The sequence below is a fragment of the Marmota flaviventris genome, chromosome 11 (assembly GCF_047511675.1).
Source record: "Marmota flaviventris isolate mMarFla1 chromosome 11, mMarFla1.hap1, whole genome shotgun sequence".
Lineage (NCBI taxonomy): Eukaryota > Metazoa > Chordata > Mammalia > Rodentia > Sciuridae > Marmota > Marmota flaviventris.
Window position 1 is genome coordinate 5,947,415 of NC_092508.1, and position 60,793 is coordinate 6,008,207.

The window sequence follows — 60,793 nt, forward strand, 5'->3', positions numbered from 1 at the left end:
ATGTCCTCTCCAGGGCTGCTGCAGCACTCCACTCTGGCCCAGCCCTCCTCTCAGTGCTGTGCTACCACGAGCTGGACACCCCACCAAAGGCCTGGGGTCCCCGGGAGCAGAGGCTGGACAAGCCAGCCTCCCTGGCCGCTGGGCAGCACCCGGTGTGGTCCTTTTGGGTGGAGGGGCTGTCTGACCCGTGCCAGGGAAAGTGAGAAAGACAGGGCTCGTTAGGGTTGAAGTTTCCGTTGCACCCCCACAACTCACCGTCTGGAGTCCACACCCCAAATGGCAATGGGGGCTTATTTCAATAGAAGAAAATACACTGACTACAAGGTTTATCTTGAAAACTAAATTTTAAACTGTTTGCTGTGCTGTGCGAGCATCCCATGCTCCAAGGAGGCAGCTTCCAGCTCCGTGGGAACCTTAGCACATTCCCTCAGGGGAGGCCAAGTGCCAGTTGCCAGTGCTGGCTACAGCTGTCCAAGACCTTGAGCGTCTCCAGCGCTGCCTTCCTGACCCCGGGATCCGAATCCAGCTGTAGTTCTTGGAGAGCTGGGTGGGAGCACAAAGAGGAAAGGGTCCAGCCTCTGGGAAGACCACACCCCTGTGCCTGGTGCAGCGGGTGGTGGCCACGTGGCCCGGCAGGACTGGACCCCCCCTGGGCATGCAGCCAGGAAATGGCAGGTGGAGCTGCAGTCACTCACAGAACCTGAGGGCAGCGTCAGGGCAGAAGCAGCCCTTGAGCATCCATGAGTGGGGGGAACTCAGGCGGCCAGCAGGCCCCCCCAGGAGGGCCCTCCACAGGCCACCCATCTCATCCCATTCCTCTCCCCCAGACAAGCCCACAGGAAGGCCCAGCTGCCCTCCCAGGCTCCCCAGGGGTTTGCGGAGCCAGCGGGCTCCTTGGGGAGTGTGGGGAGGTCGACTGTGCATAACCGATTGTCCACTACTCACAATTCCGCAGGGCCGGCCAGTCCAGCTTTTTCAGATAGTGAACTGACAACTGCTTCACTATGATCCCTAAAAGGACAGCCAAAGAAATGCCACTGCCCAGGCCAGGTCAGCAGGAGAGCCTATGCAAGAGGCTCTGCCTTACCAAGACGTCAGTGAAGGATTTTGCTGGCCAGGACCAGACTAGGAGGAAGTCTAACTGGAGCCCAGAAGGTAGGCACAGTGGGCAGGCTCGACCTGAGCCCTCGTCCCCACCCTGCCACTGCCCCTGCAGCTAACTGGCTGCCCAGGTGCCCTTCCAGGTCCCTCCTGAATCAAGACATCTTCTGCTCACCTGCCAATTTGCAGGCAGCGATTCTGATCCTTAACAAGTCATTTTTAACATAGGACATTGTTTCCAGAAAGAAGCCATAGAGAACAGCAGGCTTTTTCTGAGTCTGCAAAAAGTAAGTGACATACAACAGCTTTCAGGCTGAGACCTGGAGCCGGGGTGATCACAAGGAGCATCCCCTTCTGTCTGATGCACCAGTGCTCCTGCAGCTGGAAGCCTCTGCCCAGAGACAGCAAGGGTCCATCCCAGCATCACACAGCAGATTCATAGCAGGGCAAGTTAAGGACATTTAGTCCCTGGGTTTGTTCTTGTCTAGGGGGACCATTACATTTATCAGGAACCTGTGCTATCCAAAATGTAGCCACTGGCCATGTGGTCCTTGAACACTTAGAATGTAGCTGGTCTGAATTAAGTATGATATGCCTTCTGGGTTTTGAAGACTGTACCAAAAAAATGTAAGCTATCATAATAATATAAAATTACAATAACAACACATTAAAGTTTATATATTTATATATTAAATATATTGTATGTATTTATAAACGTCTAATAAATATTGTGTGATATATTTATATACTTTATGTATGCCATATTGATAATAATTTTATATATAATATATAAATATATAACATACATGTTGAAATGATCATGTTGGGGCTATATTAGGCTAAGTTAAACACATTAAAATCGATTGGCCCCTTCCTACTTTCTGAATATGGCCACCGGGAAACCTAAACCAGGCGTGTGGCTTGCGAGCTGTCTCCAGGGGACGTTTTGTGTCTAGAAGAGAACCCAGGGCCTCGAGAGGAGAGGCCACAGTGGGGTGTGCCTGCAGCTTCCTCACCAGGATGGAGCACATGCTTGTCTGGAAAACGGTCATCTCCTTGTCGGTTTTGGTGTGGCCTTGCCCCGAGGAGCTCTCCAGGGACCTCCAGCCCCAGAAGTGCACGCACCGAAACATGGTGGCCCTGCAGGCCTGGAGGGACACAGGACAGCCGGGCAGCATGGCATCGGCCCCTGAGCATGGGTCCCATCCTGCCCACCCCGCCCAGCCCCTGCCCACTGCAGGACCTGCTGAGGCCCCGCCCCTGGCCTCTGGCAGGGAGAGGGGGTGTCTCCTAAGAGGGGAGGGTACAGCGCTGGCGTCCCTGCCACCCTTTCTGGGTGTGCTGTCACCCTCGTCCCTGGGGCGTCTCCCATGCCACTGTCTCCGAGAGCACAGTGTGGGCAGAGTGGAGGCTGCGCAGGAGGGACAGCAGTCACCCAGCGCTGATGCTGCCTGCCCCATGTCACCAGGGACCCTGCAGCAGAGTCTGGGCAGAGAGGGGTGACGAGAACCAAACCCGGTCTGGGGAGAGGACTCTGGGATGTCCCTCACCCTGTGAGTGCCATCTGCACCACATCCACCCCATTGCCACCCAGAAACCCAACACTCATAAACAGTGTGCAGGGGACCTGCGACCCCAGAACTGGGGTTTGAGTGCCCTTGGGTGGGTCAGGTGCAACCCCAGGCTTTGAGGGGGGCAGAACACCCCAAGCTCAACCACCTCCCACTGCCCACCCTAGTTTGTGTAGGAGAGAAGGGGGTGGGGTCATGGCTAGAGGGACCCTGTAGAGCCTGGGTGAGAGGTCATAGGGCACGTGAAGAAGGCGGAGTGGGGTGAGTGGCTGTCACACAGGCCCGTGCTCCAGCCAGCCAGGGCTAGGGACTGAGGGGGGAGCATGGGCCTCCCTCTCCTCCCTGCTTTCACTCCACAGCACCCGGGAGCTGGCCCTGCAGAGGGAAGAGACCAGGCCAGGCCCGTCCATGACTCCCAGCCGCCAGACATGGGCCCGCCCCACAGGGAACAGGAGACTTCAGCAGAGTGTTAAGCAGGACAGAGTCCTAACAGCCTAAAGGGACCTGCTAGGAAGAAAGGGGGATGGGGCCGAGGGTGGCCGCAGGCAGAGTCCAGCAGAAGGAAGCCAGGCCCTGTTTCCCACAAAGGCACTTCCTGAGTCGCCCCGAGGGGGCCCTCTCCCAGCCTGCGCGAGGGAGGACATGGACAGCAGCTGGGCTCTGGCGAGGCTGGACATGCCTCCTCCCAAAGGACCGTTTCCTTTTGGGGATGGCGCCACCTTTCAGACAGGGATGAGGGCGAGTCTTACGTGGGCTGTGCTGGAGCAGGGGTCCTGGCAGTGCAGCAGGAGGGGGACCCAGGCCCTCTTCACTTCCCCTTTGAAGAAATGCTTCTTGGAGATCCCGACCATCCTCGCCAGCTTCCCAAAGAGGACGAAGGCCTTCAGCCGCAGCAGCTCGCTCTCCTGGGCCGAGGAGCACAAGCAGGGGCTGGCTCCTGGAGCAGGAAGCCCGCCGGCCGGCCTCCCCAGGCCATTCCAGATGCTTCAGCCCTGCAGGCCTTCTGGACCACCCTGCAGGGAGGAGTCCCTCCCTGGCCAGGGCTCCTGTGGCCCTCCAGGGACTGGGCATGACCTGGTCTGTGGGACCAGCTCTTCCCTGTGCAGGGCGGGAGTGTTTGGGAGGGGTAGGATGGGGAGGAAGCTCTTGAGCTCAAGGGGCCGCAGCCTGAGTCTGCAGCTTAGCACAGGCGTCGGTTCCACGGATCCTACAAGCAGCTCTGCACACATCAGCGGCGAGCAGGCCCTCAGCTCACTGCTCCGGAGCACATCTTCTCGTGAGGGTGAGGAGTCCCCGCCCACCTGCTGAGCAAGCTGAGCGCTGTGCTGTGCCCCAAAAGTTCAGGTATTGGAAACAATCCCTAAAGCCAAATGCTGATGGAATTAGGAGGTGGGCCTTTGGGAAGTAGTTAGGGTTAGATGAAGTCATGAGGGTGGGGTGGGCATTAGTGGCTTCACAGAAGAGGAGGAGAGCTGAGCTCGCACACTTGATCTGTCTGCAGATGATGCAGCGAGAAGGCCCTCACGGGACGTGGGTATCCTGCTCCGGGGGCTTCCTGGCCTCCAGAACCCTGAACTAAATAAATCATCTATGCCTGTGAGTCACCCGGGCTCGAGTATTTTGTTTTAGCAACGGGAAAAACTCTAAGATACTGAGGGAGGCTCTCGGCTGGACTCACATTGTCAAAAAAGACTCTGCACAGCTCAGAGACGGCTTCGAAAGAGGAGCCCATGTCCCCTTCTCGGAGCTCAGCCAGGATTTTGGTCAGGGTCTCCATGCCCTCGACAGTCACACTGCTGCTGGCGGGACCCCTCAGGGAGCCCAGGCACTGTTCCAGCAAGAGCTTCCGATACTGCTTCACCTGGAGGGAAGCAGACAGCTCAGCCTTCACCCTGCAGCCCGGCAGACCTGAGGAGAGGCCCATGCGGCCCTCAGCATCTGGGACCTGGACCCAGGGCATGAAAATACCTTCTTGGGGGCACCAAGGGCCATGTGGCCCAGGGCGCGCAGGGAGAGCACCCGCAGGGCCTCGTCCTCCTCCTGCTCCGCACCCTTCTCCAGCATCATCACTGCCGGTCTCAGCAGCTTCTGCTGATACAGGATCGGGTGGCTCATGAACTGCAAAGGATGAGGTTCCCGTCGGCCCCCGAGGAGGCCCACTTCACAGCAGCGGGGTGCAGCAGGGAATCAGGTACCACCCGGAATGGTCCCTCTGTGAGCAGGAGACGGATGATGCCACCGCCTCCCCCGGGCTGCTGTGAGGGTTCAGTGAGGAAGCACGGTCACCTGCACAGAGACGCACGTTCCTTGCCACTGATTTCTCTAGTTAACACAACAGAGCCGCTGCCCGGGGCCGGTGCCTCCGGTCTGAACTGAAATGCCCGGGACCCTGAATTCTACTCCCTGGGGAGAACCTCACAAAAGCCTTTCTTTTTTAAAGAAAGCTGAAGAGCCAGCCACGGTGGCACGTGCCTGTAATCCCAGCGACTCCCACAGCTGAGGCAGGAGGATGGCAAGTTCAAGGCCAGCCTCAGCAACTTAGAGGGCTGGGGAGAAGCTCAGTGGTTGAGCGCCCCTAGATTCAACCCCCAGTAGTCCCCCCAAAAAAAGAAAGAAAAAAATCATGCATAATTCAGCCCCATCAATATTGAAAGAATTTAAACAACTTGCCTCTTACAAGCTGAACCTAACTTTTTTTAGTAATAATCAGCTGGAATTTAACATTTACCATGCAAACAACATACACGTGATCTCATTTAGTTCCCCTCAGAGACCCCTAAAGTAGGTTCTGCTGTTCTCACTCCAGCAGAGGCAGAAGTTGAAGCCCAGAGACCTTAATGAACTTGCCCAAGGCTGTCCAGCTGTGGGGTGGGGGAAGCTGGATCCTACCGGGGCCCTGTGACTCTAGCCCCCAGGGCCTGCTACCACACCTGTGTAAATCTCTTCCCACCATCATTTTTCGGGGTTCACAGTGGAGGCATGAACACCAGACGAGCCTGAGAACTTGTAAAAGCTTAGAAAGTCTGAGGCTGGTCTTGCACTGGGCTAGGAGTTTTTGTGTGGTCCAAAGCCAAAAGTCGTTTTCATAGTTTTCAATGGTGGAGGGATTTCATGACCGTGGAAGTCGCGTGAAGCTCAAGTGTCAGTGTCCATCAGGAAAGCTTTACGGGATCCCCACCGCACCCACGGTCTCCATAGCACCCGGGGCTGTTTTCCTGCTCAGCAGGGAGGTGCGGTCCTACTAGGAGGAGCTCCACACAAAGCTTGCTGCCGTCCTGGGCTCTGGGGTTCCTGGGGCCCATCGGACTTCATGCGCCCAGTAAAGTCTCCCTCACAGTCTCTGGTCAGTTCCCTCAGGACTCACGAACCCTCCCCTGGCAGAGCAGCTGGGCCACATGGCTGTGGCCCTCCCACCTTCCTGGCTGGCGAGGCTGGTGGCCTCTCAGAGCCTCCTGTGCAAAGCCTTCGGTGGATCCCATGGTGCCTCCGCTGGCCCAGGTCATTCCCCTCCCCTTGCCAAGCCTCGGCTGCCCGTCTTGGGCACGGGCCATGTCAGCCTCTCCCCACAGTGCCCACCCCGCACTACTCCTGGACCAAGGAGCGAAGGAGTCAAGGAGCATGCAAAGGAGGAAGCTCAGAGGACCCTCAGCCACTGGGTGCCTGCCTCAGAGGCCAGCCATCGCAGGAGAGCCCAGGACACCACCCCCCCCGCCCACCCCACAGGGCCACGGGCCTCACCTCCACGCAGACGGCCGTGCTGCTGACGCGGCAGCTCAGGACTTCGGAGGCCATGCCCCTGAGCACCAGCTCCGACAGCCTCAGCCTGTCGCTCTCCATGTCCTGCAGGCACAGCCTGTGAAGGACACCAGGGTGCTACCACTGCTCTGCAGCTTGGCGCTGGCTGGGGGTCTGAGGGGCTTAGTAGGGGCTGTCAGTGAAATGCTCTGTCTCCATCTGCTTTTCTAAAAGTGGGACGGGATGAGGGCTGTTCGTGGTGATCAGGACCCAGGAGGGGCTGCCCAGGCGGGTCCTGCTGCTAGCCCCTCCTCTCCCTGACCTCACATCTGCTCTGGAGCAGGAAGTTTTGAACGAAAGGTTCCCACTGTCCTACAGTGCACTGCCACCCCAGAGTCTGGGACACAGGTCAGTGTGGCAGTGTCCCCAGATGCAAGGCATCCAGCGGTGCCAGTCACAAAGGCCTTCTGTCCCACAGTGCCCTCCACCCCATGAGAGCCTGGGCCCCACCTGGCCAGCAGGCCCACTCCCTCCAGGAAGGTCAGGCTGTCCTCCAGCAGTGCCCACACAGACTGCTCTTCCAGGGCGTGCAGCAAGCGCTCGTTGTTGATTCTCTTGAGCAAAAGCTGCATGGACTTGATGGTGATCCTGAAGGAGGTGGCAGGTCTGATGTACTGCTGGGCTCCGGGCCCCTGCTCTCCTGTCTGGGAGGTGGGGATCCCAACCCCTGCTGGGCCCCATGCAAAGAGCTGAGGGGGCCAAGTGGGTCTGCAAACTGAAACCCACGCCAGCTGGACATACATAAAAGGGATGGTGAAATCAGCCTCCAGAAACTCCCCACCAGGAGGAGGAACCTACGCCCCCTCATGCAGGTGACTCATGGGCCCAGACAGCTGCTCAGGGAGGTCCAGCCGTGGAGGCCAGGTCCAGCCCAAGCCTGCTGCCTGTACTCCATGGACCACCCACCTGCCCACCGGCCCTCAAGCACCTCTCTAGGTTTATCTCCTCGGGCAGGGTCCCCGTGTGGACCAGCCTCCAGGTCTTCAGGACAGGTGAGGCGGCCTCGGGCCTGAGGCTGCTGCTGAGCTGCAGCAGGAGGGTGTAGATGAGGTCAGGGAACAGGTCCCGGAGCTTGTCCTCCCTGTCCAGCTTCTCCAGGAGCAGATGGATGGTGCACAGGGTCTGAGGGGAGAAGGGCCAGAGGTGTTGGGAATTCTACGCTGAGACCTCTGAGAAGACCCAGGGCCTGCCCCTGGCACTCACCATCAGGGGGTCCACTGCGGCCAGGCGCCAGATGTCAGCCTTGGAGGTGGCGTTTACCCTGGGGGTGAACCGCGACTGCAGGCGGCCCATCAAGCCGTGGAGCATAGTCCGTGCAAAAGGCACATTCTGTGCCGCAGTCAGCCACACCTCCGTCAGGTGGCTAGCCAAAGACAGGCACAAGGTCAGTGGGTTTTCTGCCATGTGCCCTGGTAGGGAGAATCCCTTTCAACCCCTTGGCAGGGCCCCAGCTACTATCTGAACTCTGGGAGCTGAACCTCAGGGAGGTGGTGTTAGTCTGCGTAATTAGAACCCAGGTCCCTGACTGCATGCTCAGGCCCCTTTTTCTGCCCAGGCTCATAGTCCTGCTGGGAAAGCCATGGCCCCCTTGGAACACCTGGGGTCCCACTGGTTATGTTTGAAGACTGTAAGGACAGAAATACTTCCAAGGACCCAACGCATGTCAGGCAGTTTGCTGATGTTATTTTATCAGCTAATTCTCCCAATGAGTCTTAGAGGAAGGTATTTTTCTCTCCCTATGCTACAGAAAAGGAGAATAAGGCTTTCAGAAGTCAGGTGACCAGCCACACTACAAGAGGAAATGTCTTCCTTGTCCTCAAGTTCAAGTCTCTGGCTCTACTGCCCAGGATGGTGTCTGAATGCGCCAGGTACAGAGGGACAGAGGTGGGAATCAGTAGGTTATAAAGGGCTAAAGCAAAAGTCTAACAAGGCTGAACAGAACAAAGAGACTCGTAAACTGCCTATTCCAGCCCTCCACACCACATGCACAAGCACAGGGAGGTGAGTTTGGGGCTGTGGAAAGAGTAGAGGGGAGGGGGTCAGAGGTAGAAATCAGATGAGGGGCCCAAAAGACACTCGCTAGGGCCGAGGGTAAAGAGATCATGGGGGTCAGGAAACAGGGCCCTCAGTCCCATAATGGCAAGAAGCTGGATTCTACCACAGTCGCCTGAAACTGGAGGAGCTCCACCTGACTGCAGTCTCCTGAGGCCCCGAGTGAATTGCCACCTAAGTGCTCACTCCTGACCTTCACAAACTGTGAGGTTGTAAGGAGCATCTGCAGTAGACATGCTGGAACATGCTGGGACTCAGCTGGCCATAAGGAACAGCAGCCACTGAGCTGCTTGGTCACGTCTGCTTGCAATTGATAAGGAGCTGTGAGGGCCACTAGCCACAGGGATGCTTAGCAATGACTGGCTACAACTGACAGGGAGCCCAGCTCCCTGGACATGCACAAAGAACATGCCAGCTGCAATTACATCACCTCACTGGACATAACCAATGGACATTGACTTTCACTGGATGTAACCAATCACCAACGTACGCCACCAACTTGGAACTCTATTTAAATTGCTGGTCCTGCCACATTGAAGAGTTTTTTCTCCAAGGACATTGGTGAGACTGGCCACCTTGCTGTCTGTCCCTGGACTGACTTCACCATTCCCTGATGTCCAGCCATGGGCTGGAGAGAACCACCGGATCAGGACAACGTTTGCTCTTGGCTAAGAGAAGTCGCAAGGCATCGGAGGTATTTGGGGGCTCGTGGTTGCCCTGGGATTGTGTGCTGTGCTTATAGTGTTTAATCAGTGCACACTGAAGGCTAGTCGGGGTGTTCCTGCACAGCCAGCACTTTTTGCATTAATTGTTTATATTTGATGATTGGTGTGGTCGATAAACACTTGCATTTAAAGACAGTCTGCCTCTGAGTAACTATTGATAGCCCTGCTCACGACAGGGTGTTCAAAGCTACTAAGTTGGGGGCATTTATTATGCAGTGATAGCTGACCAAAACAGATGTTGGTCAACCATCAGTAGCCACCAGGAATGCCAGTAGGACCTAGGGACACACTACTAGGAGTGCACTACCCTCTGCCCCTACTTTCCAGCACTGCTCCAAGTGCCACCAACCCTCATTAAATTAAATCACAAAACCTGAGCTGCACTCCCACCTGACCCTGCAGGGCTCCTTTAGGAGTGGAAGGTCAGCCCTGGCTGTGGGCCTGAGGCCTGGGTTTGGCTTACAGCCTCTTAGTGTGACATCCCCCTCATCTTACTGGGGCAGCACAGCCTAGCTGCTCTTGGGGGACTCCTGCCTCTTTCTGGGCCTCCCCTGGTGAGTTCCAGTGCTGTCCCAAACACAGTCCCCACCTTCAGCGAGACCCCGCCCCCACACAGGACATTGTGGAGGAGCTGGCTCCCAGAGACGCCTCCAGGACGAGGGGCTGCCCTGCGGCTCCTGGTAAACCCCTTCCCCTCTGAGGCCACATTTTAAAAGGAACAGGGACTGGAGCATCTCAGGGGCTTTCTCAGGCTGTGGCTCATCTGCCTGAGGCTCTGTCCCCACAGGAAAGGAAAGGGCCGCCATCAGGGGACAGTACTGGACTTCCTGGCCTGACCCAGACAGGACAGCCAGGACACGTGAGGACCTACAGCTCCCAGAGTCCAGCGGGTGTGATGAGGCTTTGGAAGTCTGGCCTCTGGGTCAGTGGTTCCCTGGAGGCTGGGGACCCCTTAATGAGATGCAGGTAATTGGCTTTGACCCCCCCTGGGCCCAGGCTTCTGGGACATGTCCTCCTCCTTTGGGCACCCACCTCTCCATGGGCAGGGGCTGCCTCAAGAGTGATGTGAGCACAGTCTCCTGGTGGTAGTGAGCCAGCAAGAGGATGCCTTCAATGAGAAGGCGCCGCACCTCCGGGTGGTCCACCACTGGCAGGTGGACCAGGATGGCGCCCAGGATCTCAGCCACCTGGGGAGGGGGCAGGCATCACTGGGGCATCAGGCCCTGTGGGACACCTCTCCCTGAGGGAGAACAGTGGGCAGGGCAAGACTCCAGGACCCTCCCCAGCATCAACACCAGAACCTCTCCTCTTTCATCTCTTCCTTGGACTCAGGGTGAGGGGTGAGCCCCAGGAGAGGGACATGTCCCATGGCCTCTGGGTGCTGTCAACATGTTGCCTCTACTCTAGCTATGTCCTCCTCCTCTCCTCCTCCTCCTCCCCTCCTCCTCCTCCTCTCCTCTTCCTCCTCCCCCCCTCCCCCTCCCCCTCCTCCTCCTCCCCCCTCCCCCTCCCCTCCTCCTCCCCTCCTCCTCCCCTCCTCCCCTCCTCCCCTCCTCCTCCTCTCCACCTCCTCCTCCTCCCCTCCTCCTCCCCTCCACTTCCCCTCCACCTTCTCCTCCTCTCCTCCTCCTCCTCCTCCTCTCCTCCTCCTCTCCTCCTCCTCCCCTCCTCCTCCCTCCTCCTCCCTCCTCCTCCTCCCCTCCTCCTCCTCCCCTCCTCCTCCTCCTCCTCCTCTCCTCCTCCTCCTCCTCCTCTCCTCCTCCTCCTCTCCTCCTCCTCCTCCTCTCCTCCTCCTCCTCCTCCTCTCCTCCTCCTCCTCTCCTCCTCCTCCTCTTCTCCTCCTCCTCCTCCTCTCCTCCTCCTTCTCCTCCTCTCCTTCTTCTCCTCTCCTCCTCCTCTCCTCTTCCTCCTCCTCCTTCTCCTCCTCCTCCTCCTTCTCTTCCTCTCCTCCTCCTTCTCCTCCTCTCCTCCTCCTCCTCTCCTCCTCCTCCTCCCCTCCTCCTCCTCCTCTCCTCCTCCTCCTCTCCTCCTCCTCCTCTCCTCCTCCTCCTCCTCCTCTCCTCCTCCTCCTCTCCTCCTCCTCCTCCTCTCCTCCTCCTCCTCTCCTCCTCCTCCTCTTCTCATCCTCCTCCTCCTCTCCTCCTCCTCTCCTCCTCCTCCTCCTCCCCTCCTCCTCTCCTCCTCCTCCCCTCCTCCTCCTCCTCCCCTCCTCCTCCTCCTCCTCCTCCCCTCCTCCTCCTCCTCCCCTCCTCCTCCTCCTCCTCTCCTCCTCCTCCTCTCCTCCTCCTCCTCCTCCTCCTCCTTCTCCTCCTCTCCTCCTCCTTCTCCTCCTCTCCTCCTCCTTCTCCTCCTCTCCTTCTCCTCCTCTCCTCCTCCTCTCCTCTTCCTCCTCCCCTCCTCCTCCTCCTCCCCTCCTCCTCCTCCTCCTCCTCCCCTCCTCCTCCTCCTCCTCTCCTCCTCCTCCTCCTCCTCCTCCTCTCCTCCTCCTTCTCCTCCTCTCCTCCTCCTTCTCCTCCTCTCCTCCTCCTTCTCCTCCTCTCCTCCTCCTTCTCCTCCTCTCCTTCTTCTCCTCTCCTCCTCCTCTCCTCTTCCTCCTCCTCCTTCTCCTCCTCCTCCTCCTTCTCTTCCTCTCCTCCTCCTTCTCCTCCTCTCCTCCTCCTTCTCCTCCTCTCCTCCTCCTTCTCCTCCTCTCCTTCTTCTCCTCTCCTCCTCCTCTCCTCTTCCTCCTCCCCTCCTCCTCCTCCTCCTCCCCTCCTCCTCCCCTCCTCCTCCTCCTCCTCCTCTCCTCCTCCTCCTCCTCTCCTCCTCCTCCTCCTCTCCTCCTCCTCCTCCTCCTCTCCTCCTCCTCCTCCTCCTCCTCTCCTCCTCCTCCTCTCCTCCTCCTCCTCCTCTCCTCCTCCTCCTCCTCTCCTCCTCCTCCTCCTCCTCTCCTCCTCCTCCTCCTCCTCTCCTCCTCCTCCTCCTCCCCTCCTCCTCTCCTCCTCCTCCCCTCCTCCTCCTCCTCCTCCTCCTCCCCTCCTTCTCCTCCTCCCCTCCTCCTCCTCCTCCTACTCCTCCTCCTCTCCTCCTCCTCCTCCTCCTACTCCTCCTCCTCCTTCTCCTCCTCTCCTCCTCCTTCTCCTCCTCTCCTCCTCCTTCTCCTCCTCTCCTCCTCCTTCTCCTCCTCTCCTCCTCCTTCTCCTCCTCTCCTTCTTCTCCTCTCCTCCTCCTCTCCTGTTCCTCCTCCCCTCCTCCTCCTCCTCCTCCTCCTCCGCCCCAGGGCTGTGGGAGAGGCAGTCTCAGGAGTCAGCCCCAGCCCCACCCAGGGCCCTGGGCAGTTGTGCCACCTTATCCTCCAGCTCCCTGGCCCGCATCTGGAGGAAGGTGCCTATCCAGGTGACAGCAGCCTTGTCGTGCGGCAGGTCCATGGCCCCGATGTTCTCACAGAGTTTCTGGATGAGTGAGACCACCTCGTCACAGTTAAACTCCATGCAGACCACCTAGGATCAGAGCACAACCGAGTTCCAGCCCGCTCCCCTGGCTCCTCCTACTCCACCCAGGAGGCATGGCCATGGCCCTCTTGGGACTCCCTGCCCAGCTTCTCACTGTGCTGACAAGGTGCTCAGACAGCAACTCAGCACCTCCCACATCAAAGCACTCCCACAACCAACCTCTCCCAGTCCTCGCCGCCTGCCTCCCGCCCTCCCTGAACCCCACACAGGATGCTCCCGCACAAATCTCCTGTCCCCACTCCACTGCCCTGCAGCCTGCCTGGCCTGCGCCCTGAGCCCTGTGCTCATCCTGCCTCCCCAAAAGCCCCCTTTGCACCAGGAAGCAGCTCCGCCCTCAGGCAAAGGGGAGCTCACGACCGAAGGCCTGTTTGCAGGGAAGGTGCCTATCCAGGTGACAGCAGCCTCGTCTGGGCACTTCCTTTCATTAGTGTGACATTAGCACACAGGACTGCTCTGGACCATTCCTGTGGCCCTCTCCATGCTCAGCGCAGCACATTGTAAGTGCCAGGAGGACTTGGCCAGGAAATGTTAGGCACCATCTCTGTGCTCAGCGCCCCAGTGAGGAGCCCTACACAGGTCATTGAGTACGGATATATCCCTTGGACAAAAGGCTGGGGAGGTAGCAACCCCTAGAGGAGAACATGGGAGACACAGACAGCCCAGGAAAGCCCACCCCAAGAGATGGCCAGAGGCTGGGGACCAGCCGGTGATCACCTTGGCAATCCTGGAGGAGGCACAGAAGACCTTGTCGGCGTTTGTGTCCTGGATGTCCTCCTTGCATTTCTCCAGCTCCTTCTCCTTGGCAGCATCCCATAAGGAGCAGGTCTGGCTTGCTGTTGGGAATACAATTTCAGACCTGGTGGGCAAGGACGGGGTCTGGCCGAGGCCACTCTGCGGCAAACTCCTGCCCTGGCTGCAGAGGCCTGCGCCACCCTCCAGCATCGGCACATCCCATCCCTCTTGCACCTGCTCTCGCTGTTCTTCCAGGGGTGGCCTCTGCCCACACCTCCTCTAGCACAGCTCAGCCCCCCTGCGTCCCCCTGTGCTCAGCTCCAGCCAGTCCCACTGTATCCTGGGTATCCGTAGCTGACCTGGCCCAGCACAGCCTTTAGTGCATCAACCCCTGGGTCTCTCCTTCTGGAACCTTCTGTGGCCTCTTGGTGCACTCTGGCCCCCTCCACTCTCCTCTGGCAGCCCTGTTTGTCTCCCACCCACCCCACAGACAGTCACACTGCCCCAGGGCAGGCCTGCAGCCGACCCTCCCCCTGCAGCCTGCCTCTTTGCCTGCAGAGGCCGGCCCTCATGGCCTGCTCTCCCCATACCGTGAAGATCTAGCAGGCTGGACAGGATATTAGTTGAGGCCACGCGTGTTCTTTGGTGGGTATCACAGGTGCATGGGGCAATGAGTCCAACCAGTGTGCCAAACTGCCCCAGCTTCAGGGGAATCTGAGGGACAGGGGACAGCAGGGCTCACACCTCTGTCCTCACACATACCTGGGGCTGCCCAGAGGCAGCACGATGACAGCTAGAGAGGATGAACCCTGTGCTGGGCACCCTGCTCTGGGTACAGGAAGGCTACCCCATCCACCTCCTCCAGGCTTCAGTCTCCCAGCGCCACGGTATGGCGCTGCAGGAGGTCAGCCAGGATCAGGGTCCGGCCTCGGGACACGCCCTGAGTCAGCTCTGCCCTGCTCATTGCTCTGAGCTGGGGCCCAGTTTCTATATCCAGGCCCCTGTCTCATTCCTGTAAAATGGGCCTCCCCACTCACTAGCTGAGTGGCCTGGGCAGGAGACATGGCCTCTCAGTTCCTCACGTTCCCTGTCTGTAAAGTGGAGCAAACAATGGCGCCTCCTCTTTCGGGGACATTATGAGAACAGATCACGGAATCCAGGTCACGTGTCCTGACAGTACCTGGCCTGACATGGCCTTAATGTTGGCCATAGCTCCTGCCGCACTTGGCCAAGCTGCTCCCACCTCCATCCAGGTGCCCCAGGGTCTCACCCACACGACCCCCAGGCCTGAGGTTGTGCTGCACCTCAGCCCTGGGACACCATCCTCCCACCCTCAGCCATGCCCAGGGTGTGGTGCTTGTCAAGCCATTTGTGACTGTGGCAATGCACTCCCTCGTTCTAAGTGGACTTCTTTTTCCACTCATGTTTCAAACGTGAGTGTCCTCTTTGGTTTTTAAAGAGGGCCTCACCATGGCTAAGCCTCAGGCTCACTAACCTGGTCCAGGCCAAGCTGCTGGCCTGTCCTCTCCCCACTGCCCCGCCCAGAGCCCGGGGCTTGCTCATGGCAGCCTCTTCCCAGGGGCTCTTCAAGGGCAGAATTTGACTTCAGAAGCTCCCAGAGAGAGAGGAGTTCTAGGAGGTCAGAGTGGCGGGCTGAGCTGGGCTGGGGACCCTGGACTCACGCAGACGCCGACACTTTGCACGTAGATCTGCATGAGATAGAGGTGGAGGTTGGTGGCCTTCTCCCGTTCCCATTCTTTCTCTGACAAGATCCACTTCTCCAGGAGCTATGTGTAGAGCCCAGAACACAGAAGTGGGCTTTCAAATCCTGGGCAGCCCTACCCTGGCCAGCTTTGGCCCTCCTGAAACCTCCCACTCTGAGTTTGACTTTCAGTGCTTCTGCATGGCTCCAGGCACGTCTGGATTCTTTACAGGCTTACTATGGAGGAAAACGAGGCTGAGGGCAGAGGGGGGTCCCCAGCATCTTCACAGGGATGGTATTGGGCTGCTGTGTTGAGCCTGGCTCCAAACATCTGCCTTAAACGAGGGGCCGGGAGCACAGCCCACCACACTCCAGATGGGCCTGTCAGAGCCGGGGACATTGCTATTGTGGCTTGCATCTTGCGTGCTTCCCAAAGGCCCTGTGCCAAGGGCGCAGCCTCCAGCCTGGAACACCCCTGGGAAATGGCAGAACTGATAGACCCAACCTGATCTTTTCTTAAAATTGGGAGCCATCTTGCCACAAAGCCATGAAAAGATCATTTCGGCTTTACTATAAATTACTGCAAATTCTGAACCTGCTTGGAATGCCTGCCCGTGCCTTGAACTCACCCATGCCTGGCTCTCTGACCAGATAGCAGCCCTCTCTGAAACTTCAGTGACACCTCATAAATATCGGCCTTCCCTGGCCAGACAGCGACCCTCTCTGAGGCTCTAATGGTCCTCATAAATTCTCATGTTGGGGCCAGCAAAACATGTAAACTACCATTAGTGTGATGCTTGTCAGAGTTCTGTTATCTGTAACCCCCCTTTTGTGTAACTTTCTGGGCTATAAAGCTGGGCTGTAGGAAAGCTGGGGTGCTGTCTTGTTCCCGCCGTTTTGGGAGGGAGAGGCAGCCCGGCCGGTCGAAATAATAAGCTTGCTTTAATTTGATTTTAATTGGAGTCAGTGGTCTTTTCTTGCGTCCTGGTCTAACAGAACCTTCGGAGGTGAGGCCTAGTGGAAAGAAGCTAGGTCACTGGGGGTGTCCTTGGGGGTGTCCTCGGACGGCGGTTGGGACCCTGGATCCTTCCTCCCTTCCTCTTTGCTTTCCTGTGGCCACGAGGTGAGCAGACCCCTCAGCCAGGCACTCCTGCCGTGATGCTCCGCCCTGCCGCAGGCTCAAGGAAAGGGAGCCGGCCCACCACGGGCTGAATGCTGAGGAACCAGGAGCCAAAAGCACACTTCCTCCTCCTAAGCTGATTTGCCCAGGCGGTTTGTCACAGCCATGGAAAGCTGACTAACGATTACTATGGAACAAGAGGGCCACGAATCACCACAAAGGGTCAGTTCATCTCGAAGTCACAGCAGTCCTCGATGTTTCCATACCCAGTAGCACTGCTAAAGGATACATGGAGCAGAAATGCGTAGCACTGGAAAGAGAAACCCATAAGTCCACAGTGACAGTCAGAGGTCAGCTCCTCTCTCTCAGTAACTGAGAGAACCAGAAGGCAGAATGTCATAAAAGACAGGAAACAATGCTACCAGTCAGCTTGGCCTGATTGGCTTTAACTGAGAAACTGATGTTGAGAAACCAGCCTCTACCTCAGAGCAAAGCCTGTCCAAGGAAGGGGGCATGACCCTTGTCCTTGGAAAAACCCACAGAGCACTCCTAGGCACATTCCCACCCTGCTGAGTTGTTTATCTACAAATAACAAGAGAGATCTGCTGGGCCTGGTGTCCCTGACTCAGTCAGGCTAGGTGGGGAGCCATAGCAACCCCCTAGCAACCACCAATCAGCATGAGTCAGGGAAAATACCTGGGATGCCAGATGACCCTCCCAGTAGTTTATGGTGGTTGATAACATGTTGGGAAACCATGTAGTTCAGCATGTACACCCCTCTTGGCTTAAACCCATCAGTTCAAATGAATCCTCCTCTTGTAGTAACCAATCACCCCTACCCAACTTGTTCCCGCCAGTGAATGTGCTAATCATGTTTTAGAGTTGTTATTTGATTTTCCCTCGGTGTGTGATGATTTGCTAAGAGATGCTAGGATGTATGTGAAGTCCCTGCCTTCTCCAAAGAATGTATAAAACTGCTGCAAACCCTGGGCTCGGGGCCTCTCAACGTCACCAGTTGCTGTGTGCGCGGAGGACGGTGCTAGCTCGCAATAAACACCTCTTTGCTGCTTACATCGATCTTGGTCTCTGGTGATCTTTTGGGGGTCCCGAATTCAAGCATAACATTAATTCATGAGGAAAGGACAGTCCTTCCAACAAATGATGCTGTAACAACTGGCTACCCACATGCCAAGACACTAAAATTCAATACACTTTGACCTGTGCCTCACATCATACAAAATAATTCAAAGTGTATCCTATTAACTCAAAATCTATCAGAGATTAATGTAAAATATATCAGAAATGTAATTATAAAACCTGAAAATATAAAACTTCTAGAAGAAAACACAGGAGAGAATCACTGTGATCTGAGGTTAGGGAAAGATTTCTTAGACTTGACACCCAAAACATGATCCATAAAAGAACAAAAATCAAACTTCATCTAAATTTAAAAAGTCTCTTCATCACAAGACACTGGGGAATTTAGGAAAAGAAAAGCCACAGATTAGAAGAAAATATTTTTAAATCCTGTAACTGGCATACTATACCCAGAATATATTAGACCTCTAAAGGATCAGTAACAAGAAAGCCCAATTTAAAAACAAAAGAACCATCCAGTGCCTTTCAAAAACGCCAAGCTTAAAAAGACAAGGACAAAGGGAGGAACTGTTCCAGATTAAAGGAGAAGAAAGAGACACACGACCAAAGCGTGCAAGGGACTGGTCTTGGGAGTGGCTATCAAGGACCCTATTTGGGGCAATTAGTGAAATTTCAATATGGATCATTGTTTTTAACAGAGCAATGTAGCAACAATCAGTGCCCTGATTCTGATCATGGTCCTGTGGTGATAGATCATTCTTGATCTTGAGGTGAGTAGTTATGAGTAGTTACCTTCCCATGCTTCAAAACGTGTGTGTGTGTGTGTGTGTGTGTGTGTGTGTGTGTGATGAGGAAGAGCCAGAGGGGAGAATGTGGAGAAACGTTAAGAATTACGGATTGGGGGAAATGTGACTTTATACTCTTGCAGTTTTTCAGCAGACGTGAAATGTAATCAAAACAAAACCACAGAAGCCAGAATTAGAAAGGCAGTCAGTGTAGATAGTAAATCGAGTCAGGTCGGATCTAAGAGGCGAATTTTGAGTGAGTCTGGGAAGTTGGGGACTGTCCCCTGAGGGATCTTATCAAGAACCTACCCCTCCTCCAACCTGTTGCCAAGGTGACCTGTCCCAGGAACTGCCCCTCCCTACAGGGAGCTATAAGGTTGTTGATGTGTCCTTGTCTACTCCATCCTGCCCTTCCCCCTTCAGCCCACCTCTTTCCCACCTTCTGGCCTCTGAGCATTCCTGGCCCTAGTCACACGTGCAGGAAGGAGAAAGATTAGGGGGGAAAGCAGGAGAACAAAAGATCCTAGGACACATAAAAAGTGCAGAACACGAACGTCACCCTGGGGACCCCAGGATACCAGCTATGGCCCCCTCCTCCCTCCTGGGGGAAGCCTATGACACAGGCTTTTTAAATAAACCCTGCTTTATCTGCTTGCCTCGGGTGCTCCTCTAATGTTCAGACTTCAACATGTGGGGAAGCAGGACTCGTCACCAATAACCCACCGATAACCAGCGGTGTCACCACTACAATGTATTGATGCACCACCCTGCTTCCCACAGTCTGGCCCTCGAGCCTCCTCCCTGGAAGAGTGACCACCTCTTGCTCCCCACCCTTGGCCAGGCCACTCACGTGCACCATCTCCTGCAGTCCCCGGGGGTCCAGCTGCCTCTGCATGAGGCTCTCCATCAGCTGCTCCAGAGACCTCAGCATGTTGGCATACAGAGTCTAAGGCCAAGAGACAGAAGGGCAGCCATGAGGGCTACACACAGTCAGCCACTGGGCTCTGCAGGAATCCATGCCAGAGTGCAGAGGGGAGAGGGCCTGATGGCCAGCCCTGAACAGCTGCCCACAGTGAGCTATTTACTCTCATCTTCCCATGTGAAGTGCAAGACCATCTTGTAAGAGGAACCCATCTCACAAAACTAGAGCCCAATTCCCCCAACTCCTTATCCTATGACCAGCCTTTGAAGCAGAGGTGGCCACTTCCAGTGTTCTGCATCCGTTCTCTTCCAGTGTTGCTGGTCCCTCCAGTGAGGGACCACATGTCCCAGGACCCTGCGTCTAGCTGGAGTCATGTGACTGCCTTCTGGACCATGGAAGGACAGAATGGGTCACAAATTTTCCATGCTTTCTCTTTCCCCATGTCCAGGTGGGAAATCAATACCCACCAGGACCCTAGGAGCTATGCTTTGGAGATGGTGGGGGCCCCTGTCAGCCTGGATTCGTGACAACTGCATGAAGCAGAGCCACATTCTACCTCACTGACAACTGGGCTTTGCTTGGATGAGAAACTTTTATCTGGTTGCACCACTGAAGTTTGGGGGTTTATCTGTTACAGCAGCTAGTATTACCTGGTATTTACTAGTAGAGCCCTCTACACCTTGCTGCCTCTAACCACGTGGCCCAGGAAGGTGGACTCTGCCCATGTCAAAGTAAACACCCAGGTTCTGACCCAGAAAAAGAGGTGGCCAAGAAGGTACCTACCTTAATAGACTCGTTGTCCTCTCCAGGGGGTCGGAGAGAAATGACAGAATGTAAACTGATATCCATCAGCTCGTTACTTTCTTCTATGGAGTAGAAAGGCTGCAGTTTGCTGTGGAAAGAGGCATTGACAAGAGGAGAGTCACTGAGGAGTGGAACCTGTGCTGCCCACAACCCAGCCAGAGGCACATCCCATCCCTGCCCAGGGGCCCTGTCTGCTGCCCACCAGCCTCCAGTGCTGTATCTCTGAACGAAGCAGAGATTCAAGGGGTCCCAGGTCACTTCTCCCACTTCCAGTGCCTGCTTTGAACTTGTGAATCTCCTTCCTCCCCAATCTCAGTCAGAGAAAATCTGGTGCCAACCCCGGATTTTCAAGGTGTGATACTTGGTGTTTGTTAGCCACAGAAACTCTGGCCGCTGCAGGCCTAGTAGTGAACCAAAGCCTCTGGGGTGCACCGGCTTCCTGTGTCTTCACTAACAGTGCAGGGGGAGGGCCAGCTGACCAGGGGACCGGGGCTCAGACACCATCTATCCCCTCACCAATGCTTCTCAAGATGGTTGCCATTAGCATTACCTGGAGAACTCCCAAGGACCCCCACAGGCCACTTCCAGGCTCAGGGATTCTTACAGAAGGGCCTGGGGTGGGACCAGGGCATGGCACTATTGAGAGTTCCCCAGTGGTTCTGTTGTGCCCCAGGGCTGACAGACCCTATCCCACCTTAACTTGCAGCTCATCTTGCCTGAAGGCGTCTGGCTTCCCTCAGCCCCTCTGCCCCAGCCCAGAGCAGAAGTCAAGGGCTGACTCGGGCTCCGCACCCTCTGGTGGCCCCTACTGTACAGAGGCCGATTGCATCTTCGCCCAACCCTCCTTTTCAGTCTCTTGCTTGTTCCTGTTGGTTCCCCTACAAACATTTCCCTCTCGGTCAGCTCTGACCTACGTGCCTGAAGTCCCTGAGAGGCCAAGACCCGGTCCTGCCCAGTACCCAGCGTGTAACTGGACGTGTGCTCTGCTGGGGTCAGTGTAATGTCTTACAATCCGCCTGTGGCTGCCTCCTAGAGCCACACGTGGCTTCTCGGAGGGCCCCGTAACAATCAGTCCTCTGCCAGTCAAGTACCCTGAAAATGTCCCCACCACCTCAAACATTAACCACAAATCCATGATGCCCCCCTTGCCTCCCCTCCCACAGGTGGACCTCTGGGGAGGGCACACCTTTGCTATGGTATTGCCTGTAGAAACAGATCCATAAATAGTGCTGGGTTTGGCAGCTGAGTCCACCCCCATATCCCTCGATGCTCCTTGGCATTGCTCAAAACCCCTCATCCACCCCAAAACCGTCTGCCCTCCTGCCATTCCAGGAGAGGCATCCAACTTGAAATGTTGCTGGGAATCAGGGAAGGAGCCGACCCCGTCTTCTAGATGCCCTTTGCCCCAGGGAGCAGCTGCCCCAGACCCCAACACAGAGGCAGGCAGGGAGGAGGAGGTGCAAACGCTGAGGGGGCACCAAGGGGTGCCTTGGGCTTTGTCCCCAAGCCCAGGGGCCACTCGGGGCTCAGACAAGGGCCCAGCTCACCTCAGGTGCGAGAGGGCGTCCATTGCCATTGTCCGCACGGGAGAGGCCAGGTGGTCAGTGGGTTCCGCCTTGAGGATCGCCTGTGCAGCACAAGGAGGGTGGTGACCTTCCTGCCACCCAGGAGGTCCGTGGCTGATGGGGACAGTGGCTGCACTCCACAGCATCGGCTCAGGGAAGACCTGGCCCTTTGTGAAGTTCCCTATCATCCCAGACCTCTGCCCTGGTTTTCGTTGGTTCACTTGGCCTTTGGCATCTCGGGAGGCAGGAAAGAGTACAAGGAGCAAGGCCTACGCCCGATAGGCCGTGTGTCCTGGCCACATACTTCCCTGCCTGAGCCCACATCCCTTTATTCATCCAGAACTCCACACCCGTTCCACAGGCTGGGCCAGGCTGGTGTGAAACGACACACGTGTGCTCATCTCCCGAGGTCTCCTGCTCCACCCGTACCTCACTCCCCCAGGACATCCAGCACAGCCTGGGCGCTTTCCAGGGGCCCAAGGCCTTGGCAGGATGGTGGGGGTGGGGAGGTCTGGAGACAAAGGGCATGGGGTGTCCACAGGCCCCATCAGCCTTTGGACAGTTGACACTTCCTGTGCAAATGTCACTCTAAGCCCTGCCTCTAGAAGATCACCATCCCCTAAGTCCCTCCCCAGGAGGAACGCTAAGGCTACAGCGGACCTCTGATGACCATCCCTGGACACCACGGGGCCCCAGTCAACTGAGGTCCCTCCCGGGTTCTCAAACTCTCCTGGCTATGGAACCCTTCATCAGTACAAAGCCGGTTCTCCGAACTCCTCCGCTGGACAGCTCAAGGGGGGAGGGGGCAGGGAGGGCTCTGAAGCCCCTTTGCCCTCCCACACATGCCCTGAGGACCTCCCCCGGGAGAAACCAGTCAGGAGAGTTAGAGCCCCCACCTCCCAGGACTGAGCAGCCCCACCCTGCTCACCATCACCAGGCGAGTCAGCGTTGGCTTCTGAGCAAAGTGAAAGTCCTCTTGGTCCTTGATGCTTCTGATGGCCCTGGTCACCTGCACAACACCCTTCATGAAGGCCATTTTGAGGCTGATGTCCTATGTCCAGAAGAAGGATGGGAAGGGGATCCTGTCTGTGAGGGAGCTCCTAAAGAACCCGAGCCTGGGGACTCACTCCTGGACCCCTCTGCTCTGAAGAAGGTTCAATGTCGGGGATGCTCTGAGCAGGGGTCGGCTCAGTCTGTCCTTGAAGCACGTTGACTTGGCATCTGCCCCATTGTGGGGGATGCTGCACTGGACACAGCACCCAGACCCCAGAGAGGATGCCACTCCCCAAGCCTCCACATCTGTGCCTGAGGGCAGCAACGCAGCTCAGTGGCCTGCTTCAGAGACCCTCTGTGTCACCAAGCAGGTAGAACGAATTATTGACATACAATAACTGGATAATTACTCTATGATTCCACTTACGTGAGGAACCTGGAGTAGTAGAACTATAGAGCTGGAAGGTGGGACAGTGATTGCCAGGGTTGGGGGAGGAAAAGCGGGGAGCCAGGGTTTAATGGCGACGGGGTTTCCATTTTGCAAAATGAAGAATTCTAGAGAAGGGTGACGCTACACCGTGATGTGATGTACTTACTGTCATTGAGCTGTTCCCTGAACATGATTACGATGGTCATTTGAATGTTGTGTGCATTTTACCATTTTTCAAAAGATAAAAATGAAGTGACTTTTGCTTGACCCTGTTTTCTCCTCCCTATTTCAGGAAAGCACCCAGTTCCTTTGCATCTTGAAGACAAGCCCACTTCCTGTCTTTTAGGCAAGGCCTGGGCCAAGTGTCAGGTGGACCAGAGATGAGGGCAGAGGGAGCAGGAGAATCTGGGAAGAGGTAGGGTTCACCCCACACAGCTCTTGAGGGATGTCCCCTTCCTTCCCTATGTGACCCTGAAGAACTGGGAAGAATACCAGTCTGGGGAATGAGCTCCCCAAAGGCTGAGCACCAGGGAGGACTCCTGCCTGTCTCCTGGGCAGGGACTGCTCAGGAGGTGATGCAGGGCATGCAGCAGCGAGGCTCAAGGGAGGCACCCGGCCCCGTGTGGGTTACCTGGCAGCTGCTGGAGTAGTGGTGAATGATCTTAGCGGTGATGGGGGTGTCCACGTGGGAGAGGAGCATCTGGGGGTGGCAGTAAGAGGACACACAGCCATACATCACCATGAGGGCACTCTTCACCGTCTCCCGCCTCCAGGGGTGGTCTTTCTGTGGGGCAGTGAGGAAGGGCAAGGCCCACTGGGGACGCAGGCTTTCCCAGCTCGCCCCTCTGGGGGGGAGCAGCTGCAGAGTCACCAAGTGCCCCCACGACTGTGTCAGGGTGCCTGGCCCCGGTTCACACACGCACCAACATACTCATTTCCATCTGGGCTGAGCACCTACCATACACACCAGGAATGACAAGAAGCATTGAGCAAGACAGACCCAGGGCCCTGCCTCCCCCCAGGAGGCTTCAGTCCAGTGATAGACACCAGGACCACCCATCGGCTAAGGGAGGTTGGGGAGACACCCCTACCCAGAGGCTGCCTTTGTACTGCTTCACGCCTTCCCTGTAGGCACCTGCTCAAGGCCAATGCTCCTGAGCTGAGGACCCGTGGCCGGGCCTTCCTGGTGCTCACACCCTCTGAGCGGGAGGAGCCGTGGGAGGCCAGACTTCCCTTGCACAGGACGCCGGGGCCCCACGCACTGCTAGCCTTGGGTAGGTCTGGGTCTCAGTCCTGCTGAGGGAGGAGCTGGAGCAGAAGCCAGGGACAGGCTCAATTCTCTCCATCCACACAACCAGACTCCAGGCAGGGGTGTGAGGTCAATGCCAAAGCCCAGGGCACTGACAGCAGATGGTTTCCTATGGTGGCTCAGCCAGCCTGCAGCATTGTCTTCTGAGGCTCCAGAGAAGGGACCTGGCTTCCCCTGTCCAAGTTTGTGCATGTGGACAAACTTCCATGTCCTCTTCTCTAAACAGTGGGACTTGATAAGGTAAATGCTATTGAATTCACAGGTGAGAAAAACACACAAGAAATGGAACCGGGGTTTAAAACCAAGCGGTCACATTCTGAGGCTCCTGTTCCAACACACGGCCCCTCCAGCATACACGGTCCACTTAGCACGTGGGTAGCGCCAACCCAGCATCTTTGGTAGGAGCCTTGACCTTGATGAAGGTGTGAAGGAGTGCACAAGTGGCCTCTGGTTGGTGGTGTCCCCATCAACCTCCCTCCCTCACGGCTGATGGGTGGTCCTGCACACAGGAGGCTTCCACCTGGACTGAGGGACCCAGTGTTCAGGGACGACTGTTTGACGATATCAGGCTCCTGCAAAGGCCCTCCCTGTGCTCCTCACATGTTCTCAGTCGTCGAAGCAATGGGAGACACAGGGGAACGCGGCACACCAGCTGTGCTGTGCTCAGAGGCCCGGAGGCCAGAGTGGAGCGGGGGGCCTCACCCGCCAGGCACTGATCTGCCAGGACTGCTCCGACTCCTGGATCCCGTCCTCGAAGTCTTGGAGCACGTTGAGCACGGTCCTCGCCTGGCCCCGGGCACACAGGCCAAAGCATAGAACCACGCCCTGTGGGGAGACCCCGCCAGGCAGGGTGAGGGCCTGGGCCAGGGGGAGAGCAGGGGTGCGAGCACACGTGCACACACATGCATGTGCACATGGATGAACACACGTCCCCCGGGATCCACAGGGGCCTGGGGGGTTTGAGGGGCTGTGGACACCCTCACCTCCTGGTCAAAGTCGTTGCTGTAGTCGGTCTTGTACAGCAGCTCCAGCAGCAGCAGCTCCACCTTGTCAGCCTCCAGCCCCATGGCCAAGGTGAAGCCCAAGGCCCGGTACAGAAAGCCCTGGAGAGTGGGAGGGAGGCAGGGAGCTCAGACCGCCCGTTCCCCCTCCAGGTGGCGCTGTTGCAGAGGGCTTCCTACACATCCCTCCAGATTTTTATCATTATTATTGATTATTATCATCTTATACTGTACATATATCTATGTGAGTCCTATATTCTTTAAAATAAGTATTCCGTTTTTTTCTGGAGGTCTGGTTGTATATAGGCAGGCGTGGTGTACATCTCAGCAGCCTAAGCCAAATCCTCTCCCTAGTTAAGTGGGGCCCACCGTCTCTCCACCCACTCCCTGACCCAGGGACGCTCAGTGAGTCTGGAGCATCCTCATGTCGACCTGCTTCTCTGATTACTAGTCACGTTGGCCGTCTTTCCATGTTCTCCTCCTGAGACATACTACCCCTTTTAATTTCTGGCTGTATTCTTTCCCCAATTTTTCTAGTGGTTACTTTATTATCGTTATCTGTAAGAATTTTACTTTTATACTTGGAAGCATAAGAAGAATCACGTAATCCTCGCAGTAACTTGATAAGGTAAATGCTGTTGGATTCAGAGGTGAGAAAAACACACCGGAAGTGGAACCAGGCTTTAAAACCAAGAGGTCCCATTCTGAGGCTCCTGTTCCAACACTGGCTTATTGAGAGCCCCAACCCGGGTCAGGGTTTTCAAGATGGTGGACTACAGGAGGTCGCTTTCCTGGCCGCTCAGCGGAGTGAAACCAAGAAAGCATTTGGGCAGCTTCCGGGTGGGTGAGCAATAGCAACAACAGGAAACAGGGGAGACTCGTCTGGAATTTAAGCCGGACATTCAAAGCAGACCGGGGACTCGGGAGGTTGGATATAATAAAATGAGGAAGAAACCCCAGGCCACAGCCACTGCACACTCGGAGGCACCAGCCTGAGCAGTCCCTCTGCAAGCCAAGTGGACGGACGAGGGAATTTTTAGGCCGCCCAAAGCATGTCTGGGTATGGTGAATTTAGAGATCAAAGGCACCACCCGACTAAACCCACAGGCACGGTGCACAACATCCTTGTGCAGGAAAGAAGCCCCCGTCTCTCCCAGCAGTGTGCGGAGACTGAGGAAGAAACCGTGTTGCAGCTGCAGCATCAGGGCCGGCACCCGGGAAGCTGTTTTCTGGCAAACCCGAGTTTGGCCTGAAATGCAGACCTGGAAAACCCACACTGCACGACACAGTGTGCCTAAGTGACCAGGAGGAAATCAAACATGGAGAGAGGTTTACACAGGGGAGTACTGGACGTGAAAACCCGCTCGGCTCTATCCCTCCACCTCCAACCTGGCTGCTTGCAGGATCGGCTGGAAGAGATGCACTGGGCCCGCAACTCGAAAGGGAAGGGCAGGAGAGATTGAGTTTGGAGACTGAATCACGCCCAGGAAACATGGGGTCCAGAGGTGACCCAGTGGACTAAGGATGGGCTCCTCCACCACAGAAATGGAATGCAGGGGAGATCCTGGGGTGCAGACTTCCAGTGTGGACTGGCAATGGCTGGGCCCCGGAGGGGAGCTGATTTGAAATCTCCAGACCAACTGGTATTCAGCAAAGCACCTAGAGCCACCTGAGCCTAAACCCTGCCTCCAGGAATTCTGCCTATGGGATTACCTCTCCCACTCCAGCAACCCAGAGGGCGGAGCAGCACCCTCCAGAAGACCCCACCTAACACTGCTGAGAAGCTGGGAGTCTTGTGAACTCCAACAGGAAGAATTCTTTAACTGTCCATCAAGATTTTTTTCTTTTCTGTATTTAATTGTGACCTTAATGGTTCATGGACATTTATACAACACTATTTGTTTTTTTCTCATTTCAACATTTTTCAAGCCAGTTTGTTTTCATGGATCAGTTTTTGAGGCCTAGCATGTTTGATTACTGTATTTCATTTTTGTTTTGTATTCTTTTATTTTTATTTTTAACTTTTAAAAGTTTTACTTTACATATATTTTCTCTCTCAATTGTTTCCCCAATTCTCTTTTCTTCTGCTAACAGCCAATCTCTATTATTCTCTTTTTCACTCTTCCTTTAATTTTTTATTTCTATCTTCTCTCTTCCTCCCTTAAAATTATCACATCCTATATCACTTCTATTCTCTCCCTGTTCACTATTCACCATTCTCCCTGTTCACCATTGTAAACCCTTTGGCAAACTTACTTTTTTATAGTAGGCAATAACTAATCATATCATTTCTGTTTATGGGACAATTAATATTGTAAGATGTGATAGAAGGAACTACTTTATTGTATATTGTTTGCATTGGTTGTTGTTATTATTTGTCTGCCCCTATATGGTGAGGTACTAGAAACCTTCAGGGATGCTATAAGTCCCCAGGATAGAAACTCTATTACCTCAGACCCAGACACATAAACAATATGAAAAGCACCCCAAACAAACCAAGGTACTCCAGTAACAGAATACATCAACACCACAGTAGAAGAAATATCAGAGAAGAAGTTTAGAATGTACATAGGTAAACTGATCTGCAAGGTAAAGAATGCTGTAAGGAATGAAATCAGAGAGAAAATAAAAGAGTGAAAGATCACTTCAATAAGGAGATAGAGATGCTGTTAAAATATCAAGCAGAAATCCTTGAAATGAAGGAATCAATAAACCAAATTTAAAAAATCATTGCAAAGCATCAACAACAGATTACATCATTTGGAAGATAGAGTTTTAGGCAATGAAGGAAGACAAAATATATAATCAATGTTGACCATGGAGAAAAGATATTAAGAGACCATGAACAGAACTTCCAAGAAATAGGGATAACCTGAAAAGACCAAATTTAAGGTTTATTGGGACAGATGAAGGCTCAGAGACACAAACCAAAGAAATGCACAAACTTTTCAATGAAATAATATCAGAAAATTTCCAAAACCTAAAGAATGAAGTAGAAAATCAGATATAGGAGGCTTATAGGACACCATATAAAATTACAACAGATCCACACCAAGGCACATTATTATGAAAATTTCTAACATACATTACAAGGTTAGAATTTTAAAGGCTGCCAGAGAAAAATAATGGGTCACATATAGAGGGGAACCAATCTGGATGTCAGGTGATCTCTCCACACAGACCCTCAAAGCTAGGTGGTCATGGAATGATAAGAAAATGGATGCTAGCCAAGAATGCTGTACCCAGCAAAATTAACCTTCAGAATTGCTGATGATATAAAAAACCTTCCATGTTAAATAAAAGTTAAAAGAATTCACAACTAGAAAGCCTGTACTACAAAATATACTCAATAAGATATTTCATGAAGAAGAAATGAAAAATGAAAGTGAAAAATAGCAAAGGGAGGAACTATACTAGAAGAATAGTCAATCAAAGAAAAACTAATTCAAATTAAAAACCAGAGATCAGTCAAAATGACAGGCAATAAAAACCATAAAATCTCAATAATAATATTGAATGTAAATAGCCTAAACTTTTTAATGAAAAGACAGGCTGGCAGATTGGGTTAAAAAACAAGACCCAACAATATGCTGTTTCCAAACTCACCTCATAGGCAAAGACATCCACAGACTAAAGGTAAAAGGATGGGGAAAACATTCCATTCACATGGAGCTCATAAACAAGCAGGGGTGTCTATCCTCATATCAGATAAAATGGACTTCAAGCCAAAGTTAATCAGAAGGGACAAAGGAGGACATTATACTGCTTAAGGGGATTATACATAAATAAGACATAACAAGCATAAATATTTATGCCCTAAACAATGGAGTGTGTGTGTGTATGTGTGTGTGTATATATATATGAAACAAACCTTTCTCAATTTTAAGAATTAGATAGACCACAACACAAAAATAGTTGAGTAACCTTAACATCTCTCTCACCACTGGATATATCCTCCAAACAAAAACTAAATAAAGAAGCTATAGAACTAAATCATTCAATTAATAATTTAGACTAAACAGACATATATAAAATATTTCATCCATCAATGATTGAAAACACTTCCTTCATAGCAGCACACGATTCTTCTCTAAAATAGTGTGGGGAGCCACTCTGAATTATTTGCTCTTTCCGTCCTGGAGCAGAGAGGCTCTGACTGTCACTACATCTTGAAGTGACCTGGACATCGCCCTGGTCCGGGAAGTTTGAGGGCGTGTCTTCAGATGTAGGCGGGTCACCCATGGATTGAGCTACACTCACCTGTTCCTTTGTAATATTACCCCTTTGCTCTGTTTGGGATAGAATGTTCCATGGAAACGCCCTTTGTGTGTTCCCTTCTCTTGCTCTGCCTTTGGGTGTGGCCTTCCTAGATGTCAGTCAATCTGCTGACAGCAGACATCATGAAGCTAGATTCAGCCCCCTGACACCTGACCCCTTGCCTTATTTGAATGGTTTCTCCTCAATAAAATGGTTCAGCATATGCTCACTCTCTCTCTCTTTCTCTGGACCCTTAAGGTCAGAGAAGCTGTCACAGGACCCCAAAGAAAAAAGTATCTCTGTCTCTTATGTGATTATTTCGTGCAACCCAGTTCACCTGGAGTGACCCTGAGTGTTTTTGTCATGAGGAACATGACAAAATAGACCATATCTTAGGCCACAATGCAACTCTCAGCAAATACAAAAAAACAAACAATAAAAAGAAACAGAGATAACAGCTTGCATCCTATCAGATCATAATGGAATGAAATTAGAAATCACTAATAAAAAATAGAAACTATTCCAACACCTGGAAACTAGATTGCATGTTACTGAATGGATAGCAGAAGAAATCAAGCATGAAATTTAAAAATATAGAGGTAAATGAGAACAGCAATAAAACATATTAAAATCTCTGGGATACTATGAAGGCAGTGCTAAGAGGAAAGCTCATTGTATTGAGATCATTCATTAAAAGAATAGAAAGTCAACAAATAAATAACCTAACATTATATCTTAAAGCCCTAGAAAAATAAGAACAAATTAATAAGAGCAGTAGAAGACAGGAAATAATTAAAACCAGAGCTGAAATCAATGAAATTGAAACAAAAGAAACAATCAAAAAAATTGACAAAACAAAAATTGGTTATTTGAAAAAATAAAATATAGTTGATGAACCCTTAGCCAAGCTAATGAAGAGAAAGAGAAAAAAATTCAAATCATTAAAATTCACAATAAAAAAGGAAATATCACAACAGACATAACTAAAATACAGACAATAGTCTGAAACTATTTTGAAAATTTATATTCTAATAAAACCAAAAATCTTGAAGACATTGACAAATTTCTAGAAACATATGCCCTACCCAAATTGAATCAGGAGGACATAGAAAATTTAAATAGATCAATTTCAAGCAATGAAATTTCAAGCAATGATGCCATCAAAAGCCTACTAGGAAAGAGAAGCCCAGGATCAGGTGAATCTCAGCTGAGTTCTACCAGACCTTCAAGGGAAAACTAACACCAATCCTCCTCAAATTATTCCATGAAATAGAAAAGGAGGGACCCTTTCGAACTCATTCTATGAGACTAGTATCACCTGATACCAAAACCAGACAAAGATAAATCAAAAAAAGAAAAATTCAGACCAGTATCCTTGATGAACAAAGATGCAAAAATTCTTAATAAAATACTGGCAAATCACATACAAAAAAAAAAAAACATACTCAAAAGTTGGTGCACCATGATCAAGTGGGGTTCATCCCAGGGATGCAAGATTGGTTCAATATATGGAAATTAATAAAGTTAATTCATCACGTCAATAGACTTAAGGACAAGAATTACATGGTTATCTCAATAGATGCAGAAAAAGCATTTGACGAAATGTAGCATCCATTCATGTTAAAAACACTAGAAAAACTAGAGATGATAGGAACATACTTCAACATGTAAAAGCTATCTATGCTAAACCCAAAGCCAACATCTTTCTAAGTGGAGAAAAACTGAAAGCATTCCCTCCAAAAACTGGAACAAGACAGGGCTGCCCTCTTTCACCACTTCTATTCAACATAGTCCTGGAAACTCTATTAAAGAGATATGATTTGGAAAAGAAGAACTCTTCCTTTTTGCTGACATGATTTATATTTAGAAGACCCAAAAACTGCACTAGAAAAAACTTATAGAAATGAATTAAGCAAAGTAGGAGGATATAAAATTAACACTCATAAATCAAATGCATTCCTAAACATCAGTGGTGAATCAACTGAAAGAGAAATTAGGAAAATAATTCCATTCACAATAACCTCAAAAAAATATACTTGAGAATCAATCTAACAAAAGAAGTGAAAGTCATCTACAATGAAAACTACAGAACACTAAAGAAAGAAAGTAAAGAAGACCTTAAAAGATGGAAAGATTGCCAGTCTTCTTGGATAGGAAGAATTAATATTGTCAAAATGACCGTACAGATTTAATGCAATTAAATTAAATTAAAGCTTTATACAGATTTAATGCAATTCCCATTAATGTTCTGATGATGTTCTTCATAGAAATAGAAAAAGCAGTCATGAAATTCATTTGGAAAAACAAGAGGCCTAGAATAGCCAAAGCAATCCTCAGCAAGAAATGTAAAGCAGGAGGCATCACAACACCAGATCTTACACTATACTACAGAGCAACAGTTACAGAAAGAGCATGTTACTGGCACCAAAACAGACATGAAGACCAATGGCACAGAATAGAAGGCACAGAGACAAACCCACATAAATGCATAAGTGCAGACAAAGGCACCATAAACATACATTGGAGAAAAGATAGCCTCTTCAACAAATGCTGCTAGAAAAACTGGAAATCCATATGTAACAAAATGAAATTAGACCCTTATCTCTCATCCTGCACAAAAATCAACTCAGAGTGAATCAAGGACCTAGGCTCTAGACCAGAGACCTGTGCGTACTGGAAGAAAAGTAGTCCCAAACCTCCGTCATGTCAGTTTAGGACCAAATTCCTCAACAAGACTCCTAAAGCACAAAAGTAAGATCAAGAATCAAAAATGGGATGGTATCAAACTAAAAAGCTTCTTCACAGCAAAGGAAACAATCAATAATGCGAAGAGAGACTCTACATAATGGGAGAAAATATTTGGCACCTGCATCTCAGATAGAGCACTAATCTCCAGGATATATAAAGAACTCAAAAAACTTAACACCAGAAAACCAAATAGCCCGATTAATAAATGGCCAAAGGAACTGAACAGACATTTCACAGAAGGAGAAATACAATCGACAGACAAACATATGAAAAAATTGTTCAACATGACTAGCAATTAGATAAATGCAAATTAAAACTACTCTGAGATTTCATCTCATTCTAATCAGAATGGCAATTATCAAGAATACAAATAACAATAAATGCTGGTGAAGATGTGGGGGAAAAGGCACACTCATCCATTGCTGGTGAGACTGCAATTTGGTGCAACCACTATGGAAAGCAGTATGGAGACTCCTCAGAAAACATGGAATAGAACCACTATTTAACCCAGTTATCGCACTCCTTGGTCTATACCCAAAGGACTTAAAATCAGCATACTATAGTGATGCCGCCACAACAATGTTTATAGCAGGTCAATTTGCAATAGCTAAGCTATGGAACCAACCCAGGTGCCCTTCAACAGATGAATGGATAAAGAAAATGTGGCCCATACACACAATGAAATATTACTCAGCCATATAGAAAAACAAAATTATGTCATTGGCCAGTAAAAGAATGGAACTGGAGACTACCATGCTAAGTCAAAGAAGCCAATGCACAAAGATCCAAAGGCCAAATGTTCCTTCTGATATGCAGACGCTGATTCATAATAGGTGGAGGGGGGAGTGGAGGTTCACCTGATTGAATATTTCCAAGGTCACCTGAGTGAAGAAATGAAAGAAAATCCTGAGAATGTGTGAAAGCACGTGGAGGAAGGGTTTCTTCTCCCCGAACACAGCAAAGACGTCAGTGCACAAGAGAGCCAGGGGACAGCACGGCTTTCTTAGAAAAGCATTTAGAGTTGCAGATGACATCCCGACTTTAATGATTGACTTGTTTTTATGTGGTGCTGAGGATTGAACCCAGCGCCTCGCCCCGGCTAGGCGAGCGCTATCCACTGAGCCCAGCCCAGCCCCAACCTCAGCTTTAACGTGGAATCGCCTGCACAGGCGTCACATTGCCACCAACGCCCCCTGAAGGACTCTGACTGGGAGTAAGTGACACCATTGCTCAGTGGAAACTAAGGTGGACCCCTTTGCACACTGAGGCTCCTGCTCGAGCACAGGAGCTACAGGAGCCGTCTCGCTGGCTCAGGTCTTCGTCACTTCCTGTCTCACCACTGTTCGTCACACTGGTTCCACCTATGTCACAAGTTCCCTATTTTTTTTTTGTACACAGAATTGAATCCAGAGGTGCTTAACCACTGAGCCAAATCCCAGCCCTTTTCATATTTTATTTAGATAGGGCCTTGCTAAGTTGCTTAGGGCCTCACTAAGTTGCTGAGGCTGGCTTTGAACTCATGATCCTCCTGCCTCAGCCTCCCAAGCCACTGGGATTACAGGCGTGTGCCACCATGCCTGGCTCATATGCCCCTGATTTTATTTGTTTATGTGTCTCATCATGTTGGGACTTTGAATGGAGTCTTTTTTCACTTTATTTTGCTGTTATATTTGCATATTGGAAAGATGATTTTTTTTGGTTTTTGCACATTAATTTTGGGAAAGGACTGGCTGTACACATCTGTCACCATCTACTCCCTGCTTCCTGGGAATGTCAGCAGGAGAGGGAGGACAGGGAGGGTCTCCATGGGGTTCCTTATTATGTTGTATCTAGTTGGGTTTTCAAGTTATCTGAGCCACTGAAATTCTTCTTAAAAATCTGTTTATTCACATATTTACTTGCTTGGGCTAGCTGAGTTACTGTGGCACGTTGAACTTCATGCACTTGCTTATTCAATGCCACCTACAACTTTTTTCAAATGGGCTTTAAATCATCCTACTTAACCATATGCCTACAAAGCTACAGTGTTCAGCTAGTGGAAGAAATCTGTAAGGCACACTTTGCTGTTATTTTACACACTCAATTAGGAAGAGAACATATTTAACAAATAGAATTTGTGTTGGTAACTTAAAAACATTTTCTAAAACATCTAAATTGAGATACAGTTCATATGCCATAAAACTCATCCATCCAAGGCATATAAATTCAAGGGTATATTCAGAGTTGTGCAACCATCATCACATATTTACTTAAATTTAGAACATTTTGTCACCCCAAAATGAACTCCATACCCATTTGTAGTCATTCCAAAGTCCTCCTGCCCCTGAAAACCACAAATCTATTTTTTAACCTCGAAATGTGTCTATTCTGAACATTTTATATAAATAGAATCATTGAACACATGGTCCTTTGTGTTCCCTTGCATCTGGCTTCTTTGTTTTCATGATTCACTTTAGAGGTGGTATGTATTAGTACTTCCTATCTTTTCACGGCCGAATACTATTCCATTGCATAGATGTACCATTTTCGTTTATCTGTTCATCCGCTAAGGGACATTTAAGTTGTTGTCACCTTGGGGATATTGATACAATGAACAATTAATGTATAAGTTTTATGTGGACATAGGTTTTCATTTCTTCTAGCTGTGAATGATTAGGAGTAGAATTGCTACATCATATAGTAACTATGTATTTACCATTTTAACAAAATGCCAAACTATGCTCCAAAGCTGTTGCACCAATTTATATCCCCCCCAGGAACAAACAAAGCAACATATGAAGGTTCCATCTCTCCACCCTTGACAACAACGCATTATCATCTCTCTTTTGTCCCAGTGGGTATTAATTGACATTTTTTTGTGGTTAGGATTTCTATTTCCTAATGGTAGTAGTGACTTTGAACATTTTTCATGTGATTACTGGCCATATATACATCATCTTTGAAGAAAAGTCTATTTACATTCCTTTTTCATTTTTAGTTGACCTGTCTTTGTATTAATAAGTTGCTGTGTGTGTGTGTGTATGCACAAGTGTGTGTGTGTGTGTGCACACATTGTACAAATGTTTGATTTGCAAATATGTTCTTCCATTCTGTGGGTCATCCTTTCAATGGTATTATTTTCAGTGCAAGAGATTTTAATTTTTATGATGCTCATTCTATTTTTTTCTTTCTCTTATCACCTATTCTTTTCTGATGTCCTATCTCAGAAGGTCTTTCCTAGCCCAAAGTCATGAAGTCTTATGCCTAAGTTTTCTTCTAAGAATTTTACACTTTCAGCTCTTATTTTTGCCAACTAGTGTGTGTGTATGGTGTGAGGAAGGGGTCCAATTCCATTCTTTTTACACGTGGACATCCAGTTGTTCTAGCACCATTTGTTGAAAAGATTATTCTTTGCCTGTTGAATTGTCTTGGCACCCTTATTGAAAAATCTATTCACCATAAATGTGAGAGTTTATTTCTAGACTCTCAGTGCTATTTCCTGTCTATCCTTATGTGAGGACCACCCTGTCTTACTTACTGCAGCTGGGTCGGAAGATTGGAATCAGGAAGTAAGTTTTGTTGGCTACTCTGGGCCCCTTGCATTTTCACATGAATCTGAGGATTAGATCGTCAGTGTACGAGGGGGCAGGAAGCTACCTGGGATTATGGAGGAGTTGAATCTGTACATAAATTTGGGGAGAATCACCATCTTTATAATCCTATGTCTGTGAACACAGGTGCTTGCCACTTATTGAGACCTTCCCTGATTTCTTTCAACAATTGTTTAGTTTTGTACAAAAAAAGGATTTTCAAATCATTTTTCATGTGATTACCAACCAGAATCTGGAACATAAACAAATCAAAGACCCAGATGGAACAGAACAAAAAACTAAGACTCCCTGGACTATTCCAACCGCCCCTTCTCCCAGGAACTACAAACAGCCAGGGTCCTGCTGGTCTCCCGCACGTGGGGACCCTCTGCACTCCCCATTCCCTATCCAAATGCTCTGTGCTGTGGGGACAAACCTTTTCCAAAGAGGGGCTATCAAAGCTCCCGATCTGGTTGTTCAGCTCCTTGCTCAGGCGCAGGCTCCAGCTGGTCCCCCGCATTGTCTTGAGGGAAAGTCTCAGAAACTGGGGAGAAAGAAGATGCATGGACACCAGCCCTGCTCCCTGCTGGGCCCTGGGAATGCTGTATGATCTTGAGTAATGGCTTGCCCTCTCTGGGTATCCTTCCTCAAATCTCTCGCTCACAGTCCATGGAGCCCCAATCCAGCACGAATACTTGGTGTCTGTGGGTAGGGGATGGCTGTGCCTTTGGGGACTGGCAGGACAGATGCCACACTGATGCATCCCCAGGCGCTGGGTTCTCTGGGGTCTCCCTGATGAGAGATTATAGCTAGGGACATTATGCTTTCCAAGTCTTCTCTGACAGAAGGAGAACATGTCCTTTAGGGGACCCTAAACCTCGCAAGCCAACACCACCAATGCCCTCCCATCCACCAGCTCTCCTGCCTGCCTAGCCCCACCAATGCCCTCCCATTCATCCGCTCTCCTCCCCGTCCAACCCCACCAATGCCCTCCCATTCCTCAGCTCTCCTCCCCGTCCAACCCCACCAATGCCCTCCCATTCCTCCACTCACCTCCCCATCCAGCCCCACCAATGCCCTCCCATCCACTGGCTCTCCTCCCCTTCCAGCCCCACCAATGCCCTCCCATTCCTCAGCTCTCCTCCCTGCCCAGCCCCACCAATGCCCTCCCATTCCTCAGCTCTCCTCCCCGTCCAACCCCACCAATGCCCTCCCATCCACTGGCTCTCCCACCCATCCAGGTCTCAGCAGCCTGGCCGCCCTTACCTGAATGAGCTTGTCTTCCCAGGCCTTCTGATTCCAAGTGAACTCTGTGTGTTCTGTGGGGGCACACAGCTGGTGGCACGGGCTGCCCCTCTGTCGTCCCTGGTCAGCACCCTGCTGCCACCCCAGGCCTCCACAGGAGCCCTTGGCCAGCAGCACTTCCCTCCCCACCTCCCGCTCCTTGGCCAGCTCTCAGGACCAAAGTAGGCCACGTGGGTCCACCTGGAGCTTAGGTTCCTGGTGCCCAAGCCGTGCAATCTGTGCCCAGTGAACACACGAGGTGGGCACCTCACCTTCCAGGTACCGGATCAGCAGGGGGATCTCCTGCTCCCACACACTGGCCATGGTGGGCGCAATGCTGTGGCTCAGGGTCCTCAGGAGTTGCAGCATAGCGATCCCACGGCCCTCCCCCTTGTAGGGTGACGACATCAGCACCTGCAAAATACCAGGTCATGAGCGCAGCAGGGCCTGACACCTCCCTCCGTCTTGGGGTTCATGCCCTCACTGTAAGTGGAGGTGAAGGTGGGCGGTTTTCAAACAGAGTCCAAGGATCTCCAGGACAGAGAGGCCCTTACAGAGAATGCTGATGGGGGTGGGGCAAGAGAGGCCAGGCCTGGCCTCCTCATCCACCCCAAGCCTCAGTGGAGCATGGATTATATCCACAGGACAGACCCCTCACCCTCACCCCCAGGGGCAGGCAGCCCATTGATAGTGTCCTGGAGATGCTCTGGACAGAGGAAGCTCGGTTGGCCATCTGAGCACACTGCCCCTGCCACTTCACCCCAACAGGGACAATAGGGGTCTGGGACACTCTGTCCTGCTAAGCACCCAGCTCCCTCATTGCACCCTGGCTCTCTGCTCCTGGGGCTCAGGGAATGAACAGTTCAAGAGAGAGGCACCACAGGGCATAGCCTTGCCAGGCCCGGGCATGTGCAGGTCAGCCACTCACCAAGAGACGGGCCAGCAGCTTCTGAGGTGCAGGCAGGTCCACTGAGGAAGGAGATGCAACTTGAACTGAGGCTGTCCATCCCATACCAGGACATGCCCACATACCCCGAGGGGGACTTGACCCTGGGAGGTGCCTTCCCAGCATGACTCCATCCAGAAACTGGGTCAGCACAGGGGACTTTCCAATAAAGAACATCATTATAGTTGACTCAGCACAAGGGAAACTCATGCTGATGTGCTGAGTGCAGGAGGTACTGTATCAGACCTTACCCCTGGGTGGTCGTTGCAATGGTTACCAGACTTGCCATGATAGTGTTTTGGCCCCTATTGTGAACCTTGGATTCCCTTGAGCCAGCAGTAATTAGAAAGCCTGCTCCCACCCGTCCGGACCCCTGCAGGCTTTGGGAGTCAATGAGCCCATGCAAAGCAAACTCACGGGACTTGGATGGATAAACAAGGGAGGGGCCAGGCCTGCTAAGAAGTTTCAGGTGTTGGAGCCCAGGAGAGGACCCAGTCCCAAAGTTAAAAGGGCCAAGAGGAAGACCTCAGGGGGCCAGCTAGGCAGACCATGGATCCTGAAGGCCTAACTAAATTACCAACATCACTAGTCACAGCCATCCCTGTGAAGCCCCAAGCCCGTGAGAGCAGCCCCCTCAGCACTAGAAGTGGGAGGGAGGGGGACAGAGCAATCCATAGTAGATGGGCATAGCTGCTTTTCCGAAAGTCTGGTGTTAACAGTGTCCACCCTGGGGTGGACCATCATGGGGTCAGTTTACAGAAGACCTGGATGAACAACTATAGTCCCTCTATCTGACTCAGAGAGGTCAGACAGAACAGAGACCCAGAAAGACCACACCTGGAGAGAGCCTGAATAGGAGGCCCCCAAGGTGGGGTCTGGGCCAGGGGTGTGGACTGGGGACATGGGGACATGAAGAGTGTGCTACCAGGAGGAAGTTCCACAGGACTCCAACACCTCCTCAGATATGGCAAGGTGCATTCTGGGCGCTTCCTAGAGAATTTTGTTGAGGGGACTTGGGGAAGGGTGACAAGGAACAGACCCAGCAGCCAGGTCCCACCAGCGGGCTCAGGGCTCCTGCTCACCGTGTTTGCACTTGCCACTCATGCTTGCTTCTGCGTCCTTGCTGTGGAGCTGGCGCTCGGCCAGGTTCGTGAGGCTGATGCAGATGGGTGTCAAGGCCTCCGTGTAGTCTGTCTCCATGATGTAGCACAGGAGCCGTACCCAGAACTCCTGGGGTGGGCAGGGGAAAAGGAACCCAGGACCAGCTGGAGGCATCCCATGGCCATCCAAGACTGGCAGGCTACATGCACAGCATAGGCCCCAGCCAACTTCCCCAGAGCTGGCCTCAGACACCACTGACACACTCAGCCTACACTGACTCCTGCCAGCCCGGCCTTTGTCAGGAGGGTCTCAGTGGCATTCACCCAGCTAGAGCTGTCTCACACCCTGCCTGCCAGCCTAATACCAGACCTACACCCATACGCTGTCTTTGTCTAGGCCCCTTTCCTGACCCCAAATCCTCTGGAGTTGCATGCTGGGCAGATGACTCAGCTGTGCTTGCCAGTTGTGACAGTCAGATTTACATCCCCTCCTTGATGCTTTTATAGTAAATTTTTCCTATCTTATTGCTATGTCACATTTCATTGCAATTGAAAGTTGTTTCTCTATAACTCTGGGTTCCCTGTGATCATGTTGAGTCCTCCTCCTAGCCTGTACCTTCACGTCTTTCACGCAGCAGGAACTTGCTAAATGCTCATGGACTGTTTCCTTACACACATACACAAACACACCCACAAAATACATGGCTCTGGAATTGGATTTTGAAGGGAAAGAGCTCAGGCAAGTGGAAGACAAAGACCCCCCCAAACCCCAGCTGCTGCAGACAGTGAGCATGGAAGAGGTGAGAGTGCAGAGCCACCACGTGCCCATTCCTCTCCAGTCTTCCAGGTGCGGACAGGAGCCATTGGCTCTACCATGGCAGCTGGCTGGGCAAGGAGTGGACTCACATTGGTCATGCCACTGACAGAAGAGGTTATGATCTTCACGGTGTCCATGGTGACTTTGTGGACCATCTTCTCCTCCAAGTCCCTCTGATAAAAGTTGTCCCGGTGATTTGTCTGGAAGACAGAACGAAGGGCCCCTGCTGGAGGGCTAGCAGAGGTTTGCTGTGGTCTCAGGGGTGGTCTTCTTACTCCCCTGGGGAATCCATGCCCAGACACTGGTCTCCCGGATGCTCCCTGCTATGCACAGGTCTCCTGCCTGTGTGTCTCCTGCACACACCTGGACCTCTGGGCTTACTGTGCCCCTATGCCCTTGCGTCGTAAACACAGCCATAAAGTAGCATTCATGCTCAGTGCTTTGGAGGCATTTCCAAAGTCCATCTGCTCCATGGTGTGCATGTCAGGGTCACTCACCAGCTTGTAGGTGGACAGGGTCAGCTGCACAGACACGTATTTCAGGCCCCAACCTTTGATCCGGTCCTGGTAGCCTGACAGAGCCAACTGGCCGATGATGCGGAGAATAGCCATCCTCACCTGAGGGGAACAGGGCCACGGTTTGCTGGTGTGGGGAGGGCCCCAGGGCAAGAATTCAGCACCCAGTACCCAGTCCTGTCGGGTGAGACATCTGGGAACTGGCACTGCTAAGGGCTGGAAGGGGCTTCAGGAGCCACCTGGCTCCTGCCCACTCTGGCAACCACGCCTCATCCCATCTGGGGGACCCACCCTGCGGTGTGCCCGTGTTGAGACACACCTACTCCCACCCTCTCTGACATGTGGTGGCCCATCTTAGGGGTCTTGGGGGGTGAGGGGAAGGTCCGTCTTTCATCCTGAGCTCTCTGGGCTTACTCCAGTGAGACTCGCTACGCAGAGGAGAAGGAAAGCCAGCACTTTCCCCCTGGAAGCCTCCAGGCATTGAAGATCTCCTCTCCTGACACCCGTGTTCCTTGCCCATCTCCCTCACAACCTCTGTGCTGTCCCCCCCCATCCTAGTTACCCCTTCCCAGCCCACAGCTGGACAGGAGCTGCCCCCCCCCCCAGTGGCTGAGGCTGCCCTGGAGCTGGGGCTGTGGTCCCAGCTCTTGTTCCTGGGGGCAGGGGTCCTCTGTGGCTCTCTTCCCAAAGCCACACCGCCGTGCGGCTGGAGCCAGTGCAGCTCAGCTGGGCTCTCCTCCAACCTGGTGGCCGTGCCAAGACACGGCCCTGAAAGCTCCTCAGTGACCACCAGGGCCTCTGAGCAGAGCCGGCTCTATCTGCCACCCTCTCCTCTGGGCCTACTCAGGACTGGGTGGGAAGCCGGGGCTTCCATCAAGGTCTCCACCCCAGAGAGCTGGTTCCCTGACGGGGTCCCCTCGTGCCATCTCTCCCAGGCTCCTGCCCTGTTACCTTGGACCGTGCATCAGAGAGGGTGTTCTTGACCACCCGAATGGCCAAGTAGATGGTCCTAAGACTCATTTTGGGGTCTGAAAAAGGAAGACCGGTCTGAGGTTGGTGGCTCAGGGAGACGACAGGTGGCCTCTCCCTGTCACCTCCCCTTAAATCCCTTCCAACATCCCAAAGACACTTTCTTAGAATGTCTCTAGCCAGGCTCCCTCTGGGCACAGCATCTCCTCATACCGTCCCCAGCAGCACCCTCCCTTGAGGCCCAGGCGGCATCGGTTCACACCTTGTCCCCTTGGCTACAGGCCTCCTTTGACCCCGGTACCCTCTCCTTAAGGCAAGGTCTCCACGCGAGAGCGTGAACCCTGCCCTGAATCCCTGCAGCCGGGCACACCACCCTGGGCACACAGGGCGGCAAAGCTCAGCAGTGAAGACTGTGGACTGGTGCCAGGCTGCCTGGCTTCAACCCTGCCTCCACCACAGTCCAGCTGTGTGGCCTCAGGTGCACTGCTGAGCCCTTCTGTGCCTGTGTGTGAACGAGAACAGTGCGACCCGCACAGAGCCACTGTGAGCAGGAACGTGTCAACACCGTGCCCAGCGCACCATGGGGCTGTGTGCGTGTGTGCGAGTCAGACAACTGACACCAGATACAGAAGGAAGATTAAGTGAGGCAAGGAAGAGAAGGTCCTGGAGCCGTCTGGAAAGGAAGTACAACAAGACGTTCAGGGCTTGGAGTCACCTAGTCACCACTGGGTAGGAAAAGAGGAAACCAGGGCAGGTAGAAGGTGGCAGGTAAGAGAAGGGCACAGTTTCAGGTTTTCGCCTCTAAGATGGAAACTCTATTTCTTCTGAACGGGAAATTTGTTCATGTTCATTGCGAAATTAAAATAAAAGACAACCACTCTTCACAGGGTCAGTGTGCCCAGAGCAGATCTCCTTTGTGCACCCGAGGCCATGGCATATGCCCTGCCCCGCACTGTGATGCTGTGCTTAATACCGACAGAGCAGCTTTGCCATGGAGAACTAGGGACCCACTCCACCTCTTAGTGGTGTATAGCATCCCATTATGAAGATACACTGTAATTTATTCCAAAAATTCCCTGCAGAAAAACACTGCAGCTGTTTCTGAAGTTTTGCTTTAAGCACAATGTTTTAATGGACATTCATGTCAAATCACCTTTGGCAATTATTTCTTTCACATAATTGACAAAATGCTAGATTATTGAGCCCAAGGTTTGGCCCTGATTTGATTGACCATCCACAGTCCATTATCAGTTAAAATCTCTTCCAATGAAGTATGGAGAGCTGGTTTCTTGTTGGCCTAGACCAGGAATGGGAAAAGCAGAGCCTACAGTCTAATCTTTTTGTAAGTGTAGTTTTGTTGGAACGTGGCCAGCTCAGCAGTCTACAACTGCTTTAACTCTACAATGGCAGAGGTGAGAGACGCTTGTCCATAAGGCCTACAAAACTAAAAATACCTTTGCTATGTGGTCTTTTACAGAAATGCCTAGGCCAACTCTAGCCGTCATCCTTAGCATCTCTGTCCATGGACTAGGTAAACAGGATCTCATTGTTACTTAAATTTGCATTTATTTAAGAGAGAAGGTTTAATGTGGGTGAAGGTGCCTCACATCTAGTTACCTACTTTAGAACCCTAGAGAGGCTGGATCCGGAGTCCCTCAGCACTTCCCAGCCCACAGTCTGCACTGCACAGAGGCATGCAGCTTCAAGGCCAAGCGGTTCTTCCAACCATTAAGTACCCTCAAGGCACACGCTGTCCCAGAGGGCACTTTGTTCAAACTCAGAGGTGCCATGTCAGTAGGGAATTGGTGGGGAGATCTGTTACCTTGATACCAAGGCCAGGTTTGGAATTGGGGCTCAGGGATTAGAAAGAAGTTAAGGGTAGGCATGGAATCCATGGGCCACTGTGGTCATGCCCACAGGTGTGGTTAAACTGTAGATCTGGCCTTTGGATCCCCTTTAAAGGTCCATCGGGAAATCCAGACTCAGAGGCTGGGGTGGGCCAGAGTGCTGGTTAGAGTCACAGTTAGAAAAATAAGGAGCCACTAAGAGACATGGCTCCCTGGGGCCACAGCAGTGTCTCTAAGGGGCAGAGGCAGTGGCCCAGACGCACACACACCCCCTCTGCCACCCCACCTGCCCACTGATGCTCACCTTCCGCGCTCACCACAGCCCGAATCAGGGTCAGTGTCCCCACGCGGATGGCCTCCTTACCCACCTCCATCTGGCTGAAGAAGAACTTCATCAGCTCCTTGGGGTAAGAGCGAGCTGTGGAGTGGAATAAGCCCCTTCGTCACTCCCTCTGGCCTTGCTGGGACTCGGTGAGGCTCCCGGCAGACCTGCGGGCAGGGGCGAGGGCCCTGTGGCCGAGGCTCACCGAGGGCTATGAAGCAGTGCACAATCTCCATCAGGTTCTGGCTGCTGTACTGATGCTGGGCTGGGGCCTTGGTGCACACCTGGGGACGGGGATGCAGGGAGGACAGGGGAGCTCTCAGGGGCAGGAGACACAGGCAGCCCAGCCTGACTGTGCCTGCACCCCGCAGGATGCAGGAGGCTCAAGAGTGAGCCAGGGCGAGGCCACCTCCTGCAGCTGCTTCCTGCAGACCCACCCTGAGGTCGCAGCTGAGCTTGCCGGACTCACCTGCACATGCAGCTCCGAGAAAATGGGGTTTAGCTGCATTTGGGGGATGGGGGTGTTGGTGACAACCGACACTTCCAGAATCTGTCTCAAAACCTGCAATGGATGGACAAATGGTTGCAGGTGGCCTTCTACCAACTCAGGGTCAGACTAGGTGCTTGTTACTCTGTGGGCCATTGACTGGTGGCTCCAGCCTCCCCAGGGGCTAATTAGAAACACAGACCCGCTGGTAATCCCCACCAGGCCCAGGTGATTCCCAGGCACAGTGAAGCCTGGGAAGTGCCTGTGCTGAGCACATTCTGAACCCATCACTCAGACCTGTTCATCTTCCTTTTGCTAGAAAGATCTATGGATGGTTCCCCATTTCCATCACTTTCATTTCTGCTTCTTGCTTTTGCAGCTAAGTGCCAGCCTTGTTTGTGGATGAATGGCCCCTTTACAGTAGCCGTCAGCCCAGACCATGCCTCCGCTTGGAACCCGGCAGCATCTCTATCTCAGATGCGCCAAAGGCTGCTGCAGGTTGAATGGTGTCCTCCCCAAATCCACATCCACCTGGAACTTCAGAATGTGACCTTATTTGGAAATAGGGTCTTTGCAGACATAATTAGTTAAGGATCCCAAGACCCTTGCGATTCCTAATCACAGCAGTCCTACTAAATTGACACAAAGGCCATGGTCCCCTAGGGCCTTCCAAGACCCTTCAGGGCTGGTCCCTTCCACCTGGAATGACAGAGTTCATTTTCCATAAACCCGACAAGCACCAAGCTCCTCAGCCCCTTGTAGGTACAGATGTGGGGTCTGTTGATAGGACATCAAAATATGTGCGTCCTCACCTTCCACCCAGATGACTCCCCTGGACACTTGGGGACCCAAACCTCCTGGGCCTTCTGCCTCACCTGTGTGATGAAGATGGCCTCCAGGCTGCCCTGGTACTCGGCCAGCAGCAGGGGGATGTAGTCGTAGACCTGCTCCCGCAGCTCATCGTTGGGCAGGAGGAGGCTCAGCATGGGCTTCAGGGACTTGACAACCCCCATCTTCACCTGCCCAGGAAATGGGGTCCCCAAAGTCCCAGCTAGGCCCGTGATCTCAGCCCCACCCACTGACTCCAAGGACACAGAGGAGGACGGACCTGAGGCAGAGTGGGACCCAAGGCTGCAGGGACAGTACAGCATGGCCACATTACCCTGGGGTCCCACCTACAATCAGGTAACCTCGGGTGGGTACAGAACCTCTGTGGGCCTCAGTTTCCTCGTTAAAATAGTCCTAGTCCCTAGAGTCAGAGTGGAACTAGCTCCTGCGGACAAGACAGAGGACACCCGCACGTCGCACTGAAGCAAGGAGCCCACATCTAACGTCTCTCAGGGGCCTTTACAGGGTCCAGCTCACGAAGCAAGCTAGGTGGGTCCATGCGGCTAAGCACCCTCCACGTGGCTAGCTCTGCCCTTTCGCGGGTCACAGCTTCTCTAGCCCCTAGAGAACCCTAGAGAGGCTGGACCCGGGGTCCCTCAGCACTTCCCAGCCCAGTCTGCTGAGTGTGGCAAAGGGGAACAGGTGCCCTGGAAGGGCACAGCTCACCTCGGGGTTGTGGTGCCTCAGCCACACGGTCACGAAGTAGCGGTATATGGGGAACAGCTTCAGAGCAAACTGCTCCTCGGTCATCACGGGGTACACGCTGTCCTCCAGGTGCCTCAGGTAAAACTGCACTGTCTCACAGAAGGTCTCCATGGCTGCCGGCAGCAGAGGTGGCGGATGGGGCCAGAGGGGCCGGAAGCAGAGCCAAATCTTCCTAGCCCATCTCTGGGTTGCTGAGACCCTCCCCCCTTCTCACCCCCTTCTCACCCCCTTGGCTCCCCAGTTGTGCCACCTGGGTGACAGTCGAGCACACAGGGGTGTCCAAGCCCCTTGCCCTTGAGGCAGGGTCTGAGGTGGGGCCTGGAATACGACTCTCTTCCCACGTCCTGGGGATTCCCATGCAGAGCCCAGCAAACACGCTCGACCCTCCTTTTCTTGATCATCAAGAAAATAAATGTTAAGTCATCCGTGCTCTGGGCAAGCTGATCAGATTTAAATTGCATTAAAGACATGACCGAGTCTAACCTAAAGAGAGAGGTTTCCCCTGACGTCCCCTTCTTTGAACGTCCACCCCCTCTCTGGTCTCAAATGCTGAACCACAGAGCAAGCTACAGAGGCACACGACGGCCTCTACTCCCTATGCCATGGTCTTGTAAAAGGCCTCCACGTGTCTCAGCCACCTGACCCCAGGAGACCCATCAGAGGCCAAACAGACAGGAGACTGAGCAAATGTCTGGGGAAATGAAGAACCTACCTCTTGCTCAAGATTCCTCTACCTTCTCCTCACCCTGCGTCCCCCTCCCTGACTCTGACCAGGACAGACCCACAGACACACGTGGACACGCACCGCTACATATCACCTGGCGCATCTTGGCTTCGTTGGCCAGCCTCAGCATCGTGAATATGGTAGCCAGAGTGATGCCCATGTATGGCATGAACTCAAACACTGCGGGATGGGGACAGAGGTCACAGAAGTCACTGCAGGGCGGAGCCAGGGCAAGGCCGAGAGGAAAGTCCCACTGCCTACCGCCTCCAGTCCCTGACATTCCAGATCCAGGGAACCCGTACCTCCTGGGGCCTCAGGAAGTAGCGTGGGATTCCACCCTGTGTGAAAGGAGGGGGCTGGACGTGGGGAAGGAGGAGGAGGCAGGCAGGAGGAGGGGAGGGAGGGGAGGGAGGGGAGGGAGGGGCAGAGCGCGCCACGAGAGGCGGGGGACAGGGGCCCAAAGCACCACAGAGAAGCAGGGGAAAAGCAGAGGCGCGGTCCAGGCTCCTGGAGCACATCGGGCCCCACGGAGGGTCCCCGGGGTGTGTAGAGAGGAAGTGTAGAGAGATGGAAGAAAGGGGACCCGTGACAGGGTCATCCTCCAGGAGGACTTGTCCCTCCCTACGAGCCCCGCCCCGCCTCCCACACTGACAGCACCTCCCGCCAACTTCTTCAGACTTGGAACAATAAAAACCATGTATATTGATAATAATGAAGTAAAAAGGCCTACGTCCCCCGGGGCCTCCCTTTCTCCGGGATCTTTGGCAGCAGCATCCACAGACCTAGGCCCCTCCGTGCCCCTGCCGGCCGCCCGGCTGCAGCCCCTCCTCTGTTGGCCTCCCACAGGCCTCCGTGCCCAGCACCCAGGCAACTCCTGCGCCTCCTCCAGCCTCGCCCACTGGCCCTCTCAGCAGAAGTGGACACATGGGGTGCTTTGGCCCTTCCTGAATTGCAAGGACTTGCGGCTTTTGACTTGACAGTGGTACAAAGTGACAGGCATTCAGGAGAATCTGTACTTCCAGTTTTGAAAGTGGACCTTCTCCTAGGCTAGTGACATGGGGCACTACTCTCCTGTAATGCTGGGAGCCACAGGCCACCAGCAGCTCCCAGTCGGTTTGACAGGCACCAGGGGAAACAACCAAGCTCTACGGTGCCCTGTGTCACTAAGCCACGGTATTCGGGAGGTTAGGTGAATTTTTGGACTTAGGACGTTGTCCACCTGGATGGGGCTGTCGGAACTGAGGAGCAGTGTGCTCTCCCCAACAGGCCTCAGGACTCCACCTTCCTCCCTTTCCTTCTAGGGCTTCTCCATGTTGGGCTCCTCCAGGCTGGGTCCTTGTCCCCAGTTCTTCCCGCTCTACCTTTACTCTCTGGGTCCCAATGGCTTTGAATGCCACCTGCCATCACAGGCTGCTGGGAACAGAGGCCAGACCTGCCCTCTGACCTGTACATCCCGAAGTCAGCTGCCCACGTGGCCTCTCTGTCGAGACATCTCTCAGAACCACATTTCTTAATTGGAGCCCTCCTGCTCTTCTAGTGCTTCGCATCTCAGGAAGCAAACCTAGCCGACACACAGCGCTTGGCCCCTCTGGGCCTTCTCCCCCCACACAATGCACCTCCACGTCCCACCTGCCAGGGCCGTCTCACGACTATCCACCGCTCACCGAGGGCATGGCAGCCCGAGCCACCTTCACCTCCTATCACACCTCCAGACACACTCCAGCCAGCATGGTCATCCCGGAACCCAAATGTCACCAGACAACAGCTGCTTGGAACCCTTCAGAAGCTCCGGTGTCCTCAAATAAAGTCCAGACTGCCCACGGCCACCGGGCCCTGCCTACCTCTCCCCTCACTTGTGCCCATCTCCCCCAGCTTCCCAACTCCAGCCCCAGCCAAGTCTCGGTTCTTCAGATAATTCAAGCTCTTTCCTGCCACAGGGACTTGGAGCATAGTGTTCCTCTGCACGTGGAATCTTCTCCTCTACCCTCTTCTTTACCCAGACCTCCTCTCGTCTTTCGGGTCTCTGCCTAAATATGGCTTCCCCACCGAGGCCCTACAGGATGAGAGCCCCTGCCCTCACCCTGGTCTCCAACGGCCACTAGGATCTCCCTGTCATGCCCTTCAGCTCCTGGTAGGAGGTGTTTGCCTGCTTACGGCCCCTCCTGAGGACAAGGGCCATGGGTGTTCTACTCATCACTGAGGCAGCGCCCACCGCAGGGGTGAAAGGAGAGGGAGGGAGAGAAGGAAAGAGGGAAATGGAGATGGGAAGACAAAAACTGAGGCAGGGAGAGGAAAAGGGGGGGCAGGGATAAGACAGAAGTGAGAGGCTGAGACCGAGAGTCCTAAAACCTGAGAGACACAGAAGCCACGGAGAGGAAAAGGCGAGGAAAGAAAAGAGCCATGGAGACACAAGGACCGGGGCCCAGAGGGCAGAAACTGGGCCCAACCCACCGTTGCCATTGGCCAGCTTGGCCAAGGTGACGACGACAAACTCGTCCGTGAGGTGGAGGGGCTTGAGGTGGTGCTGCAGCTCATACATGACCAGGCTGAAGTGGTTCCGCGACAGAGCCACCAGCGTGTCACTGGCCACCTCTGCCTTTGTGTAGCCCTCCACCTGCAGGGGATGGGACGGGGGCCACCTGTGGCGAGGACTTCACAAACCCCTACGATCCCACGCCCACTCCATCCTCCTGGCTCGGGCTCAGCCTTCCCCCACCCAGCCCCGACCCAGAAGTGACTGCCCCAGGGCCTTGGGCATCCCCAGCCCCCCAGAGGCCCCAGCTCCTGGGCTGTGGGGGGGAGGCATGATGGAGCCCAGCCAGCTACCTCGGAGATCTCCCTCATCTCCTTGGAGGCAACGGAGACCAGCCTCTGCACACACGGCTCCTCCAGCTCCCCCTCCTGCTGGATGATCTCCTGGAGGATGTTGTAAATGTTGATCTTGCGCTGGGTGGAGATCTGGGAGAGAAGCAGGCAGGTGGGAAGGCCCTGTCTGTCTGGGAAGGACCCCGCCCTGCCCCAGCACCCTGTGTTCACTTCCTCTCCCTCCCTCTCTTCTCCATCAGAATCCCATCCAGAGACGGCCACCACCAACCTCCAACCACCAGGTCTCCGCCTCCATGTCTCCCTCTTCCCTCCCACCCATCCAACCGGCCCGGTCCATGCGACTTACAAATGGGTTCTCTTCCCAGTTTTGGCCAATAGCCAGCAAGGCAGGTGTCAAATGGTCAACACACACAGTCCTCCCCACAACTAGTACTGCCCTTTTAAAAGACCCCAAATAGCTCTTCACCCTGATGGGGGAACTTTGAGACCCAGAAACGTGTCTCTTCCTCTCCTTTGATTCTTACGTGGGCAAAATTTGGCACCATTTAAAATAACCTGCCTTAGGATGAGATTGGATAGATGGATTGTGCACCAAGACCATACCTGGACCGTCATGCAAGGGTCAGATATGAAAAGGCACGCTTAAGGAACGAGAGTTCTGGAGAATGCCTCATGTGGTAGAAAGTCCAGAAATCTCAGAAAATCTGGGGACCTCAAGAAGAGGAATTCACTCAAATTTCTTAGCTCTTCTGCTGACATCCAACACGAAAGTCTTGGCCTTGGTTTCCTAGTCTTGGGGTAGCAACTAATAGAGTTTCCTAAAATTCCAATCAGCAATCGCTTTGGGAAAGTACCTGGATGGATATTAGTGGTGTGGCTTTAGTCATTGCTCAATACTGTATATCTCCAGACCAGTATTTCTCAACTATTAATAGTAGTTGGTAGTAGTAGCAGCAGTCTTAGTACCCACTTAAGGAGACTTTTTAGCCATTTTTCCCTAAGTGTTCCCCCAACAAAACTTGAATAGCACAGTGCTTGTCCACATGTCCATGCTTCATATATAAATGTAGAACTTCCTTCATCCCAGTGAGAACACTGGGGGCAACATCACACCATTGAGAACGCATGCTCTAGGTTTTCAAGGCAAGTTCAAGGAGGTCTATACACTCTATAAATAGCCAGGTAAGAGACAGCAAGACCAGCCTTCATTTGTGATCAAGGATAATCAGTAAGACTAGTTCTGGCCGCCACCAGGCAGTGCAACCTCGAGCAGAGACAGGAGATTGGGAACGCCTGAGCCAACTTAAAACAATTTCCAGAAGGCACCTGAACCTAAGAGGTTGAATTAGGCATGAAGAAAATTATGTCTGAGCCATTCAGGCTCTGGATCCCACGGGAGAAAGCTACTTTTGCTGTTGATGCTATAGTGACCACACAGGAGCATCTGTACCCCGCGGCAGATACCCAGTAATTAGTATTCATAATAGTGAAGCTGAAACCTGTGGAGGTGCCATCCCTCTTCCCTAAAAGTGGATTTTATCAGAGACCCTAGAGATCCAGACATCCTGCAGAGTGGGACATCTCCCCAGCAGTCCAGCTTGTGGATCAACTCTCAAACTCCTACCAAGAGTTCCAAAGTTCAGTCAAGACTAAACCCCAAGAGACAGGGGATGGAAATGGGAAAGGCAGTAGAATGAATAGGAATATAACTATCCAATGTTCATACATACATACACGACCAGTGTGACTCCACCTCATGTACAACCTCAAGAATGGGAAGTTATACTCCATGTGTGCGGGATATGTCCAAATACGTTCTACTGTCATGTATAACTAAAAAGAACAAATAAAAAAATTTTTTTTAAAAAGACTAAACTCCAATTACCGAAATCTCTAGTTTAGAACTCTAGCACCTCCACCACAGAAATGCACATTTTGTCAATACCCAAATTGTATTGAGCCCATCATGTACCAGACGACTCAAAGCTGAAATGTACTACAACCAGTTGTGTTTCCCAGGCGCGAAGCCTGGAAGCTAAGTGAGGAACACAGATGCATTGGGCCTAAGGACCCCCAACCCCCAAGCCAAGGGTTACAGAGCCAAAAGCAAATACAAACAATGGAAATCCATCCTGGCCAACAGATTTGACCACCTCAGCAGAAATAAGCCCTTTATTTCTCAGCAAGAATTTTTAAATTTTTCTCTCTTTTTGTTCACTTCTTTTTTCTTCTTTCTGCCATATTCATACTTTTTATCCTTCTTTGTAAATTTTAACTATTTAATTTTTTTTTTCAAATTTCACTTCACCATATTATATTACTTTTTACTTTTTTCCATTATGCATGATTTTGTGGATGGGGGGAGGTATATAGTCACTGCATGGATAGGTTTGAAAAATATATGAATATTTGTGTAATTTTATTTTCACATTAATTGCTTCCTTCTACACTTATTATTTAGCCTTGATTTGTCTTAGGTAGGATTCAATTATATGCAGGTGTGAGTTGATTTGATCTTACAGTTGCTAGTTGTTTTGAACCATGGTTCTTTCCCCTCTTATCTCTACTTCTTCACTCTCTTCCCCTATTAACAACCAAATTTCTGTTTCCACTTCCTCTCTTTATTACTTTAGGAAATCTTTTATTCTTTCTTCCTTACAGCCAGCATCTACTACCAACCTCCTGCATCTCCTCTGATCACTTTTTAAAAATATTTTCTACTCACCCTATTTTCTCTTTACATAAGAAACCATAATCCCACCAAATAGTAAAATTATATAGTTTATGTAATTCACCCCCTTCATGTTGACATGATAATTAATATGGTGGACAGCATAGTAAACATCTGATGTAGAATGCCTGAAATAGTGGACAGTTTTGTATTGCTCAAGCTGATGTTAAATGCTAACCCCCACCATTCCTATATAGGTGGTAATATTACATATGTCAAAGTAGACATTGGACATTTATCTTAAAACTATACAATCTGTTAATGACTTCAGTGTTATTCCTGGCTCCTTCCTCCCTCTAAGAGGGGATGGAAAGTGATTGGGCCACTTCAAAATTACAGAGTAGAGACTCTGCTGCTGAGAAATACTCACAATCCAAACAACAGTGAATCTCACCCCACATATGATCTAGCCCCACCCGAACGTAAACATTACTTCAACTCATAAAACTTGGAGATGAAAACCCCCAAACCAAAAACCAGGCCCCAAGAAAGAACAACCAAAGGGGAACTTCAGGACCATCCATCAACATTTACTCATATATCAAAAACAGAAAGAAATACTAGAATTGAAAAGAACTACACATAAAGACACACATATAGAAGAGTAAGGAGAAACAAACTCAATTGCACAAGTATAGGACCTCTGAAAACTTGAGGAAACAGGCAAACAAATTCTCCCCCCTCCACACACACACACACAAAAATTCATAATGCCCCAACAAAGGATCTCATAGATATGGAAGTGGATGAAATTCTTATTATTAAAAACTGATTATTGAAATGTACAATGAACTAAAGTAAGATCTAAGGAATTAATTAAGAGAGAAAATTCAAGATATGAAAAACCATTTCCATAAAAAATAGAAATATTAAAAATAAACCAATCAGAACTCCTAGAAATGAAAGACACACGAATCAAATTTTTAAATTCACTTGAAAACATCATCAACAAATTAGATTGTATAGAAAATACTACCTCAACCCTTTAAAACAGATCCTCAGGCCTTGAATATGGGATACATAAACTTAATACACAGAATAATATAAAAGGGAAAAATAATAGAACATGATTAGAATGTACATGAACTCTGTAAAAACATCAAGAGACCAAACCTGAGAATCATCAGGATAGAAGAAAAGATAGAGATAAAGGCATGAAGAACTAAAGGCATTAAGAACATTTTCAACAAGATAGTCACAGAACACTTTCCCCATACATATCATAAGTGAGATAGACATCCACAAACAAGATCCCAAATAGACTTGATCAGAAGAGAAGTTCTCCAAGACACATCATAATAAAAATGCCTAACACAGAAAATAAGGAAAGAATATTAAAGCTGCAGGAGAGAAACATCAGGTCACATTTAGAGGAAACCAATCAATAAGGCTCACTTCTGACTTATCAACTTAGACACTAAAATTAAGGAGGGCCTGGATTGAGATATTTCAATCTCTAAAAGAAAACAATTGTCAACCAAGATTACTGTACCCAAATAAAGCTCTCTTTCATATTTGATGGGGAAATAAAAACCTTCCAAAACAAGGATAAACTGAAAAAATACATGACAACCAAGCCAACACTACAAAGAATTCTAAAGATAAATTGCACACAGTGGAATCCTCCCCCCCCCAAAAAAATATCCCAAAACTCCCAAATAAATGAAGATTAATAAAAGACTAATCATCTAAACAAGAATCAAGACAGAATTAAATATAACAAAAAATCAAATGGCAACAAACTATAAACAGATATCCATAACAACACTGAATATAAATGGTCTAAACTCCACAATTAAAAGACACAGATTAGTAGAATTGATCAAAAAACAAGATCCAGCTGGATCCTGTTTGCAAGAGAATCATCTCACAGGCAAAGACACTGAAAGCCTGGAAATGAAAGGATGGATAAAAATCCATGCAAATGAATTCTGAAAACAAGATGGAGTAACTATTCACATATCTGACAAAGCTGATTTCAAGCAAAAGTTAATCAGAAGAGATAAAGAAGGCTGTTACATCCTAACAAAGGGAATAATTCAACAAGAAGATAAAACAATGGCAAATATGTATGCCCCAAATGTCAACACACCCAGTTACATTACTCCTTGATATTAAATCCTAGATAGACCCTAATATAATAACAATGTGTAATTTTAACACACCCTTCTCACCAATAGACCAAGTCATCAAATAATAAAATCAATAAAGGTATGTATAACCTAAATAATAGTATAAATTGAATGGATTTAATAGACATCTGCAGAATGTTTCATCTCAAAAGAGTTGAAGTTACCTTCTCAGCACTTCATGGAACCTTTTTCAAAATAGAACATAGTCTAGGTTACAATATAAGTCTTAGCAAATACAAAAAAAATGATGTAAGCTTGTGTATTCCATTGGACCTTAATGGAATGAAACACAGCAATAAAAATAATAGAAATCACATAAACACATGAAGATTAAACAATACTGTTTAAATGAAGAATGGAGCAAAGAAGAAATCAAGAAAATATTAGGAAAAAATGAAAACAACAATATGACACACCAAAATTTGGGGAAAGGTATGAAAGCCATATTAAAAGGAAAATTAATTGCATTGAGTGCCTACATTTTTAAAAAGTAGAGAGATCCCAAATAAGTGAGTTTATTTTCCAATCAAAGGCCTTATAAAGAAGAACAAACTAACTTCCAAATCAGTAGAAGACAAGAAATGATAAAGATTGGAGCCAAAGTTAAAGAAATTGAGAAAAAAAATACATAAGATCAACACAAGGAGCTGGTTCTTTGAAAAGATAAATGATAATGATGAACCTTTAACCAAACTAACTAAAAGAGAGAAGACCAAAATGAACATAATTAGAGATAATAAAGGAGATATCACCACAGATACTTCTGAAATCCAGATGATCATTAGAAACTACTTTGAAAATTGATACTCCAATAATCTGTGAAATCTAGAAGACACTGACAAATTTCTATATACATATGATCTGACTAAATGGAACCAGGAAGATACAGAAAACTTAAACAAACCAATATCAAGTAATGAAATTGAAACAGCAATTAAAAGCCTTCCAGCATCTGGGTGTGGTGGTACACAACTGTGATCCCAGAAACTTGGGAGGCTGAGGCAGAAGGACCACAAATTCAAGGATGATAACAGCAACTTAGCAAAGCCCTAAGCAAATTGGTGAGAACCTGTCTCAAAATAAAAAGGGTTGGGGGTGCATCTCAGTGGGTAAGCACCCCTGGATTCAATCTTCAGCACCAAAAAATAAAAGCCTACTAACAAAGAAAGGCCCAGAATCAGATGGATCCTCAGCTGAGTACTACCAGACCTTTAAAAAAGAGCTAATACTAGTTTTTCCCAAGTGATTCCATGAAATTGAAAGAGAGGGAACACTCCCAAACACATTCAGGGAAGCAAGTATAACTCTGATACCAAAACCAGACAGAGAGTCATCTAGGAAAGAAAACTTCAGACAAATATCTGTGATGAACATAGATGCAAAGATCCTTAACATTATTTAACTGCATTTGAAGAGACATGAAGAAGATAATATACCATGATCAAGTGGGCTTCCTCACAGAGATCAAGGTTGTTTAAACATATGCAGATCAGCAAATATAATTCACCACTTAAATAGAATTAAGAACAAAAACCATATGATCATCTCAATAAATGCAGAAAAGGCCTTTGATAAAATACAGCAACAATCATATTAAAAACACTGGAGAAACTAGGGATAGAAAAAATTTACCTCAGCATTATAAAAGCTATGTATAACAAGCCCAAAGCCAATGCCATACTAAACTAAAAAATTTTCCTCTAAAATCAGGAAGAAGAGAAGAACGTCCATTCTCACCACTTCTATTCAATGTAGTTCCTGGGACTCTAGCCAGATCAATCAGTCAAGAGAAGGAAATTAAAGGGATATAAATTTAAAAAGAAAAAGTCAAATTATCACTGCTTCCTGATGACATGATCCTGTATTTAGAGGACTAAAAAATTTCACCAGAAGACTTTTAGAGATAATAAAGTACCAGGATACAAGATCAACACTCATAAATCAATAACTTTTCTATACCCCACCAGCAATTCAGCTGAGAAATAAATCAGGAAACCCATCTCTTTTGCAATAATCTCAAAAAAGAATACCTGGTAATGACTCTAACCAAGGAAGTGAGAGACCTCTACAATGAAAATTATAGAACACTGAAGAAAGAAATTGAAGAGGATGATAGGAGATGGAAAGCCCTTCCATATTCCTGGTTAGGCAGAATTAATTTTGTCAAAATGGCCACACTACCAAAAGCAAAATACAGATTCAATGCAATCCCCATCAAAATACCAATTACATTCTTTACAGAACTAAAAAAAATCAGTTCTAAAATTCATTTGGAAGAATAAGAAACTCAGAATAGCCAAAGCCATTCTGAACGAGAAAAGTGATGCAGTAGGGCTGGGGTTGTGGCTCAGAGGTAGAGCGTTTGTCTGGGATGTATGAGGCACTGGGTTCGATCCTCAGCACCACATCCAAATAAATAAATAAATAAAATAAAGGTATTGTATCTATCTACAACTAAAAATATTTTAAAAAAGAAAAAGGTGATGCAGGTGGCATCACAATACCTGATTTCAAATTAATCTACAGAGCTATAGTAGAAAAACAGCATGGTATTGGCATAAAAATAGACATGAAGATGAATGGAAAAGAATAGAAGACACCAAGACAAACTCATATATTTACAGCCACTTGATTCTTGACAAAGGTGCCAAAAAGAATTGTTGAAGATCTTTAATACATGGTGCTGGGAAAACTGGATATCCATCCATATGTAGAGAATGAAGTTAGATTCTTATCTTTCACTGTGCACAAAAGTTAAATCAAAGTGGATCAAAGACCTAGGTATTAGGAATTGCAACTCTTAGAAGAAAACCTAAAGGTCAACCCTCCATCTTATAGGAACAGGAACTGACTTCCTTAACAAGACCCCTAAAGCTCAAGAAATAAAACCAAAAAATCAATAATTGGGATGCCATCAAATTTAAAAAGTTTCTGCACCACAAAGGAATAATATGTTTGTAGCAGCATAATTCACAGTAACCAAATGATAGAACCAATCCAGGTGCCCATCATAGATGAAAGGATCAAGAAAATGTGGTGTATATACATAATTGAGTACTACTGAGCCACAAAGAAGAATGAAATGATGGTATTTGCTGGTAAGTTGATGGAAATGGAGACAATCATGCTAAGTGAAACAAGCCAGGCTGAGAAAATCAAAGGTCCAATGTTTTCTCTGATATGTGAAAGCTAAAGAAAATAAATGAAAGAAGGCAGATGAAAAGGGGATCTGTTGTCATAAAGGTATAGGGAGAGTCAGTGGAGTAGGAGGAGTACAGAAGGGAGGGAGGGAGGGAGGTAAGGAGGGAAAGGGGAAAAATATGAAATTAATCTAACAAAATCATGTTACCTACAAGGTAAAGGTACCAAAGGGAATTCTATCCTTATGTGCATGTAGAAAGTACCAATCATAAATAAGTTAATAATGGAGTGAAAGAAAGATCAGTAGAGGAGAGAAGGAAGAATAGGGGGAGGGAGGAGGGGAGGAAACATGGGGGGGGATGGGTATTGAGATCAAATTCCAGGCATGTGTGATTTTGCCAAAATGAACCCAAATACTATGTATAATTATAATGCTCTAATTTTACAAAATAATAATCAGTACACATAGGAGTACAGATTCACAGCAGCCAAGATTTGAATCAACCTAAATATCCATCAGCTGAAAAAGAGTATGTGATCTCTATATATACACAATGGAAGATTACTCAGCCATACAAAGACGAGGTCCTGTCATTTGTGATAAAGAGGATGGACCTGGAAGATATCATGCTAAGTGAAATCAGCCAGTCACAGAAAGACAAATACTGCATGACCTCATTTGTGCAGAGCCTCATAAACGGTTGATCTCATAGAAGATGGGAGTAGAAGGGTAACCACCAGAGCCTGAGAGGAATAGGGAGGAGAGAGGAAGGAGGAGGCAGAGAGGCTGGTCAAGGGGTACAACTTTCCAGGTCAACAAGAGGAAGAGGTTCTGGTGTTCCACTGCCCAACAGGGTGAGTGCAGTCAGCAATAATGCAGGTTTGTCTCAAAAGGGCTGGATGAGAGATTGAATGTACTCACCGTAAAGACATGATAAAAGTTTAAGGGGATGAATATGCTAATTACCCAATTTGATCATTACACAAGGTACACATGAATCAAAATTTCACTTGTACCCCATAAATATGTACCATTATTATGTGTCAATCAGAAAGAAGAGAGGGAGGGAGGGAGGGGAGGAGGAAGGGAGGGAGGGAGGGTGGGTGTTTGGACAAGAGAAGAGCTATCAAAAACTCAGGAGCTGACTGACAGGTGACTATGGGCTGTCTTCCAGAGGAGGGCTCGGTGCTGCTGTCTGGCAGATGCTCTGGGGTTACCAGGGTCTATAGAGGTGTGCATCTTAGCTTGCCCTTGATTGTCTGGGCTATTTTACAGCTCTATAGGCATAGAAATTAAATTGTATTAAACTGATAACAATGCAAACGTTCTCCCCATCCCCAGCTGTGAAAAACATTTTCTGCCAGGGCAATGCAAGTGGATTTTTATCTGGTAAAGAAGAAAAGCCTCCATAGGTAAAATTCTCATTTGAAGAGCTTCTACCATTTTACTGGTTCCTCCACTAATTAATGAATAAATAAAATATTTGTTGCACATTAATTTTTAAAATATGTGTACTTGTTCATTGTCTGCTTATTGACACTGATCTCTGTTTAAGGCCTATGTATTCATCATTTTTTATCTGTATTTCCTGATCTTTGACTTCTGGGGACTGCTCCTCCCTGAGTTAGCCAACCCCTACAATAGTACACAAGTTGCCCACGCATGTGCATGCTTTTCAAACACACACACACACACACACACACACACTGAATTGTGTTCCTTCAAAATCTTACACTGAAGCCCTAAACCCCGAGTTGGATGTAGCTGGGCCTTTGATAGGTAATTAGGGTTACATGAGGTCAGAAGTGGGGGCCCTGATTCAGTGGGATTGGCGTAATGATACAAGGAGGAGAAGGCAGAGGGGAGCTTTCTTTCTCAATGCATGCAGAGGAAGTCACATGAGGACAGTAGAAGGCAGTTGTCTACACACCAGGAAAAGAGCCCACAGCACAAACCAAATCTGCCGGCACCTCCATTATAGATTCCTGGAATCTAGAAAATAAATGTTAAGCCACAAAGTCTCTGGTACTCTTGTTCTCGCAGCCCATGCAGTCAAAGGTAATGGCCAATCCAGAGCCCACGGCCCAGCCAGGCGGCTCCCAAACCCAGGTACCACGACACAGGGAAATGTGAGCGGTCCGGCCCCTGCCGCCCCTGTCTCTGCATCCCAGCACAGCTTTGCACCTGTGATGCTCATGACTGTTAGCTGAGTAGCAGAAGGAGGCTGGGCTCAGAAGAGGTGTGCAGGGCGAGGCGGCCCTACCTCTGGCACCTTCAGGCAGCGGGTAAGAGCGCAGATCACCATAGAGGGCTCGGCGGTGGCCTTCTCTGTGATGATCACTGAGGCCAGGGTCTTCCGCATGTCGAGGCCTGCCCCAGCCATGTCTGTCTTTGCTGACTCACTGTCCATGATGTCCAGGAGGTTTGTGACTTGTTGGTAGATACCTGAAACAAAGAGGGCACAGGTGCCGTGCGGAGATGGCCGTCACAGGAAGCCCCTGCACCTGCCCAGCTCCAGCTTCCCCAGGACATCACGCCCACGCCCACGCCCACTGTGAAGACAGAGAAGCTGAGACCCAGGTGGGATGGCCGCGAGCAGTGAGTGGCCGAGAGGGACAGGAAGGCGAGGTTGGCAGTGACCTCCTTACCACTGTCATCTAATGCAAGACCCTCTGCGTCCTCTGCTTCCTCTGACACGTCTCCATTCACGTCTGCGGCTGCTTCTGCCATCTCTTCCTCAAACTCTTTCGAGATAAATGAGATTTGTAAAGGACTCCATATAGCAACACACCCTTCCCCCGGAATGTGGGTGGAACCAGTGGCTTGATTCTAACAGGATATGACAAAAGCAAAGGGTTGCCACTCCCATGATGCTGTTGTTAACAGAAGCCTCCACCTTGGCTGACTGGAGATACGCGTTCTGCTGGCCTTGAGGAGCCAGCAGCCAGCATTTGAGCTGCCTATGGAGGGGCATGTGGTAAGGGATGGGGCCTCAATCCTCAATCCTGAGGAACTGAATCCTGCCAACAGTCACAAGAGTTTGGAAGAGGTCGCTGAGCTCCAGAAGGGAAGGCAGGAGAGCCAAGACCTTGATGGGGCCTCTGAGGCCCTGGGCAAAAACAACCCAGCTGAGCCCAGACTCCTGAACCACGAACACTGTGGGATAATCAGTGGGTGTCCCTTTAAGCCACTGGGTTAGTGATCATTTGTTACACAGCAATAACTAACTAATACACTTGGTTAAAATGTCCCCCTTACTCTTCTAGACCCTGAAAGTTCATGACTCCTGAACTCAATTACTCTCCTAACTCCCTTCAAGGGCTCTCCCAGCTTCTTAAGGGCTGACAAACGCCAACACAGATGTTAAGGCAGGGATAAGAAGCTCCCAGCTCCTTTCTCCTTTTGTCCCAAGTTCCTCTGTCCTTGAGGCCCGTCCTAGGGCCCTTCACCATGGTGGTCTTTTCTTCCTGGGTTTCTTTAGCTCTGGGACTTAAATACTGACCTTTTCTCAGAGTCTTCTTATAGATGGAACAAAAATATGCCACTAAGAGAAGCTCTGTTCCTTGCCTACTGCACATCAACAGGAAT

The 60,793-nt window shown here is 50.6% G+C and overlaps 1 protein-coding gene across 1 annotated transcript; it reads right to left on the reverse strand.

Moving 5' to 3' along the window:
• Window positions 1–357: 357 nt before the first annotated feature.
• Window positions 358–59,935, reverse strand: Mroh2a (maestro heat like repeat family member 2A). Its single transcript, XM_027956208.2, has 41 exons — window positions 59,854–59,935; window positions 59,469–59,650; window positions 49,201–49,332; window positions 48,826–48,988; window positions 46,456–46,554; window positions 45,612–45,763; window positions 44,933–45,076; window positions 44,040–44,132; window positions 43,776–43,854; window positions 43,553–43,666; window positions 41,384–41,460; window positions 40,415–40,534; window positions 40,007–40,117; window positions 39,083–39,230; window positions 37,983–38,023; window positions 37,327–37,468; window positions 37,037–37,089; window positions 36,207–36,314; window positions 25,179–25,298; window positions 24,898–25,020; window positions 23,518–23,670; window positions 22,392–22,514; window positions 21,446–21,525; window positions 19,878–19,986; window positions 19,023–19,118; window positions 15,150–15,254; window positions 14,058–14,181; window positions 13,450–13,568; window positions 12,571–12,723; window positions 10,277–10,431; window positions 7,671–7,830; window positions 7,396–7,589; window positions 6,918–7,055; window positions 6,411–6,525; window positions 4,641–4,790; window positions 4,351–4,533; window positions 3,422–3,577; window positions 2,118–2,249; window positions 1,277–1,379; window positions 946–1,011; window positions 358–543 (listed from the first exon to the last, which is right to left on the reverse strand). The coding sequence occupies exons 1-41, from the start codon at window positions 59,933–59,935 to the stop codon at window positions 428–430; spliced, it is 5,013 nt and encodes a 1,670-aa protein (XP_027812009.2). The 3' UTR covers window positions 358–427.
• Window positions 59,936–60,793: the final 858 nt, after the last annotated feature.

Coding starts and splice junctions, on each gene's coding strand:
- Mroh2a (XM_027956208.2), bottom strand. CDS start 59,935: ATGGCAGAAGCAGCCGCAGACGTGAATGGAGACGTGTCAGAGGAAGCA. Junction 43,855..44,039: donor TCTCGGAGCTGCATGTGCAG/GTGAGTCCGGCA, acceptor CCCCGTCCCCAG/GTGTGCACCAAGGCCCCAGC. Junction 2,250..3,421: donor CCTGCTCCAGCACAGCCCAC/GTAAGACTCGCC, acceptor GTGTCCCTCCAG/GCCTGCAGGGCCACCATGTT.